The sequence below is a fragment of the Solenopsis invicta genome, chromosome 16 (genome assembly GCF_016802725.1).
Source record: "Solenopsis invicta isolate M01_SB chromosome 16, UNIL_Sinv_3.0, whole genome shotgun sequence".
Classification (NCBI taxonomy): domain Eukaryota; kingdom Metazoa; phylum Arthropoda; class Insecta; order Hymenoptera; family Formicidae; genus Solenopsis; species Solenopsis invicta.
This window is the reverse complement of record NC_052679.1, coordinates 1,875-64,660: the sequence shown is the minus strand read 5'-3', so window position 1 is coordinate 64,660 and position 62,786 is coordinate 1,875. Positions and strand designations below refer to the sequence as shown.

The 62,786-nt window shown below is 34.3% G+C and overlaps 5 protein-coding genes across 10 annotated transcripts; 3 read left to right on the top strand and 2 right to left on the bottom strand.

Moving 5' to 3' along the window:
• The first annotated feature begins 24,084 nt into the window (after nt 1-24,084).
• Nucleotides 24,085-29,204, top strand: LOC105196060 (deoxynucleoside kinase). Of its 2 annotated transcripts, none has more exons than XM_011161782.3 (4): nt 24,085-24,297; nt 27,280-27,479; nt 28,031-28,283; nt 28,378-29,204. In XM_011161782.3, exons 1-4 carry the CDS (start codon nt 24,285-24,287, stop codon nt 28,698-28,700), a joined length of 789 nt encoding a protein of 262 aa, XP_011160084.1. In that variant the 5' UTR covers nt 24,085-24,284; the 3' UTR covers nt 28,701-29,204. The 2 variants fall into 2 exon arrangements, with proteins under 2 accessions (XP_011160084.1, XP_011160085.1); XM_011161783.3 differs by lacking the exon at nt 24,085-24,297 and adding an exon at nt 25,457-26,247.
• Nucleotides 29,205-29,613: 409 nt separating this feature from the next.
• Nucleotides 29,614-44,861, bottom strand: LOC105196059. The gene is made up of 4 exons (XM_026131974.2): nt 44,549-44,861; nt 33,915-34,287; nt 31,419-31,738; nt 29,614-30,215 (listed from the first exon to the last, which is right to left on the bottom strand). The coding sequence occupies exons 1-4, from the start codon at nt 44,603-44,605 to the stop codon at nt 30,075-30,077; spliced, it is 891 nt and encodes a 296-aa protein (XP_025987759.1). The 5' UTR covers nt 44,606-44,861; the 3' UTR covers nt 29,614-30,074.
• Nucleotides 44,862-46,007: 1,146 nt separating this feature from the next.
• Nucleotides 46,008-47,958, top strand: LOC105193363. Its single transcript, XM_011157774.3, has 4 exons — nt 46,008-46,250; nt 46,469-46,879; nt 46,957-47,141; nt 47,540-47,958. The coding sequence occupies exons 1-4, from the start codon at nt 46,104-46,106 to the stop codon at nt 47,823-47,825; spliced, it is 1,029 nt and encodes a 342-aa protein (XP_011156076.1). The 5' UTR covers nt 46,008-46,103; the 3' UTR covers nt 47,826-47,958.
• Nucleotides 47,959-48,993: 1,035 nt separating this feature from the next.
• LOC105196057 (protein C1orf43 homolog) lies at nt 48,994-51,615 on the top strand. Its single transcript, XM_011161777.3, has 4 exons — nt 48,994-49,335; nt 49,410-49,566; nt 49,672-49,891; nt 50,315-51,615. Exons 1-4 carry the CDS (start codon nt 49,177-49,179, stop codon nt 50,505-50,507), a joined length of 729 nt encoding a protein of 242 aa, XP_011160079.1. The 5' UTR covers nt 48,994-49,176; the 3' UTR covers nt 50,508-51,615.
• Nucleotides 51,290-58,014, bottom strand: LOC105196058 (focadhesin). 5 transcript variants are annotated; one of them, XM_039458244.1, is made up of 10 exons: nt 57,447-58,014; nt 57,221-57,318; nt 57,077-57,139; nt 56,848-57,002; nt 56,046-56,237; nt 54,877-55,325; nt 53,881-54,765; nt 52,504-53,758; nt 51,841-52,168; nt 51,290-51,652 (listed from the first exon to the last, which is right to left on the bottom strand). In XM_039458244.1, exons 2-10 carry the CDS (start codon nt 57,272-57,274, stop codon nt 51,494-51,496), a joined length of 3,540 nt encoding a protein of 1,179 aa, XP_039314178.1. In that variant the 5' UTR covers nt 57,275-57,318; nt 57,447-58,014; the 3' UTR covers nt 51,290-51,493. The 5 variants fall into 5 exon arrangements, with proteins under 5 accessions (XP_039314178.1, XP_011160080.1, XP_039314179.1 ...); XM_011161778.3 differs by having other exon boundaries at nt 57,451-58,014; XM_039458245.1 differs by having other exon boundaries at nt 57,221-57,307; nt 57,451-58,014.
• Between the last annotated feature and the right edge of the window lie 4,772 nt (nt 58,015-62,786).

Sequence of the window (62,786 nt, the reverse complement as noted above, 5' to 3'; positions counted from 1 at the left end):
TCTCCGTAGGCCATGCATATCCGCAGTATATCGTGAATTGAATCGCGCCGAAATTCTGCCCTGCTACAATTCGCAGTTGCGAAAGTACGCTATATCGAATACCGCGTGTGCATTCGAGCGTGCGAGCGCGAGCGCAAACGCACACGGACACGCACACGCGTGCGTTCCGCTCCGCCGCGCGCGTCTCCGTCCCTTCGTGCCTTCCGCCACTGAAAGGCAGCAACCCCTCCCCCGAGTGCCGAGTTTGGTGCGCTGGAACAAATGTACAGGGGTGGGTTTCTGGCGTGTCATCGTACGGACGATTACGCGATGCCGAGGCCGGCCGGAGGGGCTGTGGAAACGCAGCTACAGCGAACTCGAACTAGTCGGCAGCGCGGAGGGTGGAGCGGAGACCATTGGGTTCCGGAGCAGGCGAGGGTCAGGGAATGTGCGTTCTGAAAGAAGCAGGCGTGTTCCGAAGCGTCGCCGGCCGCGACGCTTGTCGAACTCTGCTTGTTTGCCCAAGGGCCCCATTGTTGCACTCGGGGCAGTTTTCACGCGTGCCACGATTTCCCGTCAGTTCACCAGTCGCCCGCTCTCCGCTTTGCTTTTGTAGCGGGAAAGGCATTCTGAGATCCTCCGCCGTAGAATCCAGGGCGGGTGTATGGTGTTTGTTCTTTCTTCGAGAGAGCGACTCTCTCGAAAACAAAATTCTCAAATAGGCGGAGAACCGAACCGCGCCTAGCGTAAATATTCCGCACAGTCGCGAGGTCTTTATAAACATATTTTCAGTTAGTTAAAAGTATTTCACATACTCTCAGCGCGTCAGGATCGGGTTCAATGTTTACTTTCTCGTAAATAAAATTCTTGGATGACAGCACAAATTACGACTAGCACTTCCAGTGAGTATTTATATTTTAAAAAAGCAGTATTTTTTTATAATTAAACAGGGGAGAAATAAAATAATGTGGACACACCTGGGAAATACATTACTTATTTAATTAATAAGAAGTTGGCCAATTATTTAAATTTAATGCAGATTTTTCCTTCTTTAAAACAAAATTGTACACTGCTCAAACAATCATCGGTAGTATGCTGTACCATTCTTTTAGCAGAATACCTTTTAAGAGATATTGAAAGCTGCTTAAAAGATACTGTAGGAGAAAATCTGTCCTGCTTCTCATAACTGCTCGCGATAACTCGATGATATTTAAATCGGTCAGTTATATTGGTCGAGAAAAACATTGCAGTTTTGAAGAACAAAGAGCAATTTTAGAAAATAGTGTTCTTCTCAGAAAGGATTTCTAATAACAAGACTAAAAATATTCGTGATGTACTTAATCTTGTTGCAATTTTATGCAGCATGTAAACAAAGCGATACGAGGTCTAAGTAATACGAGGTCTATAATTCCTATTCTCCTCTATCGAATTAAGTAAGATTGATTCATTGTCTCGAAATAAGAAATAACATGAATTTCAACGTATATATTCTTACATTTGGAATAAAAATTTACTTGATGTTACAACACATGATGATTAATCGCAATTTGGGATAAGAAACCGTACGGACAAGCGTTCTTTCGCAAGAAAAATTCATGCGATGCGTTACAATAAACACATTCACGGAAAGTTCAGATATTCTTTAACTACATGTAAAGTGAGTCTTTATAGATCTTCATACTTTGGAACGAGGATCTTTATCTATGAAACGCGCTTCCTTGTGGGTCTTCGTGATATTTTATTAGAAAAAATTCTTGAAATTTTCTTCAGATACATTGATTAAATCAAGAATATTATGATTCACAAATTTCCATTACCTAAATTTAAATCTATTTAAGAAAATTAATGGGACAGCTCACCAAGATGATTTTATTCTAAATTTAAAAGTTTCTTCATTAAAAAATAAATTCTCTTCTCAATAAAATAATGATTGTGTCTATATATGTCAAGTCTTATTTAACGAAGAAGAAAATAGCATAGTATAATAGAAGAAAAGTAGCACTAAATCCAAAAATATTGTCTGTAAGAAGCAAAAAATTTCTCCAATACCATTGATATTAGTACGCAATCTTTTTTAAACTTTTCTTAAACATAAATGTCTGCGAATGTGTGTATTAGATAACAAAAATTAATCTTAATACCAATAAGAAAATATAAAATGTCAAAACAATTTCTAAATTTAGAATTTTCAAAAAAATTGTATAAATTATTTTCAAAATAACCAAGACTTGCAAATTTTGCACTATGTTTTACTCTATTTTTAATTTGCGTAAAATAGAACATGTGTGATTTTATATTTTTGACTATGAGTCGAGCCGCAAAAATTCATAGGCGGGCTGCGAGTTGCGCATCACTTATTTATAAAATATAATTAATTGAAAAATGGTCTATTAAAAGAATGATAGACCATTTTATTGATGACTATTTAAGCATTGCGTATCTTCAAACGAGATAAAATAAGGATAAAATGGGTATTAAAAACAAATGGTATAGTTAATAATGAAAAATATTCATGAAAAAAAAGCAGTGTATTTCGCAGGTATTCGCGTGGTTTCGTCCATTCCTCGAGTGCACATTTTTCATCACTTTTTTTTTGTAAAGCCCTCTGAAATTATACTACGTCATTTATATGACTGTTTATTAAGATCCTGCTATTTCTTCGAGCGTGTCATATCTTCTTGAGCGCCACAAATTCCTGTTTATCACGCTTCGTATTTTGCTCCTGCAGTTCAAAAATATCTCGCGTTCTCTTATTGTTAGAGCAATATTCGATGTTCACTCCGATCGTCTCTACCGAAACAAGAGACAAATCCTTAATTTCAATTTAACTTTCCGAGTATATAATCCACAAATGCGTATCCAAACTTAGCAAACGCATCTCGCGGTGTAGAGTAACTATTATTATTACTACTAACGCGCTCCCCCGCTCGCTATTATTGCCGCTACCATTACTCACCGCGGCTTAGGCTCATTAGGTGAATTTGCTAGGCCGCATTTGCGTCTCGTGACTTTTGCCAAGCAGAAACGCCCGCGAGAAACGAGAAATTTTCGCGTTGTCCCCAGCGCCTCGCGCCTCGCTCCCGCGAGCATTTGCGCACTCGTTTCCGCCCAGCGTAAACTTCCTATAAATAAAATGCACGCTTCTCTCCGTCGCTTCCGTTCAAATTTCGTCGCTGCGAAACAAGTAGTAGCGGCACGCAGGGCCGCACGGTTTTACGGCACCGGTAAAGTTTTCTTGCCTTGGCGCTTCGGTTCGCAGCCTCTCTATTTCGAGACTCCCTGCGTCGTTCCATTCTAGCTCTCCCTCGCTGGATACCACGCACCGGCAACCCTCCTCTCTCCTCTCTCTCTCTCTCTCCCCCTCTCGTTCTTTCTCTTTCTCTCTCCTTTCATCCGCACCCGCGTAAATACGTGCGACATAGCGCACGAGAGGAGCACTTTTCGTCGACCGGCCTGCCTCTGCCTCGGGCTCAATGCCCTGTAAGTGATTACCCGGAAAAGTGCTGCGAATTGCGAAATCATCAACGCGTAGTACGTCGTTAATGAAAGGGCTAACGATGTTAACATATTGGAAAACGTAGGCTACTAGATCTAATTCCGGAACGGAAAATCGAAGGTTTAAAAAGGTAATAGTAACTTTATAATGCCTTAACGAAGAGCGAGAAAAATGCGCTCAGATGCATTTTCAGAATTAGAATTGGACTTTTTAGATATTGCTACAATTACTTTGATATAATTCTTACAACTATAATAACAAGAATAATAAGGGAGATTTAGGAAATTCTTAGAGGCACTGACGAAACGATATTCTTTTATATTTTCGGATTGCCGCCGCTGCGCCACCTTCCCTGGAAGAGCAGGCTAAATAAATATTCAAAATAACAACGGTAATTGTTGCTAGAAGAACAAATATTTGTGCTATTAATTCGATGAACGGAAAGGCTGTTTCGCTGCCCCACCGGCGGAAATGGCGAGTTTCACTTTGACGGTGATTTTAACATTATTTTTCAACAGTCCGCAGTTTATTTAACCGGACAAATCTCTCTTCTCGCTCCGCCATTGATTTGTTTATACGCAGATGAAGTGAACGCGAACGTGGCATAGTGGATGCACAAGTGTCTGGAGGATTCTTGAGACCTTTATCTGTATCTTCCGTCCACTTGTGTCTTAACAAATAATCACTTTTATTAAGAAACTGATTATTTTTTTTTGTTTTAGTCTATTTGAAAAAGAACAAATGTACGCTGTTCGCTGTTAGAAAAACCACGCAGGAATTAAATACGCTCTCCGTAATACGTAAACCATGATAACGATGCGACAGCCAATTAATAGAGTATGATTTTATTTAGTATATCTGAAAATACACGAGACACGTGACATTTAAAATATTTAATTGTAATTGATAATATTGCATATTGACGATATTGTATGATAAGTGAAAGAGTGGCCAAATGCAATCACTTGAGTTATTTTTATTTTGCATTTTCCATTTAATATTGATTTGTACGCAAATAAACGTTAAAGATCATAGCTTAATTGTTGTAGTGTTTAACCTTTCACTAGTAATAAATTTATTTATTATAAGCATTTGTGCTGCAGAAATTAGGCAACTACTGGTCGGTCTTTTGAATTATTAATATCATTTTTTAAAGTAAATTTGTGAATTAATGTCATTAAATATATAAGCAATTATTAACCAATACTTATTTTATTAATAATTTATTGAAATAAATAGAATATTTAATAATTTTATAAATAACAATGATAAAAAGGGGAATAAAAAATTATATATTTATTTTTATTTATACCCATTATTAGTTTTGCTATTATTATTTATTAGTCTTACATTACAATAAAATTTTTGATAACTTGATTTAGAAAATGTTATTTATAGAAACAAAATTTCACGAAAATATTGATTTAATTTTTATAATAACTGTGAATATGTATATACAATAAATATAATATATACATATTTTGCAATAAATCTTTTTTTATAACAATATAAACATTCAATAAAAATTGCACAAACACATTATTGATTAAATGGATAAAAAATCGATATCAATTTTACTTAATTTTTTAGTTGTTACAAAATAAAATAAGCTTCTGAAATTTTTGTTTCACTCATTTCTCATTTATTTCATAGCTTTGTCACCAAATATTGCTTATAATTAAATAAAAATATAAAATATTAATGAGTACGAGGTACGATTTAGATAACCAGTACGCATTCAACAGTTCTCTATTGTACGATATAATAGGCACAATTTGATCTATCTGATAGATCCTGATATACGATACTTCTTTATTAGAACTTTATCGTCGATACTGCACGTCGATATTCGTTTAATGACGTTTCAATTAATGGTTCACGCCGCTCGCTATCGGGAGTATCCGACGCCACGTGACGCTTATCTCACGATTCATTGACGAGATTCGAACATCATTCGTCTCGATGTCTATCGTTGTGTCGAGCGGTGCATCTATTTGCCCACGATGTTACAGTCAGACGCACATCCATCCCCTCGTTCGACTCTGGGCTCCAGCTGCCTCTAAACGATCCCTTTCGCAGCCCGATACGCGCACATACGCCCGATAGACGTCGAATGCGGTTACACGCACGTGCGTTTCGCAGCGTGTGCTCCAACAGGCGATAAAGCGGGCGCCGCGCCGCGCCGGAGAAAAGATAGATCGATATCCTCGCGCGTCTCTACGACGAGGCCCGCGGATAGCCCTTCCTGGGCATAAATAATAGAATTACAAGAGAGCGATGTAATTGTTACAAATTGCCAACGTAATTTATGGGTTGCTTCGGGGCGGCGGGTGGCCTCGGGGCGGCGAGCGCTCGCGTTTTATCTCGCTGCGCTACGCGCGTGTTTGTCAAATGAAATAAAGCCGTTATCGAGTCGGCGCGGTGTACGAAATGTCATTGCTACGTCGGCGAGCGTCAGGTATAATATTCCGTAGAAAATTGAATATGTCCCGTTGAAATAACGTCGGTTGCCACCGGCTTTTTAATCGGGTTCACACGCATCACGACCTCGGCGAATTCATTTGAGAAATGTTTGCCCGCTTCTTACACCCGTTTGAGAATTTTCTCAACGCTTTCGACGAAAAGTCTCGGGAGAAAAGTTTGCGATCGTCCGGGAAATTCGACGGATTCAACTCGCCTCGTAAAGCGGCGCGCGGGGATCCAACTCGAGGAGCCACTCGAGCCAGCTCTCGAAACGTTGGTTTTGTCTCTTGTTTTTTATCGCGCACTGGAACCGCACACAATATCTAAGTGTTGCTGCGCGTAGAAAAACGCTAATGCCCTTTCTTCCCGACGTTCTCGAACGCAAGACAGACGTAGAAATGGATTTTTGATGGCATTCAGAAACGCATCCTTCATGCCATTCGCTGGCGAGGGGGACGTCTGACAAAGCGTTTAACAAATAAAATTAACGAATTACCCGTGACGAAAACACGTATTATTCAGCGTCCGTGCGTAGCTACTTATGTAGATTCTCGCACGGGTTACGCCTTCTCGATTTCCTAGAAGATTAATCGTCCTTATGCGGGCTACGAAAATTACTCTTCCGGTTCAAAGCGTGTGCGTAAGATCGTAAATTACTCTTTCCAATTTATCCCCCCGGACAGACGATGATGCTAAAGGTTATTATCATCCAACGCGTTTTATGATATAAACCCCCGTTACATTCATACGTATCTTTTTATGCATGACGAAAATATTAGAGTTATTAAACAGAAAGAAACATTCCATAATTTTTCCTGGTTTTTTTAGAAAAAACGAATTTCCTGACTGAAACCAAAAAGAAATACTTGATAAAAACAAAGAAAAAAAGTATTAAAATTTTTTATTAATTACAAACAAAATTGTTTAAAATATAATATATGGAAAATGATAATACAAAATAAAATTTTGATATTTTAACGTATTTTGGAAGCATTTATAAGAAAAAAAAATTTCAATGCACTTTTGAGAGGAGTGTTTATCTTTTCAACTTCAATGCAATTTTGAGACAAGTCATTTATCATTTCATCCATTTCTGAAATATTTTGAATTCTGTCAGTCATTATTTGCAGTTTTTTTTACTTTTTTAACGTTATGTTCTATATATTTTTTACCGTTTTAATTAAAAAATTTATCTTGACTCTACATAATTTTCAACAATATTTGTATGCGAAACAAAGATAAATCTCTCTTGCAATAAATCTCTGATCAAAAAATGCATGATTACTGAAGCGTTTTGTAATCATTTTTTCATAATGTTACTGTAAATGATTTGTGAAACATCGTTAACATACATCAAAATACACTTGTATTTTGACTTTGCAGTAATTTTCCTTCTTAATTATGTCTGTTAATGGCTTTCTGCAAAATTTGAAAAAAAATATTTACAATAAAATATATTTCAAATAATTACAAAAATTATATTTAGTAATTATAAAAAAATTTGAAAATTTAAAATTGATTTGCAATAATTTTATTTCATGTTAATCAATTTTTCATTCCCTTTTCCCGATTTTCCCAAATTTTACCTGACCATTTTTTAATTCAATGATTTTTCCATAATTTCTCTGATTTCTCTGTTTCTCTGCTAACAATCATGAATGTATCTATGCCAGTTCGTATAATTGATAAACCAGCAAATAATTGACAAAAGCATTCAGAAAATTCAGAATTGGAAAAGCACTCTCTCAAAGTTATCTCTATAATTTTTTTTTTTTTAATAAATTTGTCAAAAATTTCATAGAATAAAATAAATTTTTATGCGAATTAATTTGCAGTTCTTAACGTTTCTCGCGTAACGCTTTTAGTTCCTCTCTACTTACGTTTTGTTTTTCGAACTATGTATTTGTTATTCATATTTATTATATATTTCCCGTTTATTCGATGCTAAAGGAAAACTCGCTTGACTGTTAAGTACCGAGTTACGACGCGGTAATGCGCCCTTTCGCGGAAACGATCACACGGAAAATTTGGAATGAACGTCGCGCACAAATCCGCCGAAATGATCAACTCTCGTATCGTGAGAGTCGACGAAACGCTTAGACGTTGATTGCATCTGGCGTTTAGTTGACGTTGCGTACAGGCGAAGCACCTAACTGGAAATGGACTCTCTTATTAGTGACTCACGAGAAACATTTCGTGCTTCTCGAGGCGGGCCCAGACCAGCACGAAACGTCGGGCGATGACTAAGAAGTATCGGGACTGGTCGATATCACTCCGACTGCGAGCGATTCGGGGATGACGGACTTATCGCGCTATCGTTAACGCTCGAGGTGCACTCCACCGTTTCCTCCCTGTCACGCGCGATCAATTAATCATCCGCGAAATGTCATTTTTCTCGACTCGCGTCGTGTCCGGGGGGGGGGGGGGAGCTCTGTTCGAGCGGAATCCTGTACCCGCGCGACTGGTTGACACGAAAAGTTAGATTTTAATTCTCGGTGTTTACCACTCGCACTTTTTATATTATACTAGACGCTCGTCTCTGTCGCGGCAAATTTCGGCAAACTTTCTTAATTCTTTCGTGGAAGCTGTGTGACTCGCCTTCCCACTTTCTCACGCCTGCTCCAATTAATTAAGCGGCTCCGCGCGCTACGTGCACCGCAATTTGCTAATTTAATTGTCGGCAAGTCTCCGCGATATACCACGTGGGGTTCGATCGCTGCCGTCGCAGCGTTGCGCGTGCATTTACCAATTTCGGGTCACGATGTGTTTACCATGCGCTTTCCCCGCGCGTGCCCCGAAATGTATCGCTCGTATCGCATTCGCGCGTTCACAGCTGCGCCTTCATCCGCGAGATACATAACTCGTCGTGTCGCCGGAGATGGGGATTTCGCGTCAAGCGACTTATCGATGCGATCTTGCGACCCGCGTGCGATACATATGCGCTCCTCATAGAGCGATGAGTCACGTTTGCCATACCGTGTGACGCATGCTGCATTATTTTTATGGTGTTCTCGCGTGGGCGCTATGATTCACGAGCCTACAACAAGCTTCTTTTCCCCGCTCCACCCTACAATTCGAACTGTAAAGCATCCCTCCCTCGGTAACTAGAACGTTTCGCGTGAATGAATCGTCAGAAATCCCACGCGGACCATCGCATCGCCCCGTTAATTATTCCAGGTGGTGCGCGCGATTTTGATTAGCCGTAAACGTATTCGGTGATTCTCCTGGGACGTATCGAGGCATTCGTCGCGTGTTGCTCTCGTTCGGGGAAATACGTTTAGCGCCCCGCGCGCGACGACGGCGATTTATTTCGCTGTTCTCGCGGATTTATCGATTTCACGAGCGGGATTGCTATCGTCGCGCTGGTTCATGATTGCGTGTTGTTCATGCGTGATTAAACTGCAATATTAGGTTTTTTAATAGGGGAGAGTGGCTGAATGCGTACCCATATCGCATAAATCATACCTCATCAATATTTTATATTTTAACTTAATATAAGCAACGTTTAGCGACAAAAAGGTGAAGTTGATGAGAAATAGAAGTAATATAGACAAAAATTTAACAAATTGCATCTTGTTTTGTACATGCTAATCTTTTAAAAAGTTACTACATCTGATGTTAATTTTTATCAATTTGTGTAATTAATAATAATGTAATCATGGATCCAATCCATGATTGTTTTGTATTACATTTTTATTACAAAAGGTTTATAGTGAAATATATTATATTTATTACGTGTATATATGTGTGATACATATTCGCAATTATAAAGATTGAACAGATATTTTTATAGATTTTTCTAAAATCTATTAAATTTAAATTATACCACCAAAAATTTTATTACAATAACTGGCATTAATGTAAGATTGATAAGTGATAATATAATGAAAACGAATAATTGATACGAATAAAAACGTGTTTATTGCAAGAATAAATTTAAGCCAGTTTTCCGTCGATGTTCTGTACTTTTTTATTGTTATTTATTAATTATTAAATATTTGATTTTTTTTCGATTAAATATTAATAAAATAAGAATTAGTTAATAATTATTTATATTTTTAATTATTATAATTCATAAATTCGAAACTTTTAAAGATGATACGATTTAGGAAACCCATATAGAAAGAATTTTACTGAAACATAATTTTGAAAATAATTATGTTGAATTATTTAAAAAAAAACGTATCGAATGTTTAACCTAGTTTCAAAATGTCAAAACTGTTTTTGCAGCAACATTATTGTGCTTCGGCGTCCTACATAATTATTTTGATGGCCCAACGTAAAACTATTTTCTCATCTGTATCTAGCTAAATTTAGATGCTGCGGTAAAATTGTTATTTCCGTGAACAGATACGATGTGGACGACCACTTGCTTTAAAATCATTATCTCTCGCAGCATGTTGCAAAAAAGATTTATAATAAATTAATTTGTTTTTAGCGAAAGGTTAATTATTGCACTAATATGTACCTGAATTGTCAAATTATAACGTTCATTTGCAATACAAATCAGGTGTACCAAGTGGAAAATATGATAAAAAAAATGACTTGAGAAATACATATGCATTCGACAATTCTTCCCTAGTTACGTAAACGTTTACTCCCAATCTGTGATTTTATTCTGAGCTTACGATCTTGTTGTGACGAAAAGACGAAGAGATATATGAGCATTCATATGAACCCTTCCATCCTTCTAGAGTGCAAACTCGCATGAATATGACTCTCTCATAACTTGGATCGTGCAAAGTGAGGAAAGTTAATAAGTTTTAGCCATCTCGAAGTGGCCCCCTACCTCTTAACGCAAACTCTTACGGAGCAAGAGAGATCAAACTTGAGATTTGACCGTAAACTTAGTATTTTTACGCATACGAGATACGCGCGATGTTCTTGCTCCAAATTTCTCAAGAGCGTGAATTTACAATTTTCAATTTATTTTTACGATCCGATATTTCTCCGCGTGCTTCGGCCTGTGCCGATTACTTTCTATAGACTCTTTCCGCAACATCCCTGATTGGCCGGCCGAGATCACTCGGTGGGCCGGATTCAGTGCGCTTTTGTTTTTTCTTCTTCTTCCTTTTTTTTTTTTTTGAGGCCAGGCGGAGAATCTACCGGCCTTGAGAATCCACCTCCGCGATAAATCTGGAAATTGCCGGACGAGAAGCGTCAGCCACGCGACTCGCCCGGCTGACTTCGAAAACACTAATGCATCGATAAATCTCGCAGCGTTTCAAGGCGTCCATTCAGTCCGACTGACACATGCCGCGGCTTCGATGCTACATGCACGTGTTCGTACGAGTGTGTGCCAGCCACACGCACGTGGCCCGATTCCGTCACATTTCCCGTTGGCGCCTAACATTTTTCGTTCGCACTTAGCGGCGTGAGGTCCTTTTCCCTCGGACCGGTCATCCGTGGCAAGAAATTAATAAGGACGACTAACTAAGCGGCTAGATCAAGGCACAAACAGCGGAAGAAAAAGATTAAACGATCCATATTTGGAGAAACTTTGTTAGAAAAAAGTATTGTAGTTTCTTTTAATGGAATAACGGAAAAATATTGTCATAAAAAGTAATTAGACTTTCCGTACAATACCATGAATTCGATAAAGATATAAGCAAAAAAATCTTTTAGATTTCTAAGAGATATCTTGCTTTGTCTCGAGACGTTTTGCATTTTTTCGAAAAGATATCTTTTAGCGATCTAAAAAACATCATATGCAACATTTTGAGATATTATTCAGATATCTAGAGATATCTTGAGGATATTCTTCAGAAATGTAAAAGAAAAATATTTTAAAAATATCCTTTAAGATGTTTTTTTAGATATTTATAGATATTTTAGAAATTTAATTAAGTTATCTTCAATAACATCTTTTAAACAACTTGTAAAAAATATCTTTAATTTCTAAAAATATCTGAAGATATCTTACAACACAAAAATAACGGTTTTGCTAAAGTGTCTAAAAATTTAGCTAGATCGATATAAATCTGAAAATAATTTTATTGAATCGTTAAAATAATTAGGTATGTATAACGTTGAAGTGTACATGTTGATCGTACTGCAAAAAGTTTTGACATTCTAGCAACCAGATTGAGTGTGCTACGTAATTATTTTAATGGTTCGACAAAATTATTTTCAGACATGTTATATCTAGCTAAATTTCTATCGAATTTTTAGATACTTGAGTAAAACTGTCCTGTTCGCGAAGATATCTCTCAGATATCTACAAATCCTCTCGATGTTTCCTAGAATATATCACTGTCATTCCATAAATCGCGAAGCAACTTTTCGTCAAAATCGCGTTGCCTTAATTAGGACGGAATTCTTTTACGTTCGACATACATCTGCGTCGGTATTTCGACTGCGGATCGCGCGGCTCGTTCGGCACGCGCGAGAATAACGTGGCGCGTAAAGCGACTAGAAAATAACGCACCGAGAAAGAAAGCAGCGGGACACAAACGACGGTGTCGCGGGGAACGAGAGATGCCGATGGGAGACGCTGCCGCCGTCGTCGCCGCCGCCGCGCCGCGCTGTTTCGCGCTTTCTGGCGCCGAGAATTCGGCATTCCCGAATTCTTCGCGTTTTCGCGGCCGTTCCGTCCGCGTATGAGGTATAAAGCGATCTCTTTTCTTTTTCTTCTCTCACGAGACCATTCGCTTTTAACCCGAGCGGGCCGAGAAAGATATAGGGTACACCATTGGTGCGCTTGAGAAACAAACGAAATGGAAGAAACCGCGACAGAGTGGCGAAACAACTTTGTAAGAATATAATGTCTTGGCTCTACACACAATAAAATCAGCTAAAAATTATCAAAATTTAAAAACTGCAGGCTCCTTATTCTCCTTTTTTTTGCAAGAAGAAAATAATGAAAAATTGGACTTGTAATGACTTGTGTAGTGAAAATGATCTTATTTTGCTATAATTTCAGGTAAAAAACTGTTAAACGAGTAAATGGATGCAAATCAACTTTTGCACGACAACTTTGCATTTATTAAAGTTTTATTACACTCGGAGAAAATTTGTTTGAAAACTAAAATATTTAAATTAGACGTTCAACTAAACATTAAGATTTAACAATTATTTAATTGTACAAAGAAGGTATAGTTTATTCATATCAACCATTAAAATTTTTAATCAAAAATCAATTAAACCAAATCAATATTTAGTTGAACGTATTGGACTAAATGTTTCAATTTTTCGACCCAATTTTGTTTTAAATTTTGTTGTAATTATGTAAAAAATTTGATTTATTAATCGCTAATTTAACGCTATTTCCACATCTAATTTGCAGATAAGTGTTACAAAACGCTTTACATAAGAATCAAGAGCAAATAAAAGAATAACTTTTAAACTAATAAGAGAATTTTACACAAACATTCAAATATAATAATGAAACAATCTAATAAATTTTTAAAATTTCTGATAATACTTGATGACATATACATCCTTAATTTCAGCCATCGTCGAAATTTAACTGAAACTGCGAAGCGCTAATCGGATGTAAATTACAACGTTTTCACATATCAACTCTGTTGAGAGCCGTTATTTCATGTGAAATATGAGAAAATTAAATCACGCGAGGCGCTATATTTAAAGTTTAAAATGGTGAGCTTTATTCAGAGGCAGAACGAGAAATCGCAGTCATCGTGTGGTCTGTTCCCGAGTTATTATATTTTTATCATAAGATAAAAATCCATAAAAAAGTAATACTACATTTAATAATTGCTCTCTTAAGATGCGTTAAAATTGTTTTTCTTCATTCAAATTTGTCTTATAATTCATATGGTAATTTTAATAACAGTGATAATAAAAAGCGAAATATTAAATCCTATACAGACAAATTTCCGCAAAAAGTAAAATTACGTAATTTTTAAATTAGCATTTTCACTTTGTACATACGATGTGTATGTACGCGAAAAGAACGGTTTTGCTCAAGTATCTAAAAATTTAATTAGATGCAGATCTGAAAATAATTTTGCTAAACTACCAAAATAGTTCTGTAGAACATTCAAATGCAGCATATTATTATATAAACAAAATATGCTGTAGAAGCTTTTGACATTTTGACAAGTTTGAACGCCTTACATAATTATTTCGACGACTCAATATAAATTTATTTTCAGATTCGTGTCTATAGCTAAATGTTTAAACATTTTATCAGAATCGTTCTTCCCGCGTGTCTCCTCTCGATTGCCACGCGATATAAGAATATAGTAGGCCTAATTGACAACATTACGTCACTTTACGTTACGATGTTATTATGACATCGGTGCCTTTAGAAGTCCACTTAAACTAATGCTTTGAAGTCACGTTACAAATTTTCCGAACTTGCTCGGATATTTTGGGAACTTTTATCTCTTCTCTAAAATTTAACACAGAAATAGCCTTTTACTTCTGCTCGCTAGGAATGTCGAAGACACGATCAAGCCCGTTTGCATGAAATTAATTAATTTTTATAATTACTTCTGAAAAAGAAGCTATCAACGTATTTGAAATCAATTTTCATAAATGAGAGCACAAGAGTTGGCGTAAGAATTAATTATTGAAGCCATCAGAAACGACATCGGTGAGAAGCATTAGATAGTACATTATGCAATTTTCGTTCAAGGAGAGGAGGGTGGAAAATCGGAGAACGTCGTCGCAGAGCGACACGCCGCGAAGATGTCGCAAGCGCGCATACTAAAAAGGGAATGGGAGAGATCAGGAGAGAGTCCGCTTGCGAAGGAGCCCGCGTGCGGCGGAATGTCGCAATTTTGCTCTACGAGATTGGACCGAACGTTCGCCGGCCGGCATCGCCAAAATAGAGGCGTGCACCTGTCCCGTTAGAAAAGGAAGAGTTCTCTACGCCTCTTTTTACTCTTCGTATCCCCCTATTCCTTCTTCGTCTCTTCCTTTTCGTCCTCGCTTTGCTCGTCTGCTCTCCGCCGTTCTGCCTGTCCCATTCGCCCTCGAAACTTCACTTACTTTCGCTTTCCTCCCTCTCGGTTTCGTTTCGGAGATTCGTTCCTCGTCGTTCTCGCCAAGTCCATTTCACCACGGCTCTCTCTCTCTCTCTCTCTCTCTCTCTCTCTCTCTCTCTCTCTCTCTCTCTCGCTCCCTCTGGACAGAACTTTGCCGGTTCTTCTCTTCTTCATGTATGACGTTTCTCTTCGCGTTGCTCTCTATCTTCTTCACTCTGCACGCTGTTTGGCTATGCAGGCCGTAACGCTATTTCCGTCGACGCACGCTGCAAACACCGTAAGTCGCTTAGCGCACGTCGGACATCGGGCATGAAGCGTCTGATGTTCAACTTCCAATAAAATGCGGATCAAAGTGCCGAGATCTGGAGTTACATCAATTCTTTTAACGCTTGCATTGTTTTCTTTTACACGTTACTTATTAACGAGATAAATCGTCATATACATTGAGAGCAAACCGGCTAATCTCAGGCTATGTACTCACCACAATATCGAATCAAACTAAAATTTAATAAGAATTATTTTGTCATAAAATCCTCTTTTATTAACCATCCGACTATTCTGTTTTTCACTGCTTATGTCCACTGAGAAAAAAAGTTGATCAAATAACTAAAATATTTAGTCCGATACGATCAACTAAACATTTGATTGATTCAAGAATTATTTAGTTGCACAAAAATATAGTTTATATAGTTTATTCATATCAACCATTCAAATTTTTTAACCGAAAAACAAATTTAATATTTAGTTGCATGCATTGAACTAAATATTTTAGTTTATCAACCAATTTTTTTGATTAGTTTAACTTACTCTTTATCTTTTTCTAATTGTTAGAACTAGAAAAGGATAAAGAGCAAGTGAAACCTAAATCATAGTTAATCTGCATTGATGAAAATGAACATTAGTTAGACTACAAGTTCACTGGTAAACGATTGAGTTTTTCAAAGAGTTTTCAAGCTGTAAAAAAATCTAAAAAAATTTTAGTACACTCTTTCAATATTTTAAAATATAATTGTACAATTATATAATTCAAAACGTTTTTTTTTTACTTTTTTTATACATTTCCGAAATGTGAAACAAAATCAGCAAATTGTCTGGACCAATATGATCGATAAGTTAATTCGCGAAGGGTTAATTTTTATCTCCAATTCTTTTTGTTAAATTCCGACGATGATCGAGTTATCGAGTGAAATGTACTTTCCAATGCAGTTTGATTTTTTTCCAATGTTACACATAACGCCTGTACGCTACGGCATTGCGATACAGCTATGCCATTGTCGAGCTCCAAGTGCAAAGTTGTGAGGGGTGCGCGTGTTTTAACGGGCTATATATAGACCGACACGTGTTATGGGATTGGACCTCGACGACCTGCGTACTCTCGATAATGCGAGGATTTTTTCTTTTGAAATCCGAGACGCCGGTAATGAGCGTGGCGCTTTTCAACAATTAGTCGACAGTTTTATTGACCGGTGTAAAATCGGCCGTCCAAGTGGAATCCCGGGAATTAAAAGCGGGTGTAGCGCGCTAATCTAAATTGTTTGTTCTCTCGTCCGCCGTCCGGTCGAATCGTAAAGGGCGCTTTTTAACCCGCAACACGAAACGATCTCACATAATTGAAACTTAAGGTCACTCACAAATTGGTAAGGGTCAAAAGGGCAAACGGTGCTCAAGTGCATCGCGGCCTGCGTATGCAACGGGAAGTATCCTATTACGTTACGCTAAAAGACAGACGGAGATTATTATTTGCAACTTTATAGTTACGAATTAACTTTCATTTCAAGTCCCCGTATTTATCACAAGCAGTTATAATTAATTTCGAAATTAGAAATAATTTGTTGTATATTAATATAAAATTGTTTTTTAAATTAAACTTGAGCTTATCGATGTGGAAACGTTTCTTTTCTTTCTTTCCATATGAATTATAAAAAAAGGATCCCAGGAAGTACACAAAAAACGTTAAAATAACATTGAGTAATGTTGATTTTATTTACACGCCAAACCTGCTATTTTGAACGTCTTTAAAAAATAATAATAATATCGCATGACATTTAAAAAATCTTATTTGATACATGCTTTTTACAAAATATTGTTAAAATATTTCAAAAACAATCTCCAAGTAATAATCAAAGTTTGTTCATTACTAATTCATAGAATATTAAATATGACATATTTGGAAACATTATATGTTATTAAATATTGAGTTTGATGATTATAGTTTATTTTGAAATTCAATTTTTATTTCTATATTATCACTGAAAAATTTGTCTCGATCCACACTTTGGGAATTCCTAGTTTAGACATTTATATGTCACGAGTCGCACGCGTGCGACAGTATTAGTAATCGCATAACGGATGACTGTCTAAACGTAATCCGATTGACTTAGCTTTAAGCCTTAGCTTGTCTCAAAATCTATCGCTTGAAATTCTACAAATGTAAAAATAACTATTTTATTTGATTTTTCAAAAACTTTCTCGCTGCGGTATTTTAATTCGCGAATTTCGGAACACGCCGTATATTTACATGTGTGAGAGCAGTTGCGATATAACAAACGAAAAAAATATTACAATCTAAAGAATTTGAAATATATTTTATATTTAAAAACTGTGTACACACGCAGCAGTTCTGATCCGATCGCCGGCTGACGGTGAACGGTCGTGAGAGTCGACATCACGTTTTGGATGTTAATAATTAACCTCAACTTTTTCGCTCTAGTCTAGTCTATGAATCGTGTTCAGTGAGAAAAGGCTAAATAGTGTTTTCCGAGACGTTCTTTTTCACAATGACGTTTCGTGTGACAGGCAGGACATTGGGGAGCATTTGTGCGTTGCGTCCCACGCTGCGGCAAGTCGCGAGATGATTCCCTCCCTCGTTTTCCGCTCCATCCTCTTGCTTAACTCTTCGGCTTCGTTTTTCCTCTCGCGACGCGAGATTCCGCTGGCAGGCGAGTATCAGTCAAAACAGTATCACGTGGCACGAATCCGTTCATCCTGTCATGGGAAACGCGCCCAGGCGAAGCTCTCGCTCGGCGAAGACTCGCGGTCGTCGCCGAATCTCTCTCGCGCTAAGCTTTCGTTCTCCACGGAAAAAGTAAAGGAAAAAAAAATTTGACGGATGTATACCGCAACTTCTAAAGGCGTTGCTCAACCGGATAATAAATTAGAATTGAGCAAATATCATGTACGGCAATTAAAATGAATCTAAAGAGAGAATTCTAACAGCAATTCATTGAGAATTGAGAATAATATTTTGCGGTAAAACTGGACGCGTTTTAACCCTTTGGGTTTCCCAATTTTTAGTTCTTTCATAACTATTTTAGACAATTTCTATTTATTGACGTGAAACGGGAGTTGTACGTTATGGCATCTTGGAGAGTACTTGATGGAACATATATTATATATCCAAAAGGTTAAGGAAGCTTCGGATGAGTGGAGATACATGTAAAACGCTTCCTACGAAGAACGCTGCTTCGACTAGAAAAATGCGTTTCCTTTCATCGATTGCCTCGCGACTTTTCCAACTCTCCTCTCCGCGCTGCGAAGGGAGAGAACGGCGGAGCCGGGAGCCGTCGCCGTCGGATTCGCTGCGCTCGGATTTCCACTATCCACGGCCGCGCGGCCCGAGACTTGGATTATAGAGGCGAACAGCCGCCGACGTCAGTGAAATTGCATAAAACTGCAACGCGGAATGACACACTGATACAATTTGCGCGAGGCCGCGCTGATGGCGGAATAGGCATCGCCATCCAAATATAAACGAGTAAACGGATCAGTCTGCCGACCGTCTGGTTATTTATCCCGCTTTTCCGAGATTATCCCAAGAACCCCCTTGGCTGACCGTTCGGCTCCGTCCCCGCCAGGGCCCCGCATGAATGTAGATGCCGTGGAATGTGATGAATGATCCGTGCCGCTTCTCGAGGAGCGACGCAGATCGCATTTTATCAAGAAGCTCGTAGACAACGCGCGCTTCACTTATTAACGCATCGATCAAATAATATCAGCGAGTCACTCTGTCGTTTTATATGTTTTTCTGCAGAATAAAATAGATGTAATCGGAAAAGGAGTGTTAATCTTTTAAAAGCAGAGGCATTGAAAACAGAGAGAAATTTATAATTTATGTCGGCGATGATCGATGGACATATGGGATAAGAGCCAAATAGTTAAGAATTGGTGTCCGTCCACAAGAAGAGAATAGTCGATCGTATCTGAGATAACCTAACCAATGTGTTTATTTTTAAAGGCAATAAAATCTAATAATAGACTACGGATGAACAAATATAATCAGAGATTATAATAACAATAATATACATATTAAATTCTCATATGTACATACTCGTCTTACTCTATCGACGATCGCGGAACAAGTTTCTATACCAACCAGGCTTTCATCAGCCGCTTCATGTAAAATTCATTATAAACAATAATTTACTAAAACATTATAATAAATTGGTCAAAAATAAAAACTAACTCATATTCGCACGTTATCGTGATCGGTGGCGAATCGGTTCTCGTATATTGTTTCATTTCTTCAAATGGTCGATAGTATCCAAGAGATCGATACTATCATCATTCGTAGATAGGTCCACACCGTTGATAGTATTGTGATATATTAATCTCTGTACTTATTTTTTATTTTTACATAAGATGTAATACACACCGAACAAGTGACGAACTAATATGTAATGTTTTTATGTTCGAGATTATTTTGCATTAAATTATTGAGCTCGCGTAGGGAGAAAAATCAATTTTTAATAATCTAGTACAAATTAAGCGCTAATTCGGAAGATGTCGAAATTAAACCGGAAATACGACTTTTCATAGCAACTAGCATTGGAAGATAATTATATAAAGCGTACGTAAGTGGACTCGATAAGTACGACCGATTGGATCGATTGGAACGCTAAAACGTGACCGATGGCAAAATCGACAGCGATTCCATTTACGCAAGGGCCGTGCTGTACTTCGCGCCGGTAAAGGTAAGCTTATAAATACTCCGGGATTCAAAATAGACATCGGACAGTCCGCGTACACATCGCAAACCGCATGGAAACGTCCGGAACTCGACGGAAATTCAAATATCTCCAGGCACGTACCTTCGGTGATTTAAGACACGATGATTTAAGTTGAGAGTTCAGAGCCAATTTCTCATCGTATTTATCTCCACCAGAAATTATTTCTCGCTCTCGTTACACAATGAATATATGTAGATCTATCGCGCTCGTGCGCACGAATACGGAGGAATAATCATACCGAGGGGCACTCCGTCATGCTTAAAGCATCTTTTATTCGAATAATTCTTTGCGTATGTTATCAGTTATCACGTATCGCGTATCGCGTATCGTTATCAAATAAAATGTTCGAAGCTGAAGAATCTTTCCTCTAAATAATTCTTTTAGATTTGCATTTTTTACATCTTTTCTTCGTGTTCTCAATTATTTCTAAATATTCTCTCTCCAATATTAAACAGACAGGGAGAAAGTGAGAGTTTTTAGAAATAAAATAAATTAGAAATATTAAGAAAATTCCTTTTCTAATGTTGAAGAGAGATGTACAAAGACAAGATTTGAGGGGAAAAGATTTTTTGACTATACAATGTGCCAGCTATTATTGGAATTTACGAACTGCAAACTTCTTAAATTTATTCTTTTCTTTTTCTTAATCAATGACAAAACATTTTGACCATAAATGCGCTCGAATTTTAGTTTTGAAATTAACTGCAAAAGGAACGAGAAATTTCGCTTATAATAGTTTGCAGCGAGAAAATGACTAAATTTTGCCGCAATTTTTTGGTAAACAATTTTTGAATGAGTAAAAGATCTAAAGGACTTTTTAAAAATATGAATATTTATCAGAGTTTGATTGGTATATGTAAAAAATGTGATTTATTTTTGTAATGTCACTTTATCATTAAATTTGCAAATAAGTACTAAAAATGCGATTTTATTATATTAAGATAAGCAAAAATTAAATGACTTTTAAACCAATAAGAAAATTGTATTTAAATTGTATACAAATATACTCAAACGTAAACATCATAGAACGATCTATGATATTTTTTAGGTTTTAGTAATTGAGACACATATGGTACATCCTTAAAAAATTTATCAATGATTTAAATGCTCTACTTATTATTAAATTGAGTAAACGAATTTTGATGAATTCATTCAGTAAATATAAATTGCACTTTTTTCGAAACAAGAAATTTTTTATATTAAATTCATTCATATCAAATAATCAGTCTTATTCATCGCGGTTATTTTTTAACAATTTCAGATACATGTTTCAATATTGAAAATATCATTGAACTTTATTTTCTGGTTAAAAGCGCACGAAAGAATTCTAATGAGAGTCATCTGGTAAATGTATTTTTTACCTTAAAAACCAAAAATTCTCTTATGATAGCGCACAGAGAAATAATTCCATTTGTATTTATTTTGATTGCCTCTCACAATATAAAATTCTCTATATATATATATATATATACATATATATTGTAACATTAGACACGTTAAACCTTTTTCTCCGAATAAAGGGCACGAAGATTCCAATAAAAGTCATCTAGCAGATAAGTTTTGCGTCGCGGCTACTTTCAAAGTCAGAAATTCTTTATGGCAGCTGGTCGCACACACTCCCGTCCCAAATACCTCGTTGGTCCCGGATACACATTTCCAACTGTAACTAGGACCGCTCTCGGTGTTATAAATCAAAAACGGGCCGCGTTTGTGCCACTTTTCGTTCATGAGGCGGCGCACTTTGACAGAAATTATGGTCGACCATATGTGTTGATGTGTAAAGGCGCGTAGAGATCACTGAAATGTGAACAAAGACGCGATGACGTTCTCGTTAAAGTCGCTCGTTTGACGAGTATCTATGAATACAAAGACGAAAAGACATTAATATCTTTGAGATGATCTCTTTGAAGTTTATATAAAGTCAGGTTTTAATCGCGAAACTTGTAATTGCTCTGATTTTTAAATTTTATTTTGTTATTAAAATATTTCTTGCCAATGACTAATTCCTATTACCTTAGTATAATATCTAATTAAAAATTGTTAATATTGTACGTGTGTATAAAATTCTTCAACTTTTACCTTCTTTTTAAAAACATTTTTTCATTTACCTTATAACCAAGATATAATCCTCCTTCTCCTCCTTTCCAATAATAAATTCCTATTTCTTAATACAGTATTTAATTAAAAGCGAAGACAAAGTTCTTCAACTATAAATTTTTTTTGTTAAAATATTTTTATTTCATGGTTAAACTATATCCTTCCAATAACTAATTTCTTAATATAATATTTAGTTAAAAAATAAAATGTGGCAAAGTTTTCAATTATTTATTGTCTTCATCAAATATTTATTTATTTCATAATTAAAAATATCCTTTTAGCAACTGCTTGTCTCTTTCGTGTTAAAATATTTTTTGATTTTTACTTTATCGTTAATATATTCTTTCTAATGATGTTCTTAATTTCTCAATATAATATCTAAGTTAGAAAAATGTCAAATTAAATTCTTCAATTATCTATCTTCTCGAGGTATACCATACAATGCATAAAGTTTTAATTGCATTCTTTAAAAGACGATTCTACTGCACAGTATTAATAGTATAGTGGTAAAATTATTTCAATTTAACCATTTTATAATTTTACAGTATTGCATATAGTTTTATAATTTTATATAATTTTTAATGCACTACATATAAATATAAATATTTGCCTCTTATATATTTATCAAGGTTGTATTATATTTAAGAATTACGTCTAAATGTTATTCACGTATTATTTATATATATTATATTTACGAATCTTTTTTAATGATTGAATCATATAATACAAGCAATGTAAATTATTACAAATTGATTAATACGATAGAGAAAAAAGTAATTGGCAGGTTATTGTAAGATTATTGAGATATCTAACTTAAATATTGATAAACTAAAAACACGATATCAAAAATTAAAAAATAAGATTTAGTTTTCATTTTTCACTATTTCTGAATCTTTCATATCATTATATTAGGCCATACATTATTATTTATGTACATAGATAATATCCAAAATACATAATTTATAAAGTTTCAAAGTTGAATAGTAAATAGTTATAAAGTTAAAAAAGATAAATGATAAAGTTAAAAAGTTAATAACTTATAAGTTAATAACTTTATTTTGTTCATTTAATCAAATAAGTTAATTTTTAATTTCAACTCGTTATTTTCAAAACAAAACATTAATTTATTAATTTTTTTACATTAAAAACTGTTTTCATCTTTATGAATGCCACCATGTTTATCTACTTATACTTTTTACATATATTAATAATTTTTTGTTATGACGTATAAAATTAATTTACAAATAAAGTATTAAATTTATTTTGATGATTTATGTTGTAATTATTTTTTGTTACTTAGTTTTAGAGTAACTTAATTTTTAAAAACTATAACTTTCTAATTAATTCTAATAAGGCTTTGCAAATTAACTTGATCAACTTTTAATTCAAGTTAATTTAATCTTAATGAACATTTAACTGAGTTAATTTTTTGTTCATACAACTTTTAACGTAATTGATTTTCCAAGTCATTAACTTTAACTTAATTTAGTTTTAAAAAAATATCAACTTATCCAATCCCTTGTATAGTTCACGTTGTATACACATAATGTCGATTATTTATATTTTACACGTAAACACCCAACCTTAGCTGATATTTATTCTAAGGGTTGAGCGTTACGCATAAAATATAACAAATAATTTATGTTACGCGTATACAATATAAACTATGTAAACTATGTTTAAATTATATTCCGAAAATTATATTTCGTTTCTTTATTTTCAATATTATATATTTTTATTTTATTATATTATATCAAAATCAAATATATTAATAATTTACAATGTCTGTATTGTCTATATGAAAAAGATTCGTTTAAACATAACGTAAATAATCCATGCTGAAATAATTTTGAAAGGTACAGCACGATCCTGATGATTCTAAACAATAATGCTCACATCTTATGTAATTTTATTTTTCCTGTTTTATCATCCGTGATTCTGTTTAACCTACAACCGTTTCTTAATTATTCCAGGCGAGAACGTCGGCGATGCGCATGAACATCGCTGGTAACATCGTTGACGGCGGTCTCTCGTCGATCGACCGTCGGTGAACGCCTCTTCCGAGAGGATCGATATCACTTGGCGTCGTTCGGCGACAGGACCCCGTCAGTCGTCACGTGTATCCACTCGTGTTCGCGCGCACGCTCGGAGCAGCTCGGAGCGCAGTTGCATGAGAGAAATGGCAGGAACGTAGAAGCGGCAGAAGCCGTCGCGAACGTCACGTCGAACTCTCTGCGAGACGAATTACTTACGTTTCTATAGTTCTACCTTGGCTGGCAGATCGCAACGATGGCTTCCGCCGGTGAGTACGATTTACTCCGATAACAACGTCGTCACGCGACGATGCACCACGTACGCGACAATGCATCGTGCAACGATCGACGTGATTTGTTTACTAGCGCACAACGACGCAATACCGAAATTAATTAATTACGAGTCAATAATGGAAGGATGCAGAATCACGTGGTAATCGAGTCGCTGTGCCGCGTAATGTCGCGGTACTTGATTTTGTCACTCGGTAATTGGTGTCTCAGCAAGTGCGGACGCGGACATGCCGGCATCAGTGACGTATTAGCTAAGTGTGCATTTGAGGCAATAACACGTTGATGATTTTGATAATTGTTATCGCATATGATGAACGTGTAGAGATTATAAGAAATTTTTAACTTTACATTTGTAATATTATCGTTATCCCACCCAGACAGCACACAATATTTATAAAATATTTACAAACTATTTCTAATTTATTTATTAGAATGCTTGAAAAATATTTGCCGAAATATTTTATAAATATTTTTATGATCTTAAATTAAACAAAAAAAATATTTAGTCTACAATTTATTTATACATATTTGTTATAAGTATTGTGTCTGAATAAATTTACTGTTTATCTTTTTTTTTTATTATCTGACCAACAAATTCCGAGCTGTGCTCTCTCCCCTATCGCGTTGTTTCAGTCACGATTAAGCATTTACGCATAAAATATGAATAATTTGCATTATGCGTATACATTGTAAATTATATAAACTATGCTTTACATTTATGTATATAGAAGAATTTGTATTAGAAATAGTAAAAATTATATTCCGTTTTTTAATTTCTAATATTTATATATTTTATCAATACTAAAGTCAGATATTTAATTTAGTTTATAATTTAATTCAGTTTATAATTTAATCACTTGTTCTATATTGAATTATCCAATTTATAATAATTTACATTTCTAGCAAATAAATCGAAATGGATATAAGAAATAAACTCAATTCGACATTTTCGAATTCACATCACTTTAGATTTTTCGAATCCATTTGAATTTAAAAATACTCCGGACCTCTAAAGTGCAAATTTGAATAAATTAAAATAAATTGCAATTTTCAATTCATTTAAATTAATCTTCGTTTGTTAGATTGCTCGTTTTGTCTCCATGAAAATGTCTCCATGTTTCGTCATGTAAACGTAACATTAAATAATACATAAATAATCCATGTAGACGTAATCTTGACATTTACGGCATAGCCTTAGTTTCGGTTGCATCCGCGCGACATTCGAAATACCAAAAGCTGCGAATTGTTCATTAAAAAGGGAAAAATAAATAAATTGTTTTATCGTCCAACAATATAATTGATAAAAGTGTCATTCTATACGCGGAAATTTAGCGAAAATCAAGAGAGATCGTTCGCTCGGAATATTCTTTGCTTTTAGCAAAATATTATGCATACACGCGAATGTTTATTATGCGCGTACGCGTTCAGCTAAAGTTAAACTGGGCTTCTTCCGCGGCAAATATTTGGTTATGTTCCGCAACGAATATTTGGTTATGCGCGTACGTACGTGTTCAGTTTAGGTTAGCTGCGCTTCTTTCGCAGCAGGAGTTCGCGCGATCGAGTTTCCCCTTTTTCACCGGTCGCCGGTCGGCCGAGAGCCGTGAGGCGGGAAGGCCGGGAAGCGCAGCTGTGACGAACGGTACGGGATAGGCTTATCTACCCGAGATGGCGCTCGTGTTTTGTTTTTGGCGGGAAGTCGTGCGGCAATCCCCGGTTCGTCGTCGGTGTGTCGTTCCCGCCAGTTTCCGCGTTGTTCAGCCTGAAAAAGATCGAGAATCGCGACTCCGAACTACATGTTCGTTAAGAGCCGACCCTGCCGTTCGAACTGCGTCGGCTCCCAAGTGCGTTGCTATTTGATCCACGTTGATTTGGGCGTCAGCTGGTTTCAAATTACAAACGAGTGAACGATCGCACGGTACATTCTGTTGGTGAGTGACGAAATGTTGACTGAGAATTGACGTGTAATTATTTACTTGTCTAATTAATCGCTGGGAATTACTCTGTTAAATCGTCGTTGTAATATATCTCGTTATGTTTCTTTAGTATGTGCAAAAAATAAAAGATGTAATAAAATAAATAATAAGGTACAATACTAATAAAAGAAACAGCATTTTATTAAATTGTTTGTGTTAATTAATACTAATAATTTTATTTTGTTGCGTTATTGCTTTACTTGCTGTTTTGCGCAAATGCTCTTGACCTTCCAATATAATAATAACAACAGATTTATTCCCAAACAATTGTATTCAATATTCCCTGCTCGTGAAGCATGTGCTTAAAGTATGATGCAAAATTCAATAAAAAATTAAATGTTTCGACAATTACAATGCATCTAAGAACGTTTTACAGCTGTAACGGTAACTGTGGGTGTGGTCAAGTTGATACTACAAATGCTTTGATGCATTCTTTGATTGGTCAATTAATAAAACTCTTGTCCCGATTGATCCTGATATGTCCTGAATCAAATGCTTTGAAGCATTTATAGTGTCAAATTGACTGCATCCTATATCTATACCACATTCAATTACTGCGACACACAGAAGTCGATGTATCCTGATGCTAACATACACAATTGTTTACATCTCAGAAATGGTTAGGCTTTTCACTTGTTTATCAAGATTTTTTTACTCGGTATTACGTCATGTAAATGTTAAATGTTTTTTTAACATTCTATATAAAGGAGAAGCTTTGGTAATATGGAGACTGTGTATTATAATCGTTATTTATTAAGGACATGTAATATTCTTTTAGCATATCACTTTAGTCGAGTGATATTTCAGAATTTCCCATTTTGTTGATAAATTCATTCTGAAAAAGCAATTTATCTTATTTAAAATATACTGTTACTATTTGCATTATACATGTATATCGTGTTACGTCATATTTCTTACCCAGTCAAGCTGATTCTCAGTACGTCTTCGGTACTAGAGGAAGTGAAGTCGAGCGTGTTGTCTGTTCAGGTAAAGCAGTTCTCGAAGCCTTCATTAAGATGCCTGGCTCCATTGGCAAACTCTACAAACGTCCCTTCACTGTATGCGTGGAGGGCAACATAGGAAGTGGTAAAACGACATTTTTAAGTCATTTTAAGAAATTTGACAATGTTACTGTACTAGAAGAGCCAGTCGAGCTCTGGCGTGACGTGTCTGGAACGAATCTACTGGTGAGAAAGATAATATTTCTGTCAAGTTAAAACTTTGAAGATAATTTAATAAAAATAGATTTAATGCTTTTGTTATTAAATGTTACTTATTTGTTGAAACTTACAATAATGATGAGTGTATGTCATTAATTATGGATAATATTAATGACTTTATTTCATTTCCTGCAAAAACTCGAGACATTCAAAAACGTTTAAAGTTTCTGTAGGAGTTACGCTGCACCAGTCGCTAAACATTCATCAGTAAATGTTTAAAAAACATTAAAATAATAAGATTTCAAAATAAAATTGCAAATTAATTAATATTTTTTAGATTTAATTTTTATGCAAATTTGATTAAAATATATTTTACTGAAAATGTAATTATATGATTTTTATTTGTTCATTGACTGGTACTGATTCTTATATATATCAAGCAAACGCATAACAGTAAAAAAAAAATAATAATAATTACATTAATATCTCACAACTATATTAATAGGCATATTTTAATTTAATACAATTTAATATAAAATATTGTGTTATTGGAATTAATTGCAATCATTGCATTACAGGAATTAATGTATAACGAACCATCTCGTTATGCCTTTTTATTCCAATCGTATGTACAATTGACTATGCTCCAATTGCACACTTGTAAGACTCCATCGCCGTATAAAATTATGGAGAGATCCGTATACAGTGCAATGTGCTTCGTCGAAAATTTAAAACGCAGAAATGTATTACGTGACGTTGAGGTAACTGTCTTAGAGGACTGGTACGATTGGTGTTTGAAAAATGCCAATAATATAGAAACCGATTTAATAGGTGCGTATATGATTTATGGATTTTCTGAGAAATTATTACAATTGAGGAGACATCTATTAAAATTATTTCTCTTTTTATTTGTGTTGCTAAATAGTATACTTGAGGACAACACCTGAGACCGTATACGAGAGAATGAAACAACGAGGTCGAAAGGAAGAGAACGCCGTTTCACTAGAATATCTGAAGCAAATCCATCAAATCCATGATGACTGGCTCTATCATCAAACTCTGAAACCGGTACCATCACCAATTATAACCATAAATGGTGACCGAGAGCTCAATGAAATGGTAGAAGAATTTGATAAATGTAAAAATGAAATCTTCAGCAAGGTGATAGACGATAGCGATGTAAATAATAAGATGATTACAGTATCAACGAATCACGTGCTACCTGAAATTAAAGCTATCTCAGATTAAATCGTAGAATAAAAAAAAAACAAAAGTTATGATTAATTTAAATATGATTGCACGTGTCATGCATTTATCATTAATTAATTATTGCATATAACTATGTACACTGTGTTATTTTAATTCCACTGATCGCATTTACTGTTTTTATCACATATTTATTTCTTTTTATATCAAATTTGTAGTGTGTTAAATAAACTATCAATAATCATAAATTACGCTAATTACGATACGTAAACGTAATTGATCAAATATTTCACATTAAAGGATTAATTGTACATTCTGTCAATTATTCAAATGACAAAATTAATATAATTTAAATTATTGATGAGAACCAAATTATTTTTTTACGTCTATTTTTCTAACTCAATACACATTTAATTAGATTGTTCATCAATTTATTAATATTTTAATTTAATGCATTTAAATAAAATGCATTAAATAAATTTGTTTGTAACATACTAGATGTAATAGGATTTTTTATTACAAGTACAAAATAGTATTAATTTCAAAGAAAAAAAATCATTAGGTGGTACGAATATCAATAGCGATATTGCATAACGGGTGATAAATTAATTATAAAAATATGTTAGAGACGTGCAAACGTGATTATATTGGAATATTGAATATATATTTTAATATAATATAAAAATTTTGTATTCTTTTTTCGTAAAGCTGTTTTGGAAAAAAAGTAGAAATTTATGGAATATATATTAATTTATCTTTAAAAAAAATGTGTGATTAAAAAGAATATGAAAGAAAAAAGGAAGATATAAATATATTAATCCAAAAAAATGAAATAAAAATCTATTTATTATAGACGGTAGTACTTTTAAACATCGTTAGATTTTGTTGAATGTGTAACTACTGCTAAGCGTGTATGATTCAAATGTGCATGTACTTGTATAACTGAAAGAAATACATATTCTTTGAAGAATTACATGTTTATTTTTGCTAGATTTTACAAAATAAAAATTTTACAAATGGATCATAGTTAAATGTAAAAAAATCTGTGTATGTACATACATATTACGTGTAAACGTGTGTGTCGCGCAAAGTGACGCTACAGGTACATTCGTACATAACGTTCTCGTATTATTAACCCGATCATGTACATTGTACTTGAAACACAAACTCATTGCGACTTCGTGCAGTACCAAATCGTATACTGAATACAAATCAAATCCAGTTAGTAATATTCTTCTGGCCAATCCGACACGTTAAATGAATACAAGTGATCACAATCGATATATCGTGTGTCTGTAAACTACGTGCTAAGATATGTATAAAAACGGAATACTACCTAGAGTAAAAAAAATCACAATTGTCATTTAAACGTATATACAGACATTAGATAGAGATTTTTTTATACGCCGTGCTCAACTAAGATGAATTCTCGCGAGCTGCGGCTAATCGCTCGCAGCAGTCGTACTCCTGACAAGACCACAGTATACTAACTAACGTGCCTAGCTGGGCATCCTGTGTATTCGCTTGCTTCCAGTCGAGCAATAGCTGATAGATTACCTAAAATCATCGTACATAGAGAATTAGCGTAACTTGCTCATTATTTGTACGTATTTATAAGAAAGAGTAACCTCAAATTTGGCCCATTTTTTGGAATTTCAAACTTTTTTTTTATGCCAAATAGTACTATGTAATGGAACATTAATCCCAGAGAAATTTTAAGATGAGCATAAGCGCGGTTCCGGAAATATAAAGGGTTGAAAGTAATGGTTTCTCATAATACAGGGCGCCGTTTTCAGACTTCTTTTCTGTTGTTTGAATAAAAGTTACCATTTTCCATTGTATTTTTGTGCGCTGTACACGAATCTGGTAAGCAAATTGCTCTATCACGTCGGATTTCTTAGAAAAGTGTCAAAAATGATTATTTTTACCTCACCGTAGCGTTAAAAAAATCTATTTCTATCTATCTAAAAATCTATCTAATATATATATATATATATAAATAAAACGAAGTAAAACATTGTTTCTTATGGATTTTTATCCCGGATTGAAATATGACCTTAATTTTCGTCTAGTATGAAAACTCCTCGAGATAGATGGAGTTGAAATGACACGTGACACCGCCTTTCACGGATCGAGATGCTTTTCTAATAAGCTGAAAGTTCCCTTGCTTCTCACAGATTGGGGTGCTTTTTAATGTGAGTGAGATTTTTAGATAGATAGAAATAGATTTTTTTTAACGCCATGGTGAGGTAAAAACGATCATTTTTGACACTTTTCTAAGAAATCTGACGTGATAGAGCAATTTGCTCACCAGATTCGTGTTCAGCGCGCAAAAATACATAGGAAATGATAACTTTTATTCAAACAATAGAAAAGAAGTCTAAAAACGGCGCCCTGTGCTATGAGAAACCGTCACTTTCAACCTTGTATATCTCCGGAACCGCGCCTATGCTCATCTTAAAATTTTTCTGGGATTAATGTTCCATTATACAATACTATTTGGCATAAAAAAAGGTTTGAATTTCAAGGTCCAAGAAATGGGCTAAAAAACAGGTCTTTTTGGGCTCACTCTTTGTAAATTTCGTGCGAAAATATTCAAGTACATAAATAATACTTGACGTTTTATCGATAGTAATCAATCTTCAACCGATTGAATTTCAAACATCTTCTCGTTCGAACAAAATTGTAGTCCGATTATCGCGAAGATCAATGATGAATCATTTGGAATGAAATATTTGATTCTAGGAGTTCGACATTCACCTCATCGATACCCTTATGCCTATAATTTTCCTCGAGCTGGTCGATCTGCCCGTCGGAGTATGAGAGTCTCCTCGCAATATCCCGCCATCCGTGTCCAACATGTGTCTTAATAATAAACATGTCATCGAACCTGAGCTCCTCCTTGCACGTGCTCAGCTCCTCCACGTTTTGGGGCATTGGTCGATACTTGGGTTTCGAAGCTGTCTCGGATTGCGCGACGTTACTGCTCGCCAGGTACTGATTTACATTACATATGTAGCTCGTGCGCGAGCCGATCTTCACTCCATTGGAGTTGACTATATTGTAATTTACGATGTTCGCTGAAAATTAATATCAAGCATTATTGAAGAAATTCCTACAAGGTCCCACAATGACTGAACATATTTGATATATGGAAACTTATTAAACTAAAATCGATTTTTTTATAATGTTGAAATTTAATTGTAATTTTTTCAATATAAAATTTCTTTAGAATTAATTTCTTTAGAATTTATAAAGTTGAGATTTATAAAATTTATAAGATTATTTTACGTGTTATAAAAATTGAAAAATTAATTTGTTACACAACTTGGTTAAAGATTTTAATACTTTTTGTATTTATTTTATAAATAATAAAAAATCAAGTTAAGAACAAGGGCAATTTAGTATTTAAACTGTTAAAGACAAACATTTAAATTGTCCTAATATTAGTGTTTATTCAGATGCTCTCTTCACAAATTTTTATTACTTTAAAATTATAATTTTAAAATTTTTCGTATTTTTATATGTTAATAATTAAATATTTCATATTTCTTTAATACTTTATATTTCAGTCAATTATATAATTAAATCATCTTACATCGTAAATCCTTGCAAAAATTCAATAATCTTGATTTTGTATCATTACACATATCTGATTACTCTGAGACATTTATCTTAATATCGCAAATTTATAATTATGTTTGCTTAAAAAGTGTTGTAACGAAATCTTGTTGCAACGCAAATCTGTCGCATTCATTAAATATTTACTATCTTGAATACAACATTTCAATTAATCATTAGACATAATTACAAAAATTCACCTTCTCCGTAGATAGTTATCGCGTAACTAAAGCGCCTAGATAACGAGTTTTAATTTTCTGCTATCATCATTCGCGATTTTTTTCAAAATTGCTACTATATCGCGCGTCACGTCGCATTAGTAATTCTATCACGTTAAATAATCCCGTTCAAAGTGGCAGAGGATTAACATGACAATTTTGTCATTTTGACAAAATTTCGGTGAAATTTTATCGAAATGATAAAAAGTAAAAAATTTCACGATACGAGTTCTCGAATCGTCGGCAAATCTTCCACATCATTGCACCGAAATCACAGATACGAAGTAAAGGATTACAAATGTTTCTTCGTGAACACAATAACGTATACTGTTTTTCTCTCAAATCGAGCACAATATACAACTAAAAATGGTACCTGGTATCCTTGTTTTCTTTTAATACTTTTGCAAATAGAAATCTGCGCGCAACTTGGTATTCCCCATGTTTACGTGTTTGATCGTGATAACATGATCTCATGTACATACACACGTGTCTCAGTCTTAACAATATTTATAATAGGGAGCGGCACATTTTCGTTCAATTTAACTTGATTTCGATAAAATTGCTATAAGTATCTGTGTGCTTTTCGCTTCTTAGTAATTTTTATCCTGAACTACCTTCAAATAAATTGACAAATGTTATACGTCAAATTGTTGAAATGCCCATTTAGCATTTGAATAATCTCTTTAATAACGTGGCACATTTCTGTTTATAGAACTAACAATAAGTTTAGTTACAAAATCACGATCGTAGAATCGCATTGTAAGATTTTTGAAAATTACGCGAATATATAGTCCTTTTATTACGTCCATATCACTTGTACATTTCTATAAAGAAGTAAACGTGATAACGTTTCGAATAACATAGTAAGAAAATATGTTACAAGGAGACCTTGCTACGTAATCGAACTCTTATAACCAAAAAGCGCATTTTTCAAACATTTATTTGTTTTTGAATTATCTATTATTTAGTCTAGTAAAAACAAAATTATTTAAAGATTTTTACGTTTAGAAATGCAAGACTGTTATAAATAATTTGACTTTTTAACAAACGAAATAATTACATAAATTCAAAAAAAGATGAATAATAAATTTTTTAAAAGTATAATTTTTTTCCAAAAGAAAATTTTTACAATATCTGATTTCAACTTTCAAATAATATTACACAAATTTAATTTTGATTTTCTTGAAAATGCTTGAAAAATGTAGTTTCTCCTTTTGTTTAATAAATGTTCATATTAAATTATTCACATAAGCAATATTAAACTCCGTGGAAACTACGTATAAGATTTCGTTAGAAAAAAATTACAAAGCGCAGTAAAGATACTTGAATACAAAAAAAATTTCTCCTCTCTCCGATGATGCCTCGCGTTGAAAATTACATCGATCTTTACTATAATAACGTTCTTGTTACCACTTACAAGATTTGCTGTATTTCGGTTTCGTTTTGGTCCTTGGCCGTTTGTACTCTTTCGACTCGCTTCTCGACCTCGCGTCACCAGGGTCTTCCGATTTTGTACAGAAATCGGTGGGTGTCGTTGGCCTCGCACCGTTCGGCGTCGATTTTTTATTCCGCGTCGACGTCACATCGTCCCGCTCCTTTTCTTCCGGAGTGATAGGCGTCGACTTGGACTGCGTCTTCGTCAAATTTTCGTCCGAGGTCGATGAAAACTTGTGCGTGTAACTTCCGATCCCAGTCCGCGGCGGATCTGGTTTTGCGTCTGTCGTCAACATGTCGTGAAACCGGCGCGATAGTTGGGACAGAATCGACATTTTCTTAAATGCTCGATGTACCTGCAAATGACATCTTAACGTTAGGATGATGTTTTAAAATCCTTTGGAATAATAATACTCGAAAAGATCAGATGATCGAATAGTTTGGGCAGTTTGGGAATCTGAAGATCGAACGTCAAATATTTTAAAGAAAAAATTGGATTAACTAATATTGTGTTTCAAGTATGCACATACATTATAATGAAATATCGCTGTACGGATATTATAAATAATAGGAGAAGTTACGCTACTTGTTTTTTTTTTTTTTTTAATTGAATTTACATTGTCTATATTAAAAAAATATACAACGTTTAAGACACGCGATGTAAATTGTCGCTTTTAAGCTTTGCATTCATTTCGCACTACACGCGATTTCTCAATGCCGCGACTAACGTCAAAGCAGACGTTCCTCACATTATTTCTTGTTAAGTAGATGCAGTCGGTGTATAACAAGGCGTATCATTTTCCTTAGAGACGGATGTTTATTTTCTCGCACTCTCACATTATCATAACGAACAGCACGACGATGAAACATAGATGGCTGCGAATGCGTAAAAAAAAAACATTTTACTTGGTACTTTTGTGAAATGTCTTCATAAAACTACCAAGACCATGCGAGCCCTTTCACGAAAATTACTTTATTATTTTTTTCTCAACGCATATATATAGATATATATATATATTTTTTTTTTTTAATTTTAATTTAAGTTTAACAGTTCTTTAACTCGATAGTATACATTTCAGATTTATTTATTAATAAATCATAGTACTGAAAATTGGAATATCTGTCAAAAATAAGCTCCACTTCAATCGAGAATGAATAGATCTTTTTTGTTCTCCCACGGACATGCCATTACCGTAATTATGCGATTCTGAAATTAACGATCCACTTATACCCACTGTACTTCCGGCGCTATTGTCAGATACATACAACAAACACATTATTCGTTTGCACAATATTCTTCGAGAATAAGTTCCGTTCTGCGGAAAAAATTTGCAATATGGAATTGAGATGTCATTATGCAATAGAAGTGTATTAATTATTCATTTGTGAGGTCGAATTGAATCAAATCGAATTTTTTACAATATATTCAAAATCGAATTGAACTCAATCTGAAGTTTTCACCGAATCGACTTTGAATCAAATGTTCCTGAATTTATATTACATGCTAATTTAAACATAATTAAGTATCTCAATGACGTTGCAGCGACGTTCTTTTTAATAAAACGAGAAAATTAATTGCAATAATTTTAGAAAATAATTACAAAAAAGTATGTGCTAAGTAAAAATTTACAATAGATACTATAGATAATAAGTGTAAAAGTATCATACTAAATAAATATTGAATACATATTATTATAATTACAATGTTACTATCGAAGTAAGAGTACTTAAGAAAACTTTATTAGAAACCTGTAATGTTATAATTTATTATACAGTGTTCGAACTTTGCAATTATTAACAGGCAGATCTAAATTTCACAATTAAACCATTAATTATTACATTTCCGAAATATTACGAAATAAAAAAAAACAAATTACATGACGATTCTCACGATGAAAATTCCATCGTCCGTTTTGTAGATTTTCCCAAGCTCTACAAAAAAAACTGCATTACGTGTTCCAAATATTGGTAATTCTTGTGATTTTGCATCGCCTTTTATATATTAATTCACATAACAGTATGAATAAATCTCACTATATCGAGTTCGTGATTATCGCGCTTGGTAAGATTCATCTGAGTCATCCGAAGTGATTCTTTTCGCGATCGGAAAAAAAGATTGCAGGAAATTCCGATATTCTCCTTGTTTCTGGCTGCGATAACGATGCCCGAGATTACGTTGACCCTCGCGCGGCAATTTCCCGCATGTCTTGCCTCCGGCGCAAATCTCTAAATACTGCTATGTAAATATTCAATGTGTAAACTGCCAAAGTGTGTAATCCGGCTATCAGTCGATACGCACTTCTCTCATCTATTTTTGATATACCAATATTCTACCAATCGCTCGTATAGATATGTGTTGAACTCGTCAATTCGTTTATGGATTTTTACTTCCGAGTTTTAATTCGTGCCTTTCGGAACACTTTTATTCAATAGCAGGGTAAGGAAATAACGCGTTACTTCTAACGTCATTACCATTATAATTACTTTTTTTTGTAACAAACTAGTAACAGGTTCTGGATTTTATCAAGGGATAGGGACTAATAAACAAAGCTCCTAAACTTTGAATTAAGAATTTACGAAATACCCTATATGTACTTCCGTGTCAATTGAAATATAAATCCGTTCTTACTATGCCGTACGTGCAAAGTTCTTGGAATTGTATTATTTACCGATAACGCGATTCCGCGTATATACTTGTTACAGAGAGTGTATTTTTAACTACAGACATATCACGGGGGTGTGCATTTGCAATCGCACACACGTATTATTCTTTTGTTGATCCAGATATCGCAATCAATTCTGATAAAATTTATAATAAAAAGGCAAATTGATGTCTTTGCAATAAACGCTGTAATGCAATCTATATCTATAATATTAATCTATGCGACATTTAACAAAAATCTTAAATGCTATAGTAGAGTAAAATTTTATTAAAATTTTTAATTGAATAATCTTTCTTCGAGAGAAAGAAAAATATTTCTACAGTCTTTTTATAATTCATATAACTATTTTCTTTATGCTACTTAATAGTTTTCGTAATAGAGAAGAAAAAGAAGAAAGAGGCTTTTACTTTCACTATCTTCTGCATACTGCTATGTGGTAATTTTTTAATTTGCGCAGGAAAGCGTCTTCTATTTTAATTATTAAAAGAGACAAGGATAACAATTGTATATTCGTCTATAACAGGGATGCCCAATCAATCGATCGCGATTTATCGGTCGATCGCCCCGTTTTCTTGGTAGATCTTTCTTCTTTACGTCTATTTAAAATCATTTTAGTTGATCGCAATTAAATAAATTTAAAAAAATATAGCATTGCAAGAATTATTAAAAGATCTCATTAATATTTGCATTATTTTTCAATTTTTTTTAAATTTTATCATACGTTCATATTTTAATTTTTATTTTATTTGAATTCTATTATAAAATTTATAATTTTTATATTAATTTTTTCTTATTAATTTGTTCATAGTTTTAACACCTATCTCTATTAATATGTTTAATAAACGGTTAAATCAGATTTTATATATAATTTTGTACTTTTTCTCTTACACGTACAAGTAGCGTGTTAACATAGGTAAATCGCGAAATTGCTCTACTAAAAAAAGTAGCTAACAAATGTAAAAAGGTTGGGCACCCATGATCTATAATGTATATTTGCTATCTTCTACATTCCACCAATACACAAGCGTGCGATTTTCTTATCGCTCAACCCTGACCCCATTTTAGTTGCAAGTTTTACATCGCAATGATAAACAGGAAAGTGCACGATGATTTATTATATAGTACTATGTTGCAATGAGGTAAACATACTCTAATATTTAATTCGAGAAAAAAAATTTCTTCGCGTTTGATCGATGAAGCCTGTAGAACAATGCAAATTATTCGTATGTACTTTGAGAATGTAACGATCCGTCTATTTCATCAAACGCGTGAATCATTCGAGATACGCAGTTGAACGAGTTGCTGTCTTTCGCGATCTACTTTCTTCCTACAATGCAATTTATAGAAGAATAAAAACAACACAAGGACTCGTAATCAACGGATTATTATTATCATCAACCTTTCTTTCCAATGTACCGAGCAACTAAAAACTTTCTTTTTTTTATATTTGTTTTCCAATTTTCTACATGTCTGATCCCTTTCATCTTCAATGCGACAGTACCACGTCTTAGTCGCGCAATCAGTAATGTTTCCATCCATTAATTCAACATGATCGTTGGGGGTTATCAACGGGATGACGTTTGCTAAATTAAGAAGTGCATATTTCTAAATGATAAACGCGCGTATATTAATTAAATAAAATTATCAAATTATCTCGCAAGGAGTACACAATTTCAGTGTGTGTGTTAAAGAAAAAAAAAAACGCTCCGATAAAATTTCTCGACGAGTCCTCTCTTGTTAGCTTCACGCGATCGTAAAATTCGTACTTGGGGGATTATCAGTTTAAGCGCTTGGTAAGCACACTCGTATTTTCATATTTAATGTGCCTTCGTGAATTTCAGATAAAATAATCCAGACATATAAGCATTATGTAAGCAATTTCGCGTAATTCACGTACGTTATCTGCCAAGTTCTTGCATTGCTGCTAGACGCGTTTAGTTAGCCGGGCGTCCGTGAAAAATGAGTAAAATCCATTGCTCATCGCATCGGAAAAACACAGCGTATCGACGTCTATATGCAGTACCTAAATTAAGCCTGTTCCTAGCTGCTAAACATTTGTTTTAAAATGAAAAATGATTAGAGAATATAACGTAGACTATGTGCGTGTTGTAAATATTTTTAGATAATCTGAATTAATCAGTTTAATTTTATCTTGTTTTGTGTGGCAATTAATTAACACGCTACTTGTACATTTAATTTGTACAAGCCGCACCCCGTGTATCGTTGAATTCTTCACCGAGTCAGATGTGTACAGTGATAAATATAATAAAGATAAGAATGTTAAAAAAGTATATCGAGTGCCATTGACATTTCACGATAATTTGGATAGACTCGTCGAGCGATCGAGTGTCCATTGATATGTTACGATAAATAAATAGTCGCGATGGATCTAAGACGCATAATAAAGCACGTTCGACTTGAAAGCACAAAAATATTCGAATATACAAATGCAATAGACAATGTATGCAGTTTGTCTATTTAGTAATTTCCTACTTAAATTTATAAGCTTCGCAACAACGCTAATGATCAAAATAGTTTTGGAGCTATTAAATTAAAAAAAAAAATCTTTATCTTGATCGTATTCGAGAAAACATTAACTTGAAACAAAATAAGGAATTCCAACAGTTTGGAGACAAAGAACAAAGTTTATATATTACATATTTATAATATTCGTTATGATGTGTCGAAAGTAGAGAAAATTTGGTTATCTATTCCCTCGTTTTTATCAATTTTCAATATTGCAGTGATATTAACAATTTAAATTCCAGACAATGTATAAATTAATTTTATTTACAACAGCACCCGTTGTATAATTACGACCAATGGTTTCGAGAGACGTTGTTGTGACTCACATGCTTTTCTTCGGATAATCTAGAAATAGATTTCTCTTCCGTGAAATTGTTTTATGCGAGTCCTTCCGTCATTTCATGCCGTCGTCAACGAACGCTGCAATGATGTGTCTGCACGGTTCAGTGACAACGTGCAACGTTCAAACGAGACGTGTATTGTACGTATAAAACGGCCTTGCCACCACCTGGATTTTCCAGTGGCAAAACCAGCATTACCGCTTGGCGAAGCTAATGAATTTTATAGCGACACGACGCGAAACGGAGGACAAAGCCTCTGGTTTGCCGATAATATTTCACAGTGAAATTATCATGACGTAATATTATGCGGGATTTCCGTATTAATTTCGTGGATTCTATAGCTCAGCAAATTTTGTTTATTTTGTTTGTAATCTAAATTTTCAGTGCGCAGAACATCGAGCTCAATTTTGCGACTTTACTAAATAGTAAAGCTGTACCTTTTTTTTACAAATGCGTTTGCGTACACATTGTATATATACTAAAAAACACAATTTTTTGTTTTTATTTTTTAATACATTTCCATCGGAGTACATTTCTTCTTATTAAATCTTATTATTTAATTAATTTTTGAGGTAAAAAATTACCGCTACATTTTTTTTATCATTTTTAAATGTGTCCAATATAGAAGAATCTATATTATATAATTTTCTCATTATTTTGAAACTAAATGTAATCATTAATTAATATTAACTTGATATAATCTTCGCGAGACAAAATTATTACTCGATACGGGTGACTCTTGTACAGCAGTTTGTGTATAAGTAATCTAGGAAGATTACTAAGTTTGATATATCGTTAAATTAAATCGGGAAAAGAAACTTGCACATTCCACGACTGGCTATGTATATTTCTTCAACTAACTCGTAATTTAATAAATTCACGACAGATACTTGTCTCGATTCATTGCGATCCTTTGTATACAAATATGTATACAAATACTGACTCTTAACAAGAAAATCAACCTGACTTCAACACAGGTATTTCGAAGTATAAAAAAAAAAGAAAAAAAAACAATTCTCTTGCAATCTTGGTTTTTCGTGATTATGTATAGCTACTTGATCTACATTAATTATACAGGTAAAATACGTGGAATATCGAATTGCCAGTATTAATATAAAATAAAGTAACGTTTATTTTATATAGAATAAATCTAAATTTTTACCCAAATTAAATGATATAGACAAGAAATATCTATATCTTGTTAAGAATTGAAAATAGATTATGATCTTGTGAAGTCTTACAAAATACGCATTTATTCGCGGGCGTATGTTATGTTTCGTTAAACGCCGATGTATTTTAATAAAAATTCCACCTTAAGAGTTGCTAATCGACAGCGATTAACCGAGGATTAAATGACTATGTAGCTGACCCGCGAATTTCAAGCAGTGGCAAGTATTGGCTAGAAAAATTTTATGATAAACATTCATTCTTATACGTGTGACAGAGTATAACTAAAAATCGAGTATAAAAACGTAAAAATAAATTGTTTCGCAATTGAGTTTTACATTTCAAATTATAAAAATTGAGATATCTACAAACAAAGCATTAGGTAATAAGGAATCATCCTGCATCATCGTTAACATCGATCTAACAATCACTATGTCACTACCTTACTAGCAAAATTATTATTGGTCATAAATCTATTATGCAACAATTTAACTGAGAAAACACCAAATATTACTTCTTACGCTGTGTACAAATAATAGAGAGAAAAATAAAGTTAAAAAAATTAAATACGAATTTAATCACGAGTCCCAATATATTAACAATTAAGAGAGTAATAAAAGTTTAATAAATATTAATGTGCCAGCACTGGCACATTAGTATAAAAAGATTCTTATTTTAATAAGATATAATAAGAAACATACTATAATATAACGTATAGATATTAACTGTATTTTCTGTAAGACGCGCAAAAGTGGTTTGGAAAATGAAGTGTCTCGCGTGCGTCACTGCATAATCATTCAATCTAACGAGATAATTTAAATGAAATTTTGTCTAATCGACTTTTAGAAACGCTTATTAATACACGCTATTAATAAAAATCATTGTTTTCGAGTTTGCCAGGTAACGCGTATCGAAAAGTATAATTTAATTTCAGTAACTATCATCCTTCTTCTTTTCATTAACTTTCATTAACTTTATTATAAAAAAATTTTTTTAAATCTTAACTAATAAGGCATCTACAATTTTTAAAAACCGGAATTTCGTTCATTATGAAAATTCAGCATTATCACACGGTCTCATGAAATATATATAAGAAACGTGGCCTCGGTATAATTTTCAATTCCGAGTCATGTGAAAGAAAGTGCATTCCAAAGTGGATGCACGGAATTCTTGCCATGATCAAATGGGACGGGATTCGATCCAAAGTTTAAGTGCCTCGATGATTATCCGTTAACCGATAGTTGTCATTTTTTACATTGTACTCACTGTGTACGAGAAAAGAATAAAAATTTAAAAATAAATCAAATATTATATAATATTAAAATAATATTATTTAATATATAGAGCATTTCTCTATTTTTCTCTGTTCCACAGCTCGAAGATAAAAGTAACAAACTTACACGTCTGAAGAGATTCCATATGCTCTTTATTTCAGTATCAAACGCAAAACGATATTAACTGTCTTAATTGCAAATGCTATGCGTAGAATTAAAAGAAAATCAAGTCGAAACGAATGAGAACAAAAACTGCTTTCAAGATTACAGACTCAAGATTGGACTCAGACATGCTAATGAACATATTACAATTCATTTCGCGTCATAACTTTACGTCACACATTTAGCTAGCAATTTTATCAACTTGTCTAGTAATAAGAGGAACGTTTTAACAATTAATGCTAAAACTGATTTTATTATACATTTTTCCGTCTATATTATATAATTAATTTCGTGAACTTATTTTAGCACAAAAGCCATGAAGAATTAATGAAACTAATATAGAACAAATTAATACTCATCTAAATGCATTGACGTGAATCGGAACTCAACCTGAGGCTAACATGGAATCTAATAATAATACGCGCGCAACATAAATCCACGCATAGCCATAGTTTAGCACAAAATGCATGCGTGATTAAAAAATGACATCTGTGAGAAACCACAATGAGGAAGAGGAAGACCTACGAGGCTATACTCTCGAGTCTAATTCAATAAATAAATATAAAATTTAAATAAATATAAATTTTATATTCCAACTTATTTTATAATTATTTATTTACTATTTTATAATTATAAATTATAATAAATAATTATAAAACGTGTTGAAAAATGCACGATAAAAAACAGAAGACTGATGGCTTTCTGATATGGTTTTCTCAAACAATATTCTGTCTCTCAGACATATGACGAATAATAATAATGTAAATAATAACGCGCTGTTTTACGCACGAGTAATAATTTACGAGCAATAATTTATTTGTAGCGTTACACACATCTACTGTCACGCTTTTTGCAATAACGAATAATGAAACGAGGCTATCCAGAATTGTGTCTGAAACAACTTGTTTCTCTCATTGTTGAAATCCGATTAATAACGCGGTTCCGGCGGACGACATATCATAATTAATTTGCGTCAAACCTTATCGTTTATCGCGTGCCACTATCATTTTTGCATTGCGATGCAGCGACACGCGCAAATTGATCGTAAATACATTTGAATAATTGTTATTTCGAGTTGCAAATTATCATTCACCATGATGATACACGAGAGAGAGAGAGAGAGAGAGAGAGAGAGAGAAAGCGTTTATTGGAAACAAAGAAAATTCTGTGCTGTGAGAAAATTCTGTAAAGCTGTCGAAAGTATCAAGAAGCGATAACCGTGACGGCGACTCGCGTGAAAGAAGATTTTTTAAAAATTATGTTGAATTGGCCAATGCTGATGAATAATTGACTTATAATCGCCACTGAGAGAAAAGATTTTGTTAATTCAACAAATATCGATATACCTATAACAAATATTTTTAAATGTAGTGACAACAAATCACACTTGTTTTTGTATATCGGTCTATATTCTCCTATTATAATTTTTTTGTATTTAAACATGTTATTTTTTTATATGTAAACATTATATAAAAAAAAATAATAGAAAAATAGATATCAATTTGTCGTCACTATATCTACACTTTTAAGTTCACCAAATTGCATGTCGAATAAATTTTCGGTCTCGAAACACAACTATCAGTTGAACGAGAATAGTAATATTCGATATTACTTGATAATTTATTAATTGATGCTAACAAACATCTGTTATCCCCTCCCTTCAAATTTTAAAGAATTTGTTGCGAAAAATAAATTTCAACCAACCCAATCAGGGATCAAACTCCTGAAATCTTAAATTCTGACTTTTCGGTCAGTGTTTTATTCAGTAAACAGAAATGTATGTAAATGGATTGAAAATTTGTAATCCGTTTTAATTCATCACAAATACATGTCGAATAGCAAGAATAGCAATTATGTTATTTCAATTCTATATTATAAATCATAAATTGAATTGAAAACTTCTTTTGGAGTGAAAGAAGAGAAATCACTCATTTCATTTCATTTCATTTCATAGATTAAAATGAATTACATGGCTCGCAACTTTTTTTTTTAAATTGAAAAAATAGGAATCCCGTAGTTTCAATTCCCCTTCATAGATTAAAATAGATTCAAATAATTCTTAAATTGTAATTGGATTTAAATAAATTAAAAAAATCAAGAATTTGGATTAACGATAATCACACGAATCCACTTTTATCCATTTCATTCCATTTCTATTTGTTGGAGCCACTGAGGCATGTGGTGATATTTATTATATCTTTTATATAGTGTACATAACACAATTTCAATAATTCACATATATATATATATGCACACACGTACACGTTATCGTCACTTATCAATGGCTACAGTGCAGTTTCTCACGAAGAGAAAAAGAAGAGAGATACGAGAGATATCCTAAATATCTTTTTTACGTTTAAGGAATGGATAATGGATGGTCCCAAGTCCTTGAGGCTCATCTTTAGATTGCGCTTGGTGTTTTACGTATTTAAGGAAACGCGCACAAGTGGAGATCGGCCATGGATGTACGACGATCGTACTCACCTTGCCGTCGAGAAAGGTTGAGCACTCTGGTAAATCGTTTCTCGCGGACGTGATCATGGAATCGCTTGGCAAAGGCTCGTTACTGCTGTCGCTGCCCGTTAATCACATATTTCAATGCACGATCTTACGACGCACACGTCGACTGTCGCGCGTTGACCGTCCACGACTGACTGTGACTGACTCACAATCAGAGACTCAGAAACTGACTGACTCGAGACTCGAGACCGACACTGACGTCGCGTACTCCGTATGAGCCGCGTGGCTGATTGCGGAGGTGCACTCGCCTTGATTTTTTTCTTTTACTTATCTGGAAATAATGAAGCAATTCGTATTACCGAAACTATGTTATCTCGTTCTGTACAATAAAATGTAGTATAAGCGATAAAATTTATATTAGTAGATATATATATATATATATATATATATATATATATATATATATATATTTATTATTACTCAGGAGTAGGTAATTATTTAAAAAGGATGATTACAAAGTTAAAAAAGTGAATAACTTTTAACTTAACTTGGTTAATTTTAAATAAACTTAAATTCGAATTTTAACCGTATAGTTAAAACACATAAACTGTAACATATTAACTTTTTTGTCTTAAAATAAATATTTATTTATATATAAAAAAATATAAAACAAAAAATACATTCCTGTATATATAAAAAATAATATTTCTTTATTATTTCATATAAACTTAATTTATACCAATAAAATATTAAATTTATTCGATGATCCATATTGTTTATTTAATAATCCATATTGTAATTTTTATATTATTGAAAGTAATGTAATTTTTAAAAATTACGACATTCTAATTTAATATAAATAATAACTTTCAAAATTAGCTTTCAATTTCTACTTAATTTAATCTTGATCTAACTTTTAACCAACATCGATAGTTAGTTTCTTGTTCATGCCAGTTTTAAACGTAATTGTAATAAATTGCATTTTATAAAGCATTAATTTTAATTTGATTTAATTTAAAAAGATATATTAACTTACCCAACTCTGATTATAATATATTTTATTACATTTATTATATTATACATATTATAATATTATGATACATTTCTATTCAACAATCTTTGTTTCACTTATTATGAATAGGAAGTTAAAGTCATTTAACACAAAGATTACAATATAGATCGTCAAACAAATTTAATATATTTTATTTGTAAATTAAGTTTTTTTATGTAAAATAACAAAGAAATGTTTTTTTTAATTTTTTTATAGGAATGTATCATCATTATTTCATATATAATACATATGATAAGCAAAAAATTGTATCCTTTCCAATACATATAGAACAATGTTTTAAATCTTCACCCTTATATAATTTAATCTTCTTTAAAAAATTTATATATATAAGATCTGTTCTTTTTATCTGAACTTGCACAATTTATCTTTTTTTTCTCTCTTATTCTTTCTTACAAAGAAAAAAAGAACAGAAACCGCGCAAGAAGTTCAGTAAAAGGAACAGGCCTATCAAGGTCTATTTACTGTGTATGTAAACGAACATGCGCGAGAGAAAGCAACGTGAGCAAAATGATGCAGGAAAATACGGATTCGGAAGCCTTTTTCGAAAAGTACACGATATCGGAAAGGACCATGGCGAGACTCGTGTCTATCAAGAAAGCGCTAAAAGATAACATTGCCCAAGCTAATCCGATGTGGAAACTTATAGCGGGACAGGTTAGAATCGCACGTGAGCCAATACGCGTGGCACGTTGTGAATTATAAGTCTCTAAATGAAGCTTTTATCATTAGAAATGCAATCATTATTTAATTCTAAATTGATATGAGTTCTACTTGATATAATTATGATAACTAAAAAAAAAAACTACTAATATTAAGCCACTTCAAGTTCCGTATACATCATTCAATGTAAATATTGCAATTTTTCGATGTAGAACGAGGAAGAAACACGTTCGGAAAGTGAAGACAGCGATGAGAAGGATGAACCGATGAACAATAGCGAATCTCAAACGAGGCTCGATCAGTCTGTGCTACCACCGTCCACTCAATTTTACTTCACACAAGCCGAGAGAATCCCAGAACCAACGAGAGCTGCTATCGCGTTACCGCAAAGATGGGATATCTTGGAGTGCACTTGTGAAAATTTAGAACGAAATAACGGTAAGATAGACTTTACTCAGTTAGAAAATCTACCCGAAGAAGATCTCGTCGCATTGGTGAATGAGATGGCAGGAAAATTGAGTTCCAAGGGCATCTATAATCTATGTCAATCGATGAACGATATGACTATCGAACAGAGACTGAAGTATCTCAATATATTTTGCACGCATCTGTTGCTACCAAAGGTACCAATTGACATATTATTGATTCTATCAGATACTTTTTCCTCATATATTAATTATCGTTTGCATCGCATTCATAGATAATCGAACTGGAGGAGCCGTCTCGTTTGTTGTCATCCGCTATCGCTGAATGCACAAAAGTATTTCCGGATGAGGTCCAGCGACTCATATTTATTCCTATTCTCAATACTGAGTTGAAAGATGTAACATTGGTTACCACTATCGTGAATACATTTGACCAGCGAAAGAAAACGATTCTCCTAGAGTATGTTTCACACACAGCCATGATACATAGGGTTCACCGATAGAGGGGGAAACACTTAAGCAATGTCTCTAGATGATGAAACAAGAATAACAAAATTTGATTAAGGCTTCTTTTTTTAATTATGTTCAAATATTCAGAATTACAAAATCAAGAATAACAAAATTACTGTTTTCTTTTAATCGTAATGTCCAAATATTTTGGATATTTAAAAATTTATAATTGATATAATTTGCAAAGCATCACAATTTTGTTATCTTTGATTTTCATCTTATTATCTTTGAAAATCACCTCTCAAATTTTCTGCCACCTGTTGCCGAACACCCTGTACATATCTTCGACTTACATTTTAAGCATTTTATATAAAAGTAGATTTAATAACTTTTTAATATTTTTTTCAGAGAGTTTCTCGCACATGTCAAAGAATTGAAACCATGGCACGTATCCATATTGCAAAATTTCTTATCTGTAAAACTGGACCGTAACATGATCGATAAAGTTATCAAATTATTCTCGGAAAAGGCACTTTATTATTCCAAAGATAAGAACTTTGGAAAGCTCGTCCTGTCATTTTTAAAAATTAATACCGCTTTGTCCGAAGAGCAGAAAATTATAATGACTGAAGTTGCTGCTGTCAATGAAACGTTATTCAAAAAACCTATAGAAAATATTTTAAGAAATATATAATCGCTAAATTCCACATGTAACGATACATACAATTACTAGGTTCTTCCAATTAACGAATTTATATATATTTTTAATAAAAATCTTAATTATTATATTTTAATTGTTTTCTGAAATAAACCTTAATTCTATTATCTATGGTAATTTTCAAGTATATTTTTACATTTATATTTGATATTAATAACGTAATCATAATTTACATTTCATAATTTATTCTAATCTTATTATCAATAAAAATTTATGCATAATTGAAGATTGTCTACTTTTATTTCTGAAATATGAATTTATTCGCTCACTGGCTTTTCTACGCTGACTCTTCTCTTTTTTTATTCTTTATTTTGTTTAATACATGCAAACGCTTTCCCTGTTTTCATACAAATGCAAATATATACAAATATTTTCCCAGCTTTGTCATTGCAGTTCCTTCATCATTTCTCATTCAACTTTGAACTTATTCCTTAATTTTTAATTCTGCTATTATAAGACTAAGGAAGATTGCCATTTTCCCCTAATTTTTTCAATGATACTGATAATGCGAGGTTCTTTTCACATAGAGTTTTGTATGTAATAAACAGCATAATATTGTTTTCATAAGATTACTAATAAAGAGCTTGATGCAGATAATAAATAATCAGGATTGCGTAGTAACTAGTTCAAAAGTTATAATGTTAATTATTTTTAACTTTAACTAGCTATTCTTAAAACACATGAATTTTAACTTGTTAACTTTTTTTCTAAATTAAACATTTACCTATGTAAAACTATATATATATATATATATATATAGTTTTACATAGGTAAATGTTTAATTTAGAAAAAAAGTTAACAAGTGAAAATTCATGTGTTTTAAGAATAGCTATATATATATATGTATGTATAAACATACACAAAAGAATGTTTCTTTGTTGCTTCATATAAACTTAAATTACAAATGGAATATTAAATTTATTTGACGATCCATAGTGTAATTATTTCATTAATTAAAGCAATTTTTAAATATTGCGATATTTTACTTGAATATTTTTTAAAATTAACTTTTAATTTAACCTAATCTTAATATAACTTTTTCAATGTAATTAATTTTGTAAATCAACTTTAATTTAGTGAAAAAAGGAATCAACTTACTCAATCCTGTCAATATCTAATAATAACTAATCTAATTTGGTAAAAGGCGATATGCGTGCGAGATACGACTCTGCGCCGATCAGCTGACTGGAGGTTTTTGTATTTGAAAGTTCGAATGACAGACCACGTTATCGTCCCAAAGCGATATACGAGTCTCACGCGAGAGGACCGTAGTACCCGCCGCTGACAATTATTCGCGGAGGCAGACCGCCTCGGTTGCCGCGCGAGAATGACTCAGGAGCTGTCCGGTGTGACCATAGTGATATTTATAGCTGCGGGCGTTTTGACAATATTGTTGCTGTTCATCTTCGCGAAACGACAGATCATGAGATTCACTTTGAGATCTCGTCGGGGCCCTCACGTTCCCATAGGACACGACACGAAAAAGGTGCGATTCTGCATGTAATTTTGAGGTTAACTCACTGTATCACTGTATCGCGACATGCTGAAAATGTCTTTCAGTCCTTGAAGAAGGAAATAGAGAGAAGAATAGAGGTAATACCCAGGATCCAATACGAGCCACAGCTGATCAGCGACTCTAGGTATATTTTGACTCCAGGAGGACAAGCTCCACCGCATTATTACAGACTGAAGGCGGTTGACGATGTTAAAACCTTGGGTAAGTCACGATGTAAAGAAACAATGTAACGTTTTCTTCCATCATGGGGTAAGTTACCGTCATCGTAATGGATCGTGCTTCGTTTCACGTCGCGTCTGTTTGCAGAGGCAGAGATCACGAGGTACGACAATTACCTGAAGAGACACCCCTCGGAGAATCTGAGGGCGTATTTACTCACCACACTCGCCACTCCGTTAAACGGAAGTGGACAGCGTATAATTCATCAGTTCTGTGATCTGTACGAACATGCGAGGCACGACCCTACCGAGTTCGGCGACGAGGAATACCAAGTGTACACTCGCCTGTTTCTAAAGCTGATGGACGCGTAAGTATGATTTGGAATATCTACCGATCTTTCAATCGAGAAGATGTAACAGTTTAAACGCTCCGTCTCGAATGTTACTAAAGAATATTTTGATCCCGTTGTATCAATGTTTTCAATGTCAGCTTCCCAATCGATACAATTTGCAAATGTTACATAATTTGGGAATAATACTTGTATAACAAGTATTTCGTGACATTTACATCGGTTATTCGTATCTACCGTTTTCTTTTATATAATATAAATGATGCGTTATTTACGTAAAAGATACGTAACACGCTAACTGGGTTAACTTTAAATTCAATTTAATTCGCTTTTTATCTTTTCGTTCTAAGAATTGGAAAAAGATAGGACAGGATCAAACTACATCGATGCACGTAGGCCTCAGAGGTATAAAGACTTGTGTATGATTTATCAATTGTTTAGGGCACGTTTATTGAAGTCGTATCCGAGCAGCAGAAAGTCTAGCCCTAGTCGCACACCGATCAAGAAGAGCGTGGAGACGAAAAGAAATATTCTGGAGCCTAGAATGCGTCCACCCGAGGAACAAATCCTAACTGGCTCAAGACCCAATACTCTAACGGTGATGACGTTGGACAATAGCGAGACGTCCGTGTAGCATTATGAATGCCGTCACATACAACATATGTGACGAGGAAATTGTAGATAGGTATACAACGCTAAAGTAATTTATAAACTACCGCGCAAATGGATCGTCCGATTTAGTTAGGAATTATTAATATGCGTTTTTACTTTTACTAACGAAGCACTCACGAGCTCGCCATTTTATTCAAGTTACGTCTCGAACGACACGTATTTTGTATACAACGAGCACGGGTACGTTTCTTTCTGTGATTTATTTGATATTTATATGAATTTACATTTATACAAGCCTTATACAATAGAATTTTCGCGCTCCTTGCACCGGCATCGCTTGTGAAATATCTTAACGTGTACTTATGTACATGAGAAGCAACGGTGTGTAAAAGTTGCTGAATTAGAAAATTAGAATTACTAGAACAGAATTTTTTTTCAAAGCGTCCGTTTCGTCGTATGTAATTGTCTTTGGGTGAAAGTAGCGTCAAGTTAATAATCGTACGTTCTCTTCCCGATTAACTCCATAGATAATTTAACAATACTAAAATTCACATATGCTCGAGTCGCATATAGATCTACATATCTCCAATGAAATTCAGGAAAACGTCTACAGTCGTTAGAAAATAATACAAGATTATTCTTTCCTTTTTAAATGTTTATCTTTCAATGAACAATAACGAATTAGCATATCTTTTTCTACATCACCGTTTAAATATAGAAATTTTTAACAATTTAACGAATCCAGTGTTAGTTACGCAATAAGAATATGGACCTAAAGTGTATATACATATTTAAAGCTTGATATAATCGAAATTATTTTATTAGTAATAAGGTTTAGACAAATGAGGTAGGATATTAGATGTATTTACAGATGTTCATTATTGTAAGGTTAATATCGTTAATGAAATTCAAGGCTGAGTAATACAGATAAGTAAATTAATTCGCAACGCAAAAATTTTCCCTTTTTTTTATACAAAAAAATATTTCTTATATAAACGTATATTTCTCTTAGTTATATTTGTCAACGCGAGTTTTAATCGACAGGTAATTTCTCCATTCTGAGTTGTAGTCTTCCTCTTGCCTTAATAAAATTAATGCATTTTGAAATGCAAATATATATACATCAGGTACAGAACTGTTCCTCATGTGATTCAACCATTTCATGATCTAAAAAAATTATCATGATTCAGTGTACATTTACGTATAATAAACATATCGCTCGTTTCAGTGACGAAAAAGTTCTATTGCAATTATAACACGTGAGTGTAATGTTTCTTTTTTTAATTAAAAAACCAAGAGATTACAAATCTTTGTAAATATCCGTAGCTAACAAACATTGATAAATTTACACATACCTGACGCGCTATGGATTTCCAAACTTGACGATCGATAAGCATAGAGATCGCCTGTGGAAACAATCTTATCCTAATGTCTCGCGAAGTAACCAGCGATTCCTTTTTCGGCAGAAGGCACTCTACGCCGGACAGACAGATAACTAGAATGAATAAAATATCACAGTAATAAGTTATACGGTTCTTCTCGTCTGGAGCCTCTACCATAAGCGCATCGATGTGTCCTATAAAATCTAGAATCCAGTCTTTTTGTATTTCAAAATTGCAGAATTTTTCAAACCTTAACTCATTCTGTACTTTTTGTATGCTTTTCAACAAATATGTTTGCAACCTATAAAGACAGAAAAAAAATTTATTAGGCCACTCAACGCTAGTTCTACAAAGGTTAAACAAATTAATGCGAACATTTAGGAAATGCACTACTTGTTTCACGAATAAGAGATTACTATTACATACGCCAATTTGTCTCGATACATATTCTATCCTTGTTGAAATAAAACCATATAATACTCGAATAGTATCGTACAACTTTAGTTCACGAGAATAAAATTTATATTAAAAACAAATGATAGGTCAACCCCTTATCGACAAAATAATTAATGTATTGTCCAGGTGTCCGCATTATTTCGTCTATCCCCTATACGTATAATTATTATTAATATTTACTCGGGATTAGATTCAGTCGCGTCGACAAGTTCTTTCAACCAAGCGAATTGCGGGCCGATATCTCCTTTGAAGGCTGTCTGGACTCTAATAGCGATGGCAGTCTTCAATTTTTCCGGTGTTTCTACCCACCAAGTACTAGGCGACGTCATCCTTTCGACGTCCTTGGCCAGCAATTCCATTACAGCCGCGAAATACTTTTCGAAATGTTTAGACGTTAAATTGACTTTTTCCGTTATCTCTTCCAATATGAGGGTTAGCAGCGTGCGATTTCCTATTTGTATCGAGTTGTTTTTCAAAGCGGTGACATAAGAGGACATAATGTGATTGAACAGATGTACGGATTTCTCGTCGTTCAATAAAATCCTGTCAATGGCATAGTAGAGAGAAGTTTCGAGAAATCCTTTTAATTTATTCGGCGGAATAGCCTCGCACAGTTCCTCCAGATTCGAGTAAAACACCAGATGTTTCTCATTCAGTAGCAATCGACCGGCTTCCGATCGGCATGTGTATTTAGACAGAAAACTTTCCATCAACAATTTCGCTGACTGCGAGATCTTGCAGTGACGGCTCGCGATGGACAGACCGTACTCCCGCGCCTCCTCTGATATCTGCATGGTTTCTTTCAAGAAGTCCCACTTTACGTTCGGTATCGCTTTCTTGTACTTGTGAGCGAATACGCGTAAACATTCCATCGTGACTATCCGATTAGATGAATCGCCTCGTCTCAAGTACTCACCGACGGCCCTTATTACGCTTCTCTCCGGTAGGTACTTGAAGTTTTGCGGTTCTCCTTGCGGCCAATAGTATATTCGCTTTTTGAAGCCTTCCAATTCGTTACTAATGTAGAAAATCAGAAGATCTCCGGCCGCCGTTAAGATGCTCCCGTTCACATTCTTCAGCATCTGGATCCAACAAGTGCCTGGTACGTACTGCAGCGAATCCTCGGATCGCGTGTCTTCGTTACTCGTCTTATTAATGTCCGCTCGGAAGTCCAAAGGTAAAGCACTCAAAGGAATTCGTTCCACATGGTAAGATTTCAACGCCTTGAACGCTGCTCTCGCGACTCTCGTATCGTAGCAGATCGTGTAGCTCCACAGAAGCGTTACAACCTCTACGATGAAGCTGTCGTAGTCTTCGCCCGAACGATACGGGTACGAGGGAACATTCGCAAAGAGCTCGCAAAGACTCTCCAGCACCACCGTGCGCTTCTCCTTGCGCATCTTTGGCGCCAACACTTGCCACATAGAATGAACGCCTGTCAAATAAAATCATGGGGAATCTTAACTTTTACAGAGAATTATAGATAGTGGTTAACACGATGTTTTGTTAGAAAAATAAAAAAATTGTTTAGTGTCCAAAGATACGCAAGATACATACCTATCACAGCGGACTTGCACAAGGCTGAGAGACTGTCGAGCGCGAGTGCACTGGCCGCACCGCCGTTCTGGTCGATGCACCGATTCAGAATTTGCGACAACAGCGGCACGAGTTCCTCGCCGTGCTCGGGCCAGCTCTCGCAAATATAGTTTATCGCCCGGGCGCATACCACGTCCGAGTGCCAGCTACGATCCTTCTCCATGGTATCCATCAGAGCGGTAGATACGAAACGGTAACAGCGCGGCTCGCTCTTCAACGCCTTCGTGTAAAGCTGAATCGCGAAATACTTGAGCGGTTTGCCGTTGTTCAACAGTGTGTCCAACGTGTGGATGACGATCGGCAGATTATCCTTGGTCACGGCGAACTCTGGGACAGTCAGCAACAGGTATTTTAGCGTGGAGCTATCGCGAGTTTTGGTTAATTTATGGAGCAGCAGGGACATCATGTGCGACGCGAAGGAGTTGATCTCTCTCGTTATTTGTACAAGAATGCGACAGACTTTCCGCACGACAGGAGGTTCGTCGCTATGCAGAAAGATCCCGCACAGGACTAGCTTGCACATGTATCTCAGATCGATCGGTGCGAGCGACAGGTTCTCCAACCACGACGGAGTCTCATTTTCCAGAGAATACAGACTGTGGAGGAGTTCCGTATAAAATTGGATATATCTATCGCTACAGTTGAATACGAGCAGCATCTCGTTTGAAACAGTATCGTTACCGCTGTTCATTTTCTTTCGCGACATTATCTCGATTAACAATTTTTTCGCCATCATTGATGCGTCGGAGCACAATAAAGACGGATAGGCTAACCATTTTAACAAGGCTGCAGCTAATGCGTTTAATAACGTAACATGGCACGGCATTTTGTCCACGATAAATGTACCTATTGTGTCAAATCGATCATAATTAATTCTTGCAATTTTTTTAAATATCATCACTGCATTAAAAGAAATACGTGATTCTATCAGAATTTACATTTTAAAAATGTACTTACATATTTGGAAGGCGTTAAGTAAATAAGCTGCGGGACATATCAAAATTATTTCCGCCATCAAAGCTATCGTAATATTTCCTATATAACTGTAACAATATTCAAAAAGATCCAGTATCGTGTAAAAATTCTGCACCGGTTCGTGACCGTATTCCAAAAGTTGTATCGTCAGTGACGCGATCAGAGGTACCAATGCCGTACAAAATTCCTTATCTCTCTTCAGTAACATTAAATCTGCAAGCTCGAGAATTCGATAATTCGCATCGATGCAAGTGTCCGCTCGATTTGTGCACAACCAGAGTAGAATCTCCTTTCGTAAATTCGTAGTGTCGTTAGACTTGATTACAAGTTGCCATGCCTCTCGTTTGCAACTTTCACACGAATCCATGGAAGGATCGCAAAGTATATGTACGAATACAGGTCGCAATAGTTGCACGCTTTGCTCCATAACACTGAAATTCAGACAAATTAAAATTTAATAGCGTTTCTAGCTCTCTCAACTACTCGTATCCTATTTAGGACTGTCAAATCTACAATTTGTAAAGACAAAAGCAATAATAAAATATATCCCTGTACAAGAACGCGTATCTCTCTCTACTTACAACAGAGTTACATTTAGAGAGTCAAGATCATAAATCAAATTAGTCATATATTATTATTTATATTCCATATAAATAAAATTAAATGTGTAATTTAAAAAAAAATTTTTTTGCCGTTTTCGAAATAGATCATATAATCAGTTTTAGTAATAAAGTAAAATTACTGAAAATGTTTACAGACCTCTATTTAGAAAATGGCAAAAAAATGTTTCAAGAGATTGTATCATCTAATATAATATTTGCTATTATAAAATTAGTGTCTAGCTTGAACACAAATTATAACTTTAACGAGTAATTAAAAAAAATATTAACAATACATTTTTGCAAACAAAATATACGTTATTTAATATTATATTAACATTTTTAATAATTTATAATAATTTACAAATTGAATATTATAAAATTAATATTTGATTTGGATCGCTTGTTAACAAATATTTAATTAATTTCATTATAATCTATTAATTAATGTTTAATCAATAATATGCCGATTGTAAATCTGAACATTCGTAAGTCGAGTTGCAAGTAAAAAAATACTTGTGTCTAATAATCATTCTCGCAATAAAATCTTACCGTCGATCGTGATGATGCAGGATAAACTTCATTTGATTCAGAATGGATCTCCAACTACGTTTATCCTGAGTTAGAATCGTGATAAATGGATGCTGAGTAGGGACTTGGAGAGTATATTCATTGCATTTATCGCGCGACTTCCAATTTAATATCAACAGTTGACTCACTGCCACAGTGATCGCCTGGTAATTCCTAAAATTTACGATACATGATTCGAAATAAATATTAAAATCAAAAGAAGACTAACAAACGGTCAGGCTCTTAACGCTCAATATTTTTTTTATTTTATACACTATATACTTTTTGACACACACTTTATATATAATTTATATACTTTCTTCCAATTCTTTAAGCTGCATCGTTACTTTCAGTCTTGAAACACAGTTTTCTCGAATCGAATCTGATTAATAAAATCATATTCCGATTGAGGTAATATTTTCCACGATAAATTATTTGTAATATCTTAAGATATTTATCATCATTAGTATAATTAGATGGTTATTAGTAGTATTATTTATCAATATTAACAATATTATTTTAGTTCAATATAAACTGTGTTTCAAGATCAAAAGTAAGAGCGTACAATTTAAAGAATTAGAAAATGTATATAAAATTACATAAGAAATATTATTGAGCACTAAGAACCTATTACGACCGCTTTATTTCTTAATATTAATTAAGATTTTTGAATATTAATTGTGTTACACACACAGTCTTATATCAATTATTAAAAATATTGAAATAAATTAACATGTAAATCCACATTGAACGCTGACAATCCATTTGACATGTACATACGTACTTTGAAGAGGATAGGCACCCCATGAATGTTGCTAGTGCAGACTTAACATCCCACAATCCAGTCTCGCCAAGCACAACCAGCGCTTGGCACGCAGACGTGCTAACTATAGAGTCATCGCTGTTGCATTTGGACGAGAGTAATTTGAATTCTGATATCTATAAAAAAGAAAAAAATATATATATACACACACAAGACAAATATTAAGGAAAGTATCAAGATAATTGTTTACTTTTAAAATATCTTTTTCCACTTCCAATTTTTTTCTGATAATCTCAATCAGCTTAGATATTGCCTGTAAAAAAAAGAAAAAAAAACAATAATCAAGTCCCAGCACAAATGCAAACGTACGATTAACTTTTGTCGCCATACTCACGTGCGATATCAAAGTAGGATTTTGTGATCTCAATTTATAATCAATCTCATCCATGCTTTACACTTGTTTAGAATTATCCTTTATAAACTATAGTTTTTCTTAAAAATTGTAAAATATCTTATAAAATGGGAAACGCATATACTTATATGAATATATATATATTCATCCTTGCATTCCCCTTTTTCATGCTTAAAAAATAATCACATATAAATCTAATTTTGCAAGCTTACCAGATACTTAAATATTCTCGACGTACATAAAATAGAACTAAACGTTGAATTGTAGTATGCGATTATTATTAATTTGTATTAGTTAATACTGATACTTAATTTTGTGTATTATAGATAAACTTGTACAAATTATACTCGAATCTTGTACAATCGTTGTTTTTCAAGTTCTAAAAGAACGAAATAAAAAGTAATAGCACGAAATAAAAGTACAGTTCATTTTATTACTGAATAGAGAAGATTACGAAGAATAATAAGTCTATTAACTGATGAAATACAAACATCTCACATATTTTGTATATCGAGTATCAGTGTTTTCACGCGTGAAGGTGAACGAAAGCATGGGGCTATAACCTCAAACATTCGGCAAAATTTAATGGAAATATTTCGAAATTAAAAAATTCTAAATTATCCTTGCACTAAGAATTTATTCATGTGCAGTTTATTTTTGAAAATTTTTATTTAAAAAATGTTTTCTGTTCTGCGTAATATTAGAGAGAAGTCTGCACAACATGCTTCGAAGGGCCTCGCACACGAAATGCATAACAAAGCACAACATAAAGGGCCTCGCACATGAAGGCTGTGTTCCGTTTTTACTGGCAGTACTGAAAATTTATAGTTCACGTCACATATACTATACATTTTCAGTACTGGCAGTTAATATCGGAACACAACCGAAATACATAGCAGAGCATAAGTGTAGCATAAGGCCTCTGAACCAATGGGAATCTTATGTACATCAATATGGCGACTTTATGTTGGATGCTCATTGGCCCATTGGTCTTACGTTGTGCTTATGTTATGTTATGCATTTCATGTGCGAGGCCCTTAAAGGCTATAAAGGGCTTCGCACATGAAATGCATAACATAACATAAGCACAACACAAGACCGATGAACCAATGAGCATCCAGCATAAAGTCGCCATATTGATTTACATTAGGGATGTTCGATCTTGTCAAAAGAATCGATTTTTTTGAATCGAACTGAATCGTAACTAAAAGTACCGATCCATCCAAAAATCGAATGCCAAAGAATCGATTTTGCAAAAATCGATCTTTTTTATTCTTTTAATTTTATACAAAATTATGCCGTACATTTCAAGATTACATCTGTACTTATTATTTACATATTGTTCAAACATTTTTTTTATGTAGACAATACAAACAATGCAAATTATTGAATAACAATACTAAAAAATTAAAAAAGATAAATAAATAATTAAATTATGAATATATCTGATTTTAATATTGACAAAATAAAAATATTAAAAATTCAAAAATAAAATATAATTTACGTTATTTCTGTATATTGGTAAAAATAAAAGCAGTACGCCTTAAATAAAATATTTTATATTTCTTTTATATTTATCATTATACATATTATTTACATAATTATATACGCGTTAAGAATTGTTGTAAGATAATTGTGTCTTACAGCGTGAGTATTAGTATTTGAGTGGAAGTTCATACACGGGAAGACTAATTTCAGTGTCCGGATAATTACGGAAGATGGAAAATTATTGTCTCTCTCATTAATTTGTGTGTATAACAAAATATTTATTAATTGTTCTCGATTTTAATAATAACGTAGTTTTTCTATTTACATTATAAGTTTCTCTTACTTTTTAATTAGTAATGCATATAAAAAATTAATTTGTACTTTAATAACTTATACATACACTCATGTGATCGTATTGATTAGCAATTATTAGATAACACTCGTAGCACTACTCGCATTCGTTATCCTATTCTTTTAATGTATTTGTTAAAACCAACGCTAATTTTTTGTAGCGACTTTTAATTGATTTACAGAAGAATAATCGACTATGATTGGTCAATTTCTTACAGATTCCGGCATAAGTTATCGGTTATCACCTGCGTAAATCAACCTTAATAGGCTTTCTACAATAAGCTATTAGTCAGTATCATAAATCATAAGCCATAAAAATTGATCACAGTCAAATGTGAAGAGAATATTCGATGTGATTGATCAATTCTTATGGCTTATGACTTATGATATCGACTAAAGGGCCTCGCACATGAAATGCATAACAGAGCATAAACATAGCATAAGGTCTCTGGATCAATGAGAATGTTATGTAAATCAATATGGCGACTTTACGCTGGATGCTCATTGGTCCATCGGTCTTGCGTTATGCTTATGTTATGTTATGCATTTTATGTGCGAGGTCGTCCTTAATAGCTTATTGTAGAAAGCCTATTAAGGGCCAGTTTCACAACTTAGTTTAACCAGAGTTTAAACCTTTAAACTTGGTTTACGGTAAATATTGTGTCCCACAACTGTCTTAAACCTCGGTTAACGTTGTTAAACTGCGGTTAAAGTTGAACGGCGAAATTCGGGCGTTTAAGGTAGATAACCGAGGTTTAATACTGCAGCGCCACTGCTTTCAGTAATCTTTCGAGTATTGTACTTCATGGCTGATATCTCCACGGAATTGTAAAAAGGTTATGTTGCAAGATATGGCTCTGGAATATATGTTATCGTCATCTGACGATGAAGATTTTGTGCAAATAATAAATCGACGCCCGAGAATAATTAGAAGACGACCGTCATATTTTGAAGAATTTGATGACATTGATTTTTAAGCTCGATTTCGCTTAACCAAGGAATCTGTTACTGCAGTCTAAGAGAAATCAAAGAAGAAATTTCTTATAAAACAGAACAGTAAAAATAGTTTTGTAATATTATTAAATTAGTACTTATAGATTACATACTATAATTACGATGACCATATGTGTTTTTCCAAAGAACAGTTTTTTTTTATTTCGAGTGGCTGTCTTTTAGATTTATTTATTTTTTTCAAAACTCAATTTTGTCTTTCATTCTAATCTGTTGTTCTTTATTTTATGAGAAATTTTTTTCTAATTAGTGTTCCAATGTTTAATGTACTTAATAAAGTGTAAATTTTTACAGTAACAATTGAATTTAATTGTTTAGTTCAAACTGATTTGGAAACATGTAAGAAGAAAACTTTAAAACTTTTAAATTTGTTCATTACTTTTTGCCTTGGTGTATAGAACCTGTAATATCTCATTCTCTACTCTTCGGTAACAACCAATCACACTACTTGTTCTAGAAGAAAGATAAGTCTGTTGAAGTTTCTTCGCATAGATTATAGGTTTACGTAACCTAGAGTTAAAATTTGGTTGTGAAACGCGATAGAAGTTTAACCGTGGCGTTAAACTTGACGGTAGTTCAACTCAAGGTCCGTGGATTGGCGTTGGAGGGGAAGGAAGGTCGTTGCATAGCCGCCATTTTCGAGACAGCGAGTCAGTGTTAGTGTATGTACGTAGATAGTAAGGTACTACAGCTATTAGTTGTGTGAGTGAGCGAGTGTGCAGTAAAAGTATGGCCGCCGCCATTTTCGTTCCACATCGTTGAAGTGGATGCAACGACCTTCCTTCCCCTCCAACGCCAATCCACGGACCTTGGTTCAACTAAGCTCGGGTTAAACCCAAAGTTGTGAAACTGGGCCTAAGCCCGTATCAGACTAGGTGTGGAGAACCAAAATCCGCCACCAACATACGCACGCGCGCGAGCGCGCAGGCAAGCCGCGGGCGCCAGCGTGGGCGCGAGCGCCGGCGCTAGTTCAGGCGCCGCCGCTAGGCGGCCGCTTTCTCGGGAGTCAAATGCATCCACCGAGCGCATATAATACGCGACCGCAACCCGTCAAACACGCATCCTCCGATCGAGGCTGAGCTCCTATTGGGCCCTTCGATCTCGAGAATCGTCACTTGAGGTGCGCTCCTTTACGGGCCCTCGCTCTTGGTGTACCCTGAGGTGCGCTCCTTCACGGGCCCTCTCCCTTGGTATCACCCGAGGTGCGCTCCTGCACGGGCCCTCGCTCTTGGTGTACCCTGAGGTGCGCTCCTTCACGGGCCCTCTCCCTTGGTATCACCCGAGGTGCGCTCCTGCACGGGCCCTCGCTCTTGGTGTAACACGAGGTGCGCTCCCTCCAGGGCCCTCAATATTTTGGTCGAAGAGCTTCGTGGCACGTCAAACTGCCTCGTCGACGTCTCCGACGGGACCGTCCCGGTCCTTACCCGCACCCGGACTGTCCGGGGTGCGTCTGTCCAGACGAGTGTCAGGGAGTTCCCTTACTCGACTCTGGCATAGCGTTCCTTCCTTGGGAGCTGAGGCAGATAGAGGTACCACGACACTACGACCCTCGCCGCCGGTGTACCGTGACAAGGAGTCAGGGGACCCAAACGTCGCCAACCGCTTCGGCCACGTCCAGCGGTACCCAGACGTCCCCTGAGCCTGCAACGAGCACTCCGCAGAAGCTCCGAAGCGTCGTCGTCGTTCCTTCGCCGCGTTCTCCGCGTCCTCGCACGCCAGGGCGATCTCTCCCGCAGAAAAAGCGGGAGAAAAAGAAACGGAAGGAGAAACTGATTAAAAATCTATTCGGCAACTGACCGACTTTTTAGGCGCCTCCGGGCGCCGCCTAAGCCACTACCAAAAAAAGCATACCTTTGTAAAGAGTTATTCTAATAAAGAACACGTAAACGTAACAACGTTAATAATTTGTGGAACCTTCTGATACTACAAGCAACCCACACTAGGCATTGAAAATTGAAGATTGAAGATTAAAGATTGAGCTTTGGCCAATCAAATAAAAGGAGTTAAAATTTCCTTGTTTCGATTGGTCATCGGATGATCTCTCGTTGGCTAATTATCTATCTTTTCACGATTGTTCTTAACTTTAAAAGGGGTAAGCAGTTGCATCACGCAATCGCTCAAAGAATTCGTTATCTTATGGTTTCTCTTCTTTGAAGGTTTGGTCCCGATTTTTATATTGTCGCGTCCGTTTATTTGAGACAAACTTTCCATATGGATCATCTTTCCGTTCGTGTTGAAACAAAGGTTGGAAAAAACAAAACTGAGGTTGTAAGTTTTGATTTCATAGTTTTTTTTTTTTTATAGTTTCCGTTTGGCGTCGCGACTCAATCTTATCTTTGATCGTTGCCAGTCTTTAATAATATTAAGATTTTTTTTTTTTTTTTTACAGTCCAGGCTTTATTCATATGGATTATTGTATTAAGATAGGCTGTTGTTTATAGTTTTGACGTCGCACAATTTCATCTTTTTTTGCTTATTTAACGGATTTATTGCTCCGGATGCCAATATATATTCCGAAGACAATATTTGATTTTTCTTATAGTAACAGGGTGATAGTGTTATAAAAGAGAAATCGTGAAGTTTCGGATATAAGTATTATAAATTTCACAAACAATTTTTAGCTTGTTTTGCGATTCATATTTTGTATGATGGATGCGAAAAGGGAAATCGTGAAATCCTTTGGATGTAACAAACACAA

Coding starts and splice junctions, on each gene's coding strand:
- LOC105196058 (XM_039458244.1), bottom strand. CDS start 57,274: ATGGATGAGATTGATTATAAATTGAGATCACAAAATCCTACTTTGATA. Junction 57,003..57,076: donor TGGAAAAAGATATTTTAAAA/GTAAACAATTAT, acceptor TCTTTTTTATAG/ATATCAGAATTCAAATTACT. Junction 56,238..56,847: donor GGGTGCCTATCCTCTTCAAA/GTACGTATGTAC, acceptor CGTAAATTTTAG/GAATTACCAGGCGATCACTG.
- LOC105196057 (XM_011161777.3), top strand. CDS start 49,177: ATGACTCAGGAGCTGTCCGGTGTGACCATAGTGATATTTATAGCTGCG. Junction 49,336..49,409: donor TAGGACACGACACGAAAAAG/GTGCGATTCTGC, acceptor AATGTCTTTCAG/TCCTTGAAGAAGGAAATAGA. Junction 49,567..49,671: donor TGACGATGTTAAAACCTTGG/GTAAGTCACGAT, acceptor GTCTGTTTGCAG/AGGCAGAGATCACGAGGTAC.
- LOC105196060 (XM_011161782.3), top strand. Junction 27,480..28,030: donor TGTCTGGAACGAATCTACTG/GTGAGAAAGATA, acceptor ATTGCATTACAG/GAATTAATGTATAACGAACC. Junction 28,284..28,377: donor TATAGAAACCGATTTAATAG/GTGCGTATATGA, acceptor GTTGCTAAATAG/TATACTTGAGGACAACACCT.
- LOC105193363 (XM_011157774.3), top strand. CDS start 46,104: ATGATGCAGGAAAATACGGATTCGGAAGCCTTTTTCGAAAAGTACACG. Junction 46,880..46,956: donor CGCATCTGTTGCTACCAAAG/GTACCAATTGAC, acceptor TCGCATTCATAG/ATAATCGAACTGGAGGAGCC. Junction 47,142..47,539: donor AAGAAAACGATTCTCCTAGA/GTATGTTTCACA, acceptor TATTTTTTTCAG/AGAGTTTCTCGCACATGTCA.
- LOC105196059 (XM_026131974.2), bottom strand. CDS start 44,605: ATGATCACGTCCGCGAGAAACGATTTACCAGAGTGCTCAACCTTTCTC. Junction 31,739..33,914: donor ACCGAAATACAGCAAATCTT/GTAAGTGGTAAC, acceptor ATTAATTTTCAG/CGAACATCGTAAATTACAAT. Junction 30,216..31,418: donor GGCATAAGGGTATCGATGAG/GTGAATGTCGAA, acceptor CGATGATTTTAG/GTAATCTATCAGCTATTGCT.